The sequence below is a fragment of the Lactuca virosa genome, chromosome 9 (assembly GCF_052849685.1).
Source record: "Lactuca virosa cultivar CGN04683 chromosome 9, Lactuca_virosa_CGN04683_v6, whole genome shotgun sequence".
Lineage (NCBI taxonomy): Eukaryota > Viridiplantae > Streptophyta > Magnoliopsida > Asterales > Asteraceae > Lactuca > Lactuca virosa.
In genome coordinates, this window is record NC_136434.1 from 212,443,829 (window position 1) to 212,515,917 (window position 72,089).

Sequence of the window (72,089 nt, forward strand, 5' to 3'; positions counted from 1 at the left end):
CTAGATGTTTTAGAATTCAATATTTTCAAATTAAAAACTTTTTAATTAAACTTTTCAAATTCAAAAACTTGAGGGCATGTTTTGAAACTCTTCAAAACTTTTGGATTTCATAACTTATCGAGTTAATGTATGAGACTTTCCAAGTTCCATAACTTGAGGACAAGTTATGAAACTCTTCAAGACCTTTGCAATTCCATAACTTAAAGAGTTTAAAGTTTCATGAATGAGATTTTTCATATTTCCTAACTTGAGGACAAGTTATGAATCTCTTCATGAAACATTTAGATCAAAATATAAACTAATACAATAATCATATAACTTATCATTTACCAATTTGACATAATTTAACTCTTATTGCAAGACAATTCTAATCAAACAATACAAATAATCAAATTATCATATAATCAAAACATTATCTTAAAATTTGATAATTGTCTTTTTAATTTTGGATGATGGAAATCATTACCTCTTCATAAAAAACGATTTTTATTAGTCAAAACAGTTTGTGGTAATGATTCTAATCCAAAAATTGGCCGAACAACTGAAAATCTGCCCACTGAACAGTCACCACGTCGTGGAGACTTTGACCACGTCGTGGTGATCATGCAGATTAAAAAAAACGATTTTTTGCTTTGAAAATAATACCAATGCATCAATATAACAGAAAACTACCCATGGCTCTGATACCACTGTTGGGTTTTGTGTACTATACCATTCCTATGGTGCACACACAACCCTAATAGCTTTGGATCTAAGTTTTCTCTAGTTATACATGCTACAAAATTATCCAAAGCATGAAGCCTATCTAGCATACAAATTTGGTACATGAATCATAAAACTAGTTAGAAAAATACCTCTTATTTGTAGCTTGTAGTTGTTGGCCTTTCAAGAGCTTAGCACCTCAAGTGTGATGCCTCAAACAAATCAGAAACACCATGAACAAATGGAGGACTTTGAGAGAGAGGCTAGAACCACCAAAATCGGCTAGGGTTCTCTTAGAACCCTTGGGGCGTGAATTTGGAGCTAAGGGATTACTTTTATAGTGTGGAGTTCCAAGGGTTTCAACTTGTAAACCCTAATTCATTCCTTGGGCCTTTAATCCAATCATCCATATGATAAGCCTTATGGACTAACACTTCATGGACTCTCACATAAACTTAGTCCATCACTAATCAATCATGGATCATTGGCCCAAACTATATGTATTACTGATTTACTTAATTAGTCCCCTTAATTTAATTAAATTTTTTTGATCACTAAATTAATTCCAAATTAATTCTTGACCAATATTAATTAAATAATATGATTTCTCAATTAATATATTATACTTATAATATATTAATAAATCACAAATAACCTCTTTCTCAATTATCCATCCTATCATATTGTTCTGGTGAAGGCAACCCGAAGTGGACCATGCTACTCTCGGGTCAAGTACATACCAATTATAGTTATGGGCTTAGACACCTAAACCAACATATACAACACAATATAAGCAAAACAAATCTCAAAATAACAGGAATAAGGAAATACATACCAGCCACGACATCAGGTGCTGCGCGGACCTCCTCCGCTGTTAGTCAAAAAGCTCTCCCACGAGCCTTCGGTGGCTCGACCTTCGCTGGTCGACTATCAGTAGCTCGCAAAGCAGCATGAGCGGAACCCTGGGCTGATCCCTGAATGAGCTAAGGTCACTCGACCTTCCGATGGCCGGTCTGGTTGGAGTGAAAGCAGACTGCAAACCCCTTAGGGCAATCCCTTGACAGGTGCCCCTCTTTGCCACATTTGTAGCAAATCCCTACCCGACACGATCCCTCGTGACTCTTGCTGCATTTGCCACAAGTGCGGCCCTTCTGGCCCCAACCCTCATATCAGCGGGTTTTGCCCGCTTCGTCGCCGGCTGCGACTGCACTGGTCTCCGGTCTCTCCCTTGAGACTCCCCCTCCTCCCTAGTCTGTAACTCTAGCTCAATCTCCCTGAGCCTGACATTGGTCTGAAGCTCAGCCAATGTCCTGTACAACGAGTGTAACATCCATAAAATTTGAGCCAATATAAAACTTTTTAAAACATTTCAAACCACATGATTATTACAAACTTGTTTTCAAAATAGTATATTGTCAGAGTATCCCAGAATCAAATCATAAAATCATAAAATGTGAGGAGCGGTACGATCACGCCTTTGCCTTCACGCGATCATCAGATGTACCTGAAACAATAATCGATAACTGTAAGCTCGAAGGCTTAGTGAGTTACCCCCAAAATACCAACGCCATACAATCATAATCATAACATATAAGCAAACAGATACAACATGCATAATGAGCCATCAGTCTGACTGGGCCGACTCCCGGTCCTCAGTCTATCTGGACCGCTCTTCGAGCCCTCGGTACGTCTGGACCGCCCTCCTCGGGGACTTCAGCCTATCCGGACCGCTCGCTGGGCCTTCGGCCTGACTACATTTGCCCGACCCGGGCCTGCAGTCTACCCAGTCCGCCCAGGGTGTCTTGGCCTACTGCACACAGCAGGACCTGCCTCAACCCTTTCCCCAATTCAATAAACATGTGCACATATAATAAACAAGTAGTCATGCAGATCTAATTGATCACTAATCATGGCAGCCATCCTAACCCAGGATGAAATCTATCATAGCAACCATCCTAACCAGGATGTAATCTAACATATCAACCATCCTATACCAGGATGAAATCTAGCATAGCAATAATCATAGCAACCATCCTAAACCAGGATGTAAATCATAAAGGGCCAGCCTTGGTGCCATAGACATAAAACCCTTTTCCATAAATTACTAAATTACCATAATGCCCCCAGAGGTCAACTAGTAAATCCTTGATATAGTGAGGATAACTTACCTCCCAAGTGTCGCACTGAAGTGATAGGCTCAACTCTCGAATCGCCAACACGAACTCCACCACCTATAGTTATCATAAAACCCTTTTCCATAAATTACTAAATTACCATAATGCCCCCAGAGGTCAACTAGTAAATCCTTGGTCAAAGTCAAGGTCCACAGTCAAAGTCAACAGTCCATGTTGACCCGACTCGTCGAGTGTAGTTCACCGACTCGTCGAGTCCTTCCTGAACTCGAGAAGTCGTGAAATCCTTGGTTGGCTCGTCGAGTTCCCTTATAACTCGCCGAGTTCATGCGTGTCCAAAGGGTCGGGAGAAACCCTAGCCGACTCGCCGAGTCATTCGACTGACTCGCCGAGTCCAAGGCAATCTTCATCTGACTCGCCGAGTTGTTCATCCAAGTTGTCGAGTACATAACTATCTTCATATGACTCGCCGAGTCCCTTCAATCCTTCAACCATACAGATGCTTTTTAAGCCATGCAAAGGTTCCAGATTACAGATCCAACCTTCAAAGGTCTCTTATCACGTAAAGTTGCAAACTTTACGTGCATGCAAAGATTTAAGGCCCTTAAATGACAAGGCTAGGCTTGCAATGGAGGTTTACACTTAAGGAAGGCTTCAAACATGACCAAACTCGAAACTTTATGAACCTATAACCCAAGAAGGGTCCAGATCTGAAGTTGCAACTTCAGATCTAGCTCATACAACACAATATCATCATGACCAAGTTAAAACAACCCTAAACCTCACCCAAATGAGATCTAGAAACAAATGAGGTAAAGGTGACGACTTGATACCTTCAAATGATGCTAACTGAGGTAGATTTCTGATCCCCCACACTTTCCTTGCTTCTAGCCTATTGTCCTCCAAGTTCTTCTTTCAAAGATCCACTTTCCAAAGCTTAAAACACACAAGAATGAGGCACTACACGGATTAGAGTTTTCTGGACTCTCAAGGGACTGTAAAGAGGCTGAAAGAGGCTTATGATTCTTTAAATAGGGTGCAAAACCCCGGGATTTAGGGTTTCATCTGCCAGCTCCTACTCGTTGAGTCCCTTCTTGGACTCAGCAAGTAGGTCACTAATTATGTGGACCAATCCACTGCTACTCGACGAGTAGGGCAACCAACTCGTCGAGTAGACCTTGAAAGCAAAGAAATTCTTATTTAATCAATACCTGAGAATCGGGGCGTTACAATTCTCCCCCACTTGAACTAGACTTCGTCCTCGAAGTCTGTCGCGGCGAACAGTTCCGGATAGTGCTCCCGCACCTCTGCCTCTGGCTCCCAAGTCCACTCAGATCCTCTCCGATGCTCCCACTGCACCTTCACCAAAGGTATCTCCTTGTTCCTCAGAACTTTCGGCTTCCTCTCCAGTTTCCAGTTCTCTGGCCACATGCCCTCGACCTGAGCATCTCTGATCAAACTCACAAGCAGAGAATCCACTGCTATCCTCATACATATCGCTGGGGTGGAAGACCCAGCTGACTTGCGGCTCAAAGCGTCCGCAACCACATTCGCTTTACCAGGGTGGTAAAGGATCTCGCAATCGTAGTCCTTGACTACATCCAGCCACCTGTGCTGCCTCATGTTCAGGTTCAGCTGATCCATGATATGTCTTAAGCTCTTGTGATTCGTGCAAATGGTACAACGGACACCATAAAGGTAATGTATCCATATCTTGAGGGCGAACACCACCGCTCCTAGCTCCAAGTCATGCGTAGGGTATCGCGTCTCATGCGGATTCACCTGCCGTGATGCGTAGGCTATCACTCGTCCTCTCTACATGAGGACCGCCCCTAAACCTGTGATGGATGCATCAAAGAACACCATGAAATCCTCAACTCCCTCCGGGAGTGTCAAGACTGGGGCCTCACACAACCGCTGTCGAAGGGTCTCAAACGCCCTCTGCTGCTCAGGGCCCCACCGGAAATCCACCCCCTTCCTCGTCAAACGAGTGAGGGGTACTGCAATCTTGGATAAATCCTGTATGAATCTCCGGTAGTACCCTGCCAATCCCAAAAAGCTCATGATGTCTGAGGGAGATTTCGGAACCTCCCACTGCATAACCTCCTCGATTTTGGCCGGATCGACCAAAATCCCCTCCTGGTTAACGAGATATCCGAGGAACTGGACCTCTCGTAGCCAAAACTCACACTTCGAGAACTTGGCATATAGTCGTTCTCGTCTCAGAACTCCTAATAACTCTCGTAGATGCTCCTCATGCTGCTCTCGGGTCTTGGAATACACCAAGATATCGTCGATAAACACTATGACCGAGCGATCGAGCATCGGTCTGCAGAACCGATTCATCAGGTCCAAGAATACTGCTGCCGCGTTGGTGAGCCCAAACGGCATCACCACGAACTCGTAATGTCCATAACGCGTCCGAAACGCGGTCTTCTCCACGTCCTCCTCCCTCACTCTGACCTGGTGATACTCGGATCTCAAATCGATCTTGGAAAACCAAGATGCGCCCTGCAACTGATCGAAGAGATCATCTATCCTCGGGAGTGGATAACGGTTCTTCACCGTTAACTTGTTCAGCTCCCTATAATCAATGTACATCCGGTGCGAACCGTCCTTCTTCCGGACGAAGAGGATCGGTGCTCCCCATGGAGAACTGCTAGGTCGAATGAACTGTTTTCCCAGCAGCTTCTGTAACTGTGATGACAGCCCCTGCATCTCCGGTGGCGCCAATCAGTACGACACCTTGGCGATAGGGGCCGCACCTGGCACTAGGTCGATCCGAAACTAGACCTTCCTCTCCGGAGGTATCCCCGTCAACTCCTCCGGGAACACATCAGCAAACTCTCTAACCACTGGAACTTCCGAAACTGAATTCTGATCCCTGACTCGCGTATCCACCACATACGCTAGATAACCTGCACACCCGTGCTGAATACACTGTCGAGCTCTGGCGGTTGAACAAAACCCTGCTCCCACTCTGGTGCCCTCGCCATAAACAATCAGTTCTCCCCCACTTGGGGTTCGAACTACTACCCGCTGACCCTCGCAATCAATAAGGGCACCGAATCGACTAAGCCAGTCCATCCCCACAATCACGCATACATCCCTCATGGGAATCGAAATCAAGTCTATCGGGAAGGACACCCCGAAGATCTAACTCACACCCTCGGTAAACCGAAGAAGCAGCAACCCCGTGTTCGTTGGCGATAAAGATTCGCAACGGACACTCTAGCTCGCCTACTGGCATACTGAACTCCCTACTAAACGTTTGCGATACGAATGACCGACTCGCCCCCGAGTCAAATAAAACCAATGCAGGTAAGGAGTTCACTAGAAACGTACCTAACCACAGGTACAACATATAAGTATACAACAAATATAATAAAATGAGACAGGATAGAAACATACCAGCAACCACATTTGGTGCTGCCCTGGCCTCCTCCGCTGTAAGCTGAAAAGCACGCCCTTGGGCCCTCGGGGGCACTGCTCGACCCTGACTCCCGTCAGTAATCCTCAATGTAGCCGGCGCTGGAGCCTGTGCCGGCCTGGCTGCGAGCTACAGACAGTTGGTCTTCACGTGACCAACCTGATGACAGTGGTAGCAGATCCTCATATCCTGAACTGGGGCCGTCTGACGACAATCCCTCGCATAATGCCCCTCCTGGCCACATTTGCGGCATCCGCTACCAGACCTACAAACCCCCGTGTGCCCCTTTCCACACTTGCCACAAGTGCGGCCCTGATGTCCCCCTGTCCTGGAATCAGCGGTCTTAGACCGCTTTGGCGCCGGCTGCGCCTGTTCCGGGGCCTGACCCTGCTCTCTCAGCTGTAATTCAATCTCAAGCTCCCGCCACCTGGCAGCCTCTTGTAACAACAGAAGCGTATCGCAATGCTGAGTCGCCACAATCTGTCGAATATCCGTCTTGAGCATGCTCAGATAACGAGTCATCTGAGCTTGCTCAGAAGCAAACTCCGGGCAGAACATCGCCCTCTCAGTGAACATACGGGTGATCTCCGTCACCGTCTCCCGATCCTGTCTCAACTCCAAAAACTCTTGAGCAAACCGTTCCCGCTCGACTCGAGGAATGTAGCGAGCGCGGAACATATCCCTGAACTGCTCCCAAGTAACATCAGCTCTCTGCTCGTCTGAATACGACCCAGTCATCAACCTCCACCAGTCCTTTGCCCCGGACCTCAGCAAGTTCAGGGCACATCTGACCTTCTGGTCAGTAGGACATAAGCATGTGAAGAAACATCCCTCCACGTCAGACAGCCACCTCATGGATTTGATGGGGTCCTGAGTCCCATAAAAAGTAGGGGGCTTCGTGTTGTCGAAGTCCCGATACTGGAAAGACCGGCCGGCTCCCAACCCTGCTGCCGATACAGCTGATGTAGCTACTGCGGCAGCCGCCTCAGTGAGGGCTGCATAATGATCATCGAAATACTCCACCATAGCGGTCTTAATAGACCCGAACATCTCCGGAAACTCGGCACGGAACAGAGCAGCAACCTCATCATGCGGGATCTCCCCGATCCTCTCATCCATCCCATCTGGCCTCATTTAGCCGATAGTCTCGGGCGCTGTCAGCGCCCCCTGTCCACCCTCTCTCTCTCCTGATCCTGATCCCGAACCGGATCCACTCACAAAGCGCCTGGTCATCACCATTATGAAACATAACACAAGATATCAGATAATCCATACAAAGAACTGGGAACCAACTCCCGACAAAACCCTAGGAGTTGTGACTTCCTTGCTACACGTATGGGTCCTATGCTTTCAGTAGTACGGGCCCATACTACCTTCTACACCTACCCATATTTGTCTCAAGTATCATCACAACGCCCCAACAATATATATAATCATAGCGATCCCTCAAGCCTCACTCCTAGAGGAAGGCTAAATATTTCGTAATCGGCGGACTCATCCCAAACAACCTACCCATCCATTAAACTTCCACCAACCCTACAACACTCGTGTATGCTAACCATACATAACGTTGGACCTTATAGACTTTCGAATACTCGGTCCTAATCTAAGCCCACAACCAAACAAGGAACAGGAAATAAAGCCAAACCAAACATTTTCAGGCTATAAGATCTTAATTATGTACAGGCGTGATGCATACACTAAGCAACTACAGTAATGATGCCAATTCCATATAAGGAAAACCCTAGGCTATCAGGCATCATATAATCAGGCAACTCTATCATGCAATTCCTGAAGATCCTTAGCCTAGTACTAGCATGCTGTTCTAATCATATCTCATACTCAAATAATCCTTAAGGTATTTTGGGGTCTATCCGCGAGCTCTGACTGATCGTACCCTTGCATCCTCCTTTTAATATTTTGAAAACATTTTAAAAAAAATCATTTTATAACCTTGTCCTCAGTTTGAGACTGGAGACACATGAGTGTTTCCTCCAATTCACTCAAACCAAGGCTCTGATACCAACTTGTAACATCCATAAAATTTGAGCCAATTTAAAACTTTTTAAAAAATTTCAAACCACATGATTATTACAAACTTGTTTTCAAAATAGTATATTGTTAGAGTATCCCAGAATTAAATCATAAAATCATAAAATGTGAGGAGCAGTACGATCACGCCTTTGCCTTCCTACGATCATCAGAAGTACCTGAAACAATAATCGATAAATGTAAGCTCGAAGGCTTAGTGAGTTACCCCCAAAATACCAACGCCATACAGTCATAATCGTAACATATAAGCAAACAGATACAACATGCATAATGAGCCATCAGTCTGACTGGGCCGACTCCCGGTCCTCAGTCTATCTAGACCGCTCTCCGAGCCCTCGGCACGTCTGGACCGCCCTCCTCGGGGCCTTCAGCCTATTCGGACCGCTCGCTGGGCCTTCGGCCTGACTAGATTTTCCCGGCCCGAGCCTGCAGTCTACCCGGTCCGCCCAGGGTGTCTTGGCCTACTGCACACAGCAGGACCTGCCGCAACCCTTTTCCCAATTCAATAAACATGTGCACATACAATAAACAAGTAGTCATGCAGATCTAACTGATCACTAATCATGGCAGCCATCCTAAACCATGATGAAATCTATCATAGCAACCATCCTAACCAGGATGTAATCTAACATAGCAACCATCCTAAACCAGGATGAAATCTAGCATAGCAATAATCATAGCAACCATCCTAAACCAGGATGTAAATCATAAAGGGTCGGCCTTGGTGCCGTAGACCCTGTTGATATAGTGAGGATAACTCACCTCCCAAGTGTCGCACTGAAGTGATAGGCTCAACTCTTGAATCGCCAACACGAACTCCACCACCTATAGTTATCATAAAACCATTTTCCATAAATTACTAAATTACCATAATGCCCCCAGAGGTCAACTAGTAAATCCTTGGTCAAAGTCAAGGTCCACAGTCAAAGTCAACAGTCCATGTTGACCCGACTCGTCGAGTGTAGTTCACCGACTCGTCGAGTCCTTCCTGAACTCGAGAAGTCGTGAAATCCTTGGTTGGCTCGTCGAGTTCCCTTATAACTCGCCGAGTTCATGCGTGTCCAAAGGGTCGGGAGAAACCCTAGCCGACTCGCCGAGTCATTCGACTGACTCGCCGAGTCCAAGGCAATCTTCATCTGACTCGCCGAGTTGTTCATCCAAGTTGTCGAGTACATAACTATCTTCATATGACTCGCCGAGTCCCTTCAATCCTTCAACCATACAGATGCTTTTTAAGCCATGCAAAGGTTCCAGATTACAGATCCAACCTTCCAAGGCCTGCTTATCACGTAAAGTTGCAAACTTTACGTGCATGCAAAGCTTTAAGGCCCTTAAATGACAAGGCTAGGCTTGCAATGTAGGTTTACACTCAAGGAAGGCTTCAAACATGACCAAGCTCGAAACTTTATGAACCTAGAACCCAAGAAGGGTCCAAATCTAAAGTTGTAACTTCAAATCTAGCTCATACACCACAATATCATCATGACCAAGTCAAAACAACCCTAAACCTCACCCAAATGAGATCTAGAAAGAAATGAGGTAAAGGTGACGACTTGATACCTTCAAATGATGCTAACTGAGGTAGATTTCTAGTCCCCCACACTTTCCTTGCTTCTAGCCTCTTGTCCTCCAAGTTCTTCTTTCAAAGATCCACTTTCCAAAGCTTAAAACACACAAGAATGAGGCACTACACGGATTAGGGTTTTCTGGACTCTCAAGGGACTGTAAAGAGGATGAAAGAGGTTTATGATTCTTTAAATAGGGTGCAAAACCCCGGGATTTAGGGTTTCATATGCCAGCTCCTACTCGTCGAGTCCCTTCTTGGACTCGGCGAGTAGGTCACTAATTACGTGGACCAATCCGCTGCTACTCGACGAGTAGGTCAACCAAGTCGTCGAGTAGACCTTGAAAGCAAAGAAATTCTTATTTAATCAATACCTGAGAATCGGGGTATTACAACGAGTTCTCAACAAACTCTCGTATATCCCTCCTCAGTATGCTCAGATATCGGCTCACACGTGCCTGCTCGGTAGACACGTGCTCAGGGCAAAACAACGCCTTCTCATGGAACATCCTTGTGATCTCGGTCACGGTTTCTGTCTTCTGCTAGAGAGACAGAAACTCCTAGGCCAACCGTTCCCTCTCCACCTGGGGAACATACTCATCTCAGAACAGCTATGTAAACCCCTCCCATGTCACTACATCATGATCTGCAGGAGTAAAGCTGGCAGTCACAAACTTCCACCAGTCCTTCGCTCCCAAGCGAAGCTCGTTCAGTGCAAACCGAACTATCAGGTGCTCAGGGCATGAACAAGTGTAAAAACATCCCTCAATGTCGGAGATCCATCTCATAGCAGCAATCAGATCCTGTGTCCCATCAAACTCTGGTGGCTTCGTGTTGCTGAACTCCCGAAACAACAACGAGTCACCCCCTGTGGTCTCGAAGCAGCTAGGGCCGCAGTGGCTGCGGCAACAACAACCTCAGTAATAGCAACATAGCGCCATCGAAGGTCTCAATCAACGTGGTCTTAATAGACCCAAACATCTCCGGTATCGCCTCTCGGATAACTGCGCCCACCTCAACATGGATGATCCTGCGGATCTCCTCGTTACTGGTACCACTGGTGCCCTCGGGGTTGTGGCGTGTGCCTACCATAATGTCTCTGAAACACAACACAAAAATAATAAGAGACTCATTCGAGCATACTCACACACGATTTCCCGCCCCTACATGCTCCTTAGTATCCCAAAGATTCTTATTTGGGTTGCATACAGATCCGGTGCTTTCAGTAGTACGGGCCCAATACTACCTTCCACACCAATCTGTATTCATCCCAAGTCCTCCTCCTAGGATCCTAATTCACAGTACTCTATCCCTCACGGATATCAAACTACTCTCTCAGTAGATTCCTCTATGCTCATCTAGGTATCTCTCCTAGATCACTCAACTCTTTCTAAAAGATTCCTGCTATGTCTCTCCTACTCAGTCCACACAGAGCAAATTGTGACATCCCCATTTTCACGGCCAGAAAAGACCGATTTTGTTTATGCTTTATAAAAATTAGAGTACCTCTTTTAATAAAAACGTTGCGGAATTTGTTCCCAGAAAAACATGATAAATACGTTATCAAAGCATTTTTGAAGAAATGTATTTTTATCCATTTTAAAACATTTGGGATGTCCTCGTCAATACAGAAACATAAGCATAAACAGATCTTACATTCATTTACACTAGTGATCTACATCTCTTTTAAATCCCTCAGTGTAAAGTAGCTTCATATCGACACCTGTGATATAAATAAGCTTGAGTGGGTCGGGTTGGGAAACCTGGTGAGTACATAGGGTTTTCAACCCACAATAATTTAATTATTATGTTTAAACATTAAACAATCAACCCAATTAACTATCCCCATTATCTTCCTTACTCTTAAGGATCTACCCTAAGAATCATCTATCATGCATTCGTTCATTTCGAAGCCCATTGCTTCCAGGGTTTATATGATAGGCACTAAGTTCATAGCTGTCAATGCTTGTTCGTAAAGCAGTAATTCCATAGCTGCTAAAGTTCATTCATCGGGTACTAAATCCATAGCTACCAGTGTTCAGCTAATAGGTACTAAATCCATAGCTACCAACGTTTATTTAACAGGTACTAAGTCCATAGCTACCAACGTTTATTTAACAGGTACTAAGTCCATAGCTACCAATGTTTATTCGATAGGCACTAAGTCCATAACTGCTGATGTTATTTGTTAGGCACTAAGTCTATAGCTGCCAATGTTCAGTCATATCATCTTTCATCTCTCATCATTCGTCTACTCATGTTTTACCCAACATATTCGTAGATATAAAATACATATACAGTTTAAATTATTTAAAACACGTATAAAATCGCTCATCCATCATAGAAAGCAAGTTTTCAAATAATATGCACACATAACACGTAATTTATATAAAATACTTCATATCTATGTGTAAGATGAAAGTGACTATGCACTCACTTGTTAAAGTGATGATTCCAAACTCGGAAAACGCTTCGCTTCTTAGCAATATAATTTCCTTCGATGAAACCTAATATTATTACCACTAGATTTTAGTCTAATATTTACCATGACTAATTATTAGTCTTAGCATTATTATTATTATTATTATTATTATTATTATTATTATTATTATTATATAAGCGTTTAAACAATATTTTCCAACCACTATGTACAGACAGGGGCCAGACATAAAACACCGGAGGGCAGGACCATTTTGGCATATAGCACTTCTGAAATCCAACAACCCTATGCGGCCCTTTAAACCATATTCCCCGTACCGCGAGTAGTTAAAAAAGATATTATAACGACACTTATATAAGTCATAATAATAGCTCAAATATTTATTATAACTTCATAATAACAATACTATATTTAAATATAAGTTATATTTAAAATAGGGTAAGCATAACTTACTTACAATGGAGTTTTAGCTAGGAGTCGGGCTCTGCAGGGGCAGAACTTCGTCGCTGAATCTTTCTAAGAAAGATTATTGCAGCGCTTCAGCGCTCACCTTACTATATTAAAACTACAGAAAGAGAAGTCGAATCACGAGGGACCGAAATGCTTGGGGAATAAGAAGAGAAAAATTCTTGAATCAAGAGAATGGTGCAATAAATATGAGAGCGTAGAGGCTCTTATTTATAGTAATTGAATTTTCAAAAACCACCCTCTATATTTACTTAAATGACTAAACACCCCTTTATAATACTATTTTAAATAGATTTAATGATATTTGTACTAAACTAATGTCGAAAGTACTCAACATTAGTCTTATAATGACCGCATCGTCGATACCTTTCTAATGATATATACATATGTATATATATGTAGACGTATATATGATTTACGCTTTATTTTAATACGTAAATGTGCTATTAAAAATTATAACTCGTTCATACGAACTCCATTTTTGACGTTCTTTATATCCACGCATTGGTATTTACAAGTACTACAACTTTCATTTAGACGTCGTCAGCTAATTCTCATTCTATCTCAGATTTACAAAACTGTATCGAATTTATCGCGCTCAAAGAGTAGGGACCAAGTTTCGTCCATATCTTTAACATACGAGCTCTATTCTCGACGTTCTTTATATCCACGCGTTGGTATTTATGAGTACTACAACTTTCATTTACACTTCATCGGCTAATTCTCATTCTATCTCGAATTTACAAATTTGTATCGAATTCGCCGCGCTCGAAGAGTAGGGACTAAGTTTCATCCATATCTTTCGCATACGAGCTCCGTTTTCGACTGTCATTTTATCGTTGAACTCCTATTAATGATATCTTCATTTCTCGTTTAGACTTTTTTGGTTAAAAATCGACCGATCTAAAATTCGAATTTCGGGCTGTGCACTGCTATGCTAAATCTTAGAAAAATCATAACTTCCTCATACGAAGTCAGATTTGGACGTTCTTTTTATGAACACTCTCGGTTTAACATATACTACGACTTTCGTTTAGATCGATAAGGCTAGACAGTATTTTATCGTAAATTCACCTTTTACGATTCCCGGTGTCGTGTCGGTTTTGCCGTAAAACTTCGATGAGTCATAACTTCTTCGTTATAACTAGGATTTCGGCGTTCTTTATATGTACAGAACGCTTGTGAAATATACTATAACTTGGTTAAGATTATTTATTCTAAATAATATTCTATTAAAAAGTCATTTATGACGCTTATTGTCTCTAAATTGACTAGCCCGAATCTGCGGGCGTTACACAAATAACAGATAAGATCACTCAATAGCATACCCTAAGCTAAGGCATCACAAACTAGGCAACACTAGCCCTAAATATGAAATGCCTAACCTATCCTCCAACATTCATCCCTAATATCTCATAAATATCTCATAACGCAAATAAGTAAGTGTATTTTGGGAAATCATCGTTCGGGCTCTGGTTGATTGTACATACTGCTCCAACTCGTTTTCTCTTAAAAATCTTGCTCGTTTTTTGAAAAATCATTTCTTTTGAAAAAATTTCTCAAATCCCCAGTTTGAGTCCAGACACACCCGAAGGTACATCTGAATCCCTCAAACCATAGCTCTGATACCAACTTGTACCACCGTAAATTTTCAAACAATTTTTTCATTTTTAAAACACATAATTCTCATTATCACATTCCAAAAACCACAACTGTTAAATTGTCAAAACACAAATTGTTGTATTAGTGTTTAAGTCCATAACTATAATTGGTATGTACTTGACCCGATTTGGCATGGTCCATTTGGGTTGCATGGCATCAGAACAATTGGATAGACAAAATGAGAAAAAGGATACTTATGATTTATATTAATATATTATAAGTTCTAATATATTAATATGGAATCATATTATTTAATTAGTATTGATCAAGAATTAATTTAGTGATAAAAAAGGAACTAATTAAATATGGACTCTTATATATATATATATATATATATATATATATATATATATATATATATATATATATATATATATATATATATAGGATGGGCCAAGTTCATTTAGGTTGGGCTAAGCTTTCATGGATAGTCCATGGAGTGTTTAACCCATGGATCCTATGGAAATGAAAGGTCATGAGTATTAGGGTTTACATGAATGTAACCCTAATCCTCCACACTATATAAAGAGGTCGCTAGTTCATGACATGGGCACTAGTGTGGGTACACAAGAGGGCATAACCGATTTTGGTGCTAGTATCCTTATTCTCAAGTTATTCCAAGGGTTCTTGGTGTTGTGTGAACCATTTGAGGTGCAAAACTTGGGGCACTAAGCTCTTAAGGGTTCAAGACTTCAAGCTTCATCAAAAGGTATGTCATTCTTAAGGGTTCAAGACTTCAAGCTTCATCAAAAGGTATCTTGTTCTTATGAGTTGATTTAAATTAATAGAAAAGTTATGTGATAATGTGTTTTCAATCCAAATTGATCTAAAAGTTGTTCATAATATGTGTTTTTGTAACTTGTCCTCAAGTTATATGAAAAGTCACATTTATGATTTTTTAAAACTCATAAGATTTCCATAAGTTATGAAAATGAAGAGTCTCATTTTTAAATGTTTTAAAGTCTTCCATAACTTGTCCTCAAGTTATGGAACTTGAAGAGTTTTTCCATTTAAACTACTTTAAACTCATAAGTTATGGAATTGAAAAGTTTTTTGAATTGTTCAAAACTTACCCTCAAGTTTTGGAATTTGTAAAGTTTCCCCTCATGAATACTTTAATTCCAAGTTAAACCTTTAGAATTTTAAAAGTTCAAATTCAATCCTTATACTATTATAATATTAATAGTTAATAGTTATATATATATATATATATATATATATATATATATATATGTATAAGAACAAAGTCAGTCTTACCGTTAGTAGGCCTCATTCACGAAGCCGGTCTATAAGGGGGGTCAAGGTTACTGCCTATAAAATGGCAGTTTAATGGGTGTCCACTCTCACCCACCGCTTCCTTGACTGGTGGAGGGTCGTTAGCCGAACGGGTAGGACAAGACTATAATTCTCCCTTCATTAAAAGTATAATGATAAATACTAAGTAACTAAACACTTGTAAATTCCCAATCTTAGTTACTTAGGAAAATGTGAATTTGGTGCTAACCCATGAAATTACACTTTGCACCTTGCTTAAGTCGTTAGTGGAGCATGTGTGGTTAACCGGCACACTAACTTGGATTTAACAAGGTTGGCAAAGAGTGGTTTAAGGTTTATCATAGATCGGTGGAGCGCGTGTGGTTAACCGGCACATCGATTAGGTGATAAAAATTAAGAGTACCAAGTATATATGCATGGTTATTCACACCTTGTTTGTGATCCTCGGCATCACAGTCACAAACTTGAGAGGGGACAATCGAGATTTAAACATGTCATTGAAAAGTTCAATGACTCTCAAAAGATCTAGGAGTTTCAAAGCCAATTAAAAACCTAATAATTTATTTCGTTTTTCATGGTGGAAATTGGTGAATCGTCATTCGCCCACCTTCAAATATTTTGTAGCGTGGATTACAGCATCCCTCTTCCAAGTTATAAAATATTGTGTTGGGTCCTAGCCTTAATATTTCATATTGGGTGTTATATTAAGGACTTAAATCAACTAACTTGAATATCTCCCATTTTAGATGTCTAGTTCAGACAATTATGATCTTGCCAAATCTCTTGGAACAAGCTTTCCTAATGAAGATGATGTTCCGTGGTTGGATAATGGAAATCATACTTCATTTCCTCCACCTCCTCCAATTATTCTCCCTAACCTACAAGTTCAAGGTCACTCAAGCCCTATTGGCAGGCTAAGTCTGTGTGTGCTCACATCTTGGAGATGAAGTCATATATAGACAGGCCGGGAGAGTTGGGTGTCAAAGTCTTGAAGAAGTTGGTCGTTGACTAGGTTCTTCAATCACTTCCTAAGTCACATAGTGAGTTCCTTTGGGACTACTATGTAACAGACTATGACATGATCGTTAATGATCTTACCTATTTGCTTGATGCTGCTGAATCAGCAATCATTTAGAGCACTGGTAAAGCAAATTTGATTGGAAGATCGACTTCCCAAACTTCCATGGACATTGACAATGGTAACATTAGAAATCCAGAAAAGCTTTCTCTTTCCAATGGAAAGGGATCGGCCATAGTCAACTCGGTTGACCAAATAGTAAAGAGAAAGGCTAAGTCTGAGATTGTCCTGTGTACCATTCCCAAAGGGTCCATATGTTTCTATTGCCAAAGGAAGGGGCATTGGTTGCGAAGCTGCCCGATTTACCTGAAAATACACTAGGATGGTAAAAGTCAAAGTTTGACTCTACTTCGGGTAAAGTCCACTATCTAACTCTATTAAGTTCCTATTTGAGATTCTTATACATGATGTGACTAGGTCACATGTTGATGTTTTAAGAATCAAAGAAAAGAGGAAGCTTAAAGGAATAATATGTTGATTCTGATCGCGAAGATGGATTTCGATCGCATGATTCGGTGATCAGAATTTTGAGTTGTTGCTTAAGAGTTATGATATTTTTCTTAGGAATAGCTAACAACAAGTTTTCATATACATTTGCATTGTAAGGATAAGTTTTCCGCAAGGTTTTAAAATAAAAGGAAAAAGTTTTAATTTTATTTATTTTAAAATTCCTTACAATGGCATTTGTAGAAAAAAAAAATTGTTGTTTATATGATTCCATTGATAGCAATATTGGAAAATGGATTTGATTCTTTCATTTGTGGTAGTGTCATAATTTACCAAATAAGGAAAGATTCTCATCACCCAAGTTTCAGTTGGATAGAAACTTGGAATCATGCAAGTTGTATTGTATGATGAATGAGAATTTTCATCTTTGGGAAATTAAGACTAATTCCTTGTTCACATGTATATGTGAGTCAAGTGAAGGACTAAGGGATCGAGTACACATTCTTGTGCACTGGTCAAGTCCACCACAAAAGATCGATAAGACTATTTGTCATGATTTACTAAAGCTTAGTAAATATGGTTATACTTACAAGTTTAAGTATAATTCTGAAACATTAGAAATGTTTCGATGTATGGCAGAACGAATGAGAAGAATCAAATTTGGCAGAAAGATAAAAGTTTCTCAAATCTGAAAAGATAGGAGACTACTTTAGTATCATGTTTTATGATCATCTTAATGATTATGAGACCATATCACGATTCATCCTCTAAGGACATCTTAGTGCATTCTTATGGCTAAGAAGAGGAGTCCTTAATTGTTGAAGTGGTTAAATCAAGAAGATGAGTTATACTTCGTTCCAAAACAAGTCTTAGAGTCATACTCCAAGATTGTAACTTGAGTGACACATCTTAAAGAAGGTTTATAACACTTGTCAAATGTAAGAGTAAAATGTGTTCTACTCTTGTACATTTGAAATTGGTAACCTGTGATGTTTTGGATAAAACAAAGACCAACTAAGGCCAAATGTGTGAAGTGTTTGTCTTGATAAGAATCCGCACTATCTATTGAATATTTGTTTGTAAAGGAATGGTTCTTGGCAAGAGAGTCTTATATGTCAAGAGGACAGTGGGAGTCTAAAAGATCCTGAAAGAGTTTCAAGAACTAATCAAGAATAAAACCTGTAGTTTATCACTAGCGCACGACTTGAGGTTTGTAACCTATCGTGTTGATATATTCCTATTTATGTGCCCATTCCAGTTAAAGTTGACTATGCATCTGGGTTCTACATGTTCTCAGTTGTTTGCATAACTACTTTGAAGCAATAGCAGGCCCTTGTGCTGCCAGGTGGCAAGAATGTAAGATTGCACAAGTTTAGTCCATATGAGTTTGGATTTGTCACTAACCTTATCTTGTGATTATGGTTTTGACAAATTCACATGGATAGTAACAGACACACCATAGAAATCTAAGTGTCATAAGGTTTCTCTCCGATTCATGAAAATGATGGTGAGGAAACGCTTTCACTAAGTAGATTTTAAGTAGATAGCAATTGTGATATTTGCATTCTCAAAGTCGTTTGTGGAGCGCGTGTGGGTAACCGGCACACTAACATGGAATTGTGAGAAATGGCAAAGGTCTAAAAAATTGAGACTATGATTACAGCATCCCTTTTCATAGTTCTAAAATTGTTTAGACACACATGTGAGCTATCTAAGGAAAGGTGTATGATTTTGATAAACTTTTATCAAAGCATCTCGTATCAGAAATCTGAACTTTGGTAAGAAAGTCAATAAAGTATTGATTTCTAGAAGTCCAATTGATTTTTGAGTACTGTCAAAGCTAGTGGAATCATAAGTGTTATGCTAATAATCATCATGTTAGTGGGAGCATGATAATTATAACAAGTATTGCAAGTTAGCAATGTTAATTATAGAAAACAAAAGTTTCAATTAGGAAAAGTTGTTTTGCTATAATTAAGGGATAGGAAATTATACTTCATTTCAAATCTAAAAGCTTAGATCGTGAGATTTTAATCAAATTTAGTCAAGTATATATATGAATGTTATGTTGGAATGGTTCAACATAAGGAAATTCTATATATGGGAACATTATTTGCATTCTAAAATTCGAGTATGCTTACGACATCCCTTTTCATAATCTGAATTATGAGAACATGGCAAATAGAAATAGAAATATTATAGCAAAAGACTGGTCTAGTATCATGTCTTTATGTGAGACATCATGAATCGTGTTCCATATGCTTCGGATATAGGATCGATTGCATGTGCTATAATAATCCTTTCTAAATTTTCTAAATGCCCAGGGCATTAAGAGGGGAAAAGGTCTAGAATTGGATATGACTAAAATGATTAAGCAATTGTCGAGGACAATCTGAGGTTCACCAAAGATTGGTTGCTCATGGACAGTTTGAAGTATGGTGTAAATATTTGGAAAGGACCATATTGACATATTCTGAAAAGAGGCAACTCTTGTTCAGAAGTGATAGTCAAAATGGGAATATGGAAATGTTTCCATAGGTGGAAGTTATTCAATGTGTGTAAGATTAGAAAACTTAATGCAAGAAGGATGTTCAAAGCAATGTACTTTGAATATGAGACTTCGTTTCCATGGAATTGATATCCATTGGAATACTCTGTAATGTCTGTTAACAAGTCTTTGTGACTTTGTGCATAATCATTATAAGAGGATCAGTGCATATAAGTTTAGAATCTAACAAATTTCGGTAAATGGCAGGAATTTGGAATTCTTACATTTGCGATAAGGATTTGGGATTGTGAAATGAGAATCATTGGAATTATGTTCAATTGATCTATTCCACAAAGTAAGGATCATAGACAAACATAGTGTGCATACTTGGTGTATGGCATAACTATAGTTTGGATAAACATAGTGTGCATGCTTAGAGCATGGCATGACTATTGTTTTGATTCAAGTATAGAGTTGATTATTTGAAACATTATGTAATGAATAATGTGTAATCAATATGGTGATAAATAAAAGGTGTTTTATTTATATTCATAAGTTTTGAGACCATATTGGATTCGATTATTCTTGTGTTTCACTTTGCATGTTTTGAATTCCCGAATAACTAGGTTATTCAAACTATCCACAGTCGATCATACTTTGAAAGTAGGTATTGAGGCAAGACTGTCATGAAGGGTCTGTAGTTTCCCCGGGACAAAGTGGCTACAGCATTCATGAGTGCTCCTGGAATGAGATTCGAGTATTGGATTCAACCCACGCTCATTTGAATCACTTCATGGATTTTATCATGAGTGAATCATGAGACGATAATATCTTATATTCTTCAAACCTAGAGATATGAGTTGTTTACTATGAGTTGGTTATACATTGATTATACGAAAATGCATTGGTAACTCGATGTTATAAAACGTGCCTTTGTGTATGATTCAACAAGTAGTAGAACAAGCATATGAGTCGAAGTTTATCCATTCCTTTTACCCTTGGAGGGATAAAAGCGATATTTGTGGGCCCCTCGATGATTTAGTGATGACACCCCTAAGTGCTTGGCCAAGCCTGGACTGATTTGATTTGTTGAATTAGTCAGTCATCATAAATCGGAAATCGGGAAACAACAAATGGACAGAGAGAATGATTATAATCCATGTCTCAGTCCATATGATATCTAGAATGGAGGAATATATGATCCCTTATCTAATGGACAAGTCATTGACTAGGTCAGAGTTCGACAGCGGCTTTAAGAGCTACGATTGCAAGTCGGGTTTTGGAGTCATACGCAATAATAGTTTTAGACTTATCCAAGTGGAAGACTGTTGGATTAATGTCTAAGTCCATAACTATAATTGGTATGTACTTGACCCGATTTGGCATGGTCCATTTGGGTTGCATGGCATCGGAACAATTGGATAGACAAAATGAGAAAAAGGATACTTATGATTTATATTAATATACTATAAGTTCTAATATATTAATATGGAATCATATTATTTAATTAGTATTGATCAATAATTAATTTAGAATTAATTAGTGATAAAAAAGGAACTAATTAAATATGGACTCTTATATATATATAGGATGGGCCAAGTTCATTTAGGTTGGGCTAAGCTTTCATGGATAGTCCATGGAGTGTTTAACCCATGGATCCTATGGAAATGAAAGGTCATGGGTATTAGGGTTTACATGAATGTAACCCTAATCCTCCACACTATATAAAGAGGTCTCTAGTTCATGAAATGGGCACTAGTGTGGGTACACAATAGGGTAAAACCGATTTTGGTGCTAGTATCCTTATTCTCAAGTTATTCCAAGGGTTCTTGGTGTTGTATGAACCATTTGAGGTGCAACACTTGGGGCACTAAGCTCTTAAAGGTTCAAGACTTCAAGCTTCATCAAAAAGTATGTCGTTCTACTAGATTCTTGTATTGTATATACTTCTTATTATGTTAGTTAGGATGAAACCTTGGAATATTGAATTTCGCATGCATAATAGAGAAAACATAGATCCAAGGTTTATTGGATTGCATGTACACCATATGAGTGTTAGAATGCTCAAAACCCATCACAAATATCATAAATCGTTTGATAAAATCCAGGATCCTTAAAACATAAACTCCATCTTAAGTGTGTGTGTGTACAATCAAGTCGGCGCCTTCCCGCGATCCTGAGAAGTACTTGAAACACATATCACATAACACGGTAAGCACGAAGCTTAGTGAGTTCCCCAAAATACCACACATATCTCATTAGCCTCTCATGGCTATAACTCAAATAAGACCCTCCGGTCAATGTGTCTTAGTGGGACCCTCCAGTCTCATAACTCGGGTGGACCCTCCGGTCCTAACTCAGTAAATCTCAGAATAATACACAACATAAATCACCAAGACATAATCCAGGATATCACAATACTCAATAATAGCATACAAGACCCTCCGGTCATACAAATTACCACTCAAGGTAAGTATAGTGAGAAGACTCACCTCGTAAGCAAGCAAATGAATCTCGTACACGAATCACCGATCTAGCCTCCGCCTAACACACATGATAATTATCTCTAATTAACACCCTAATCACAACTCTAAATAAACTAAAGGCTATTCTCTCTTTCTCTCTCTCTCTAACTCTTGTAATGGGTAAAATACCATTCTACCCCTCCATGGTCTCAATAATCCCTGTCTTGACCAAACCCTAAAGTCAACAGAAGTCAACACTTGATTCAACAGTCCATGTTCACCCGACTCGTCGAGTGCACCTATGTGACTCGTCGAGTCCCCTTGTTCCTTCATAAAAGTCGCGAAAATCAAACCTAACTCGTCGAGTTGTCTCATCAACTCGCCGAGTTACTCATGTCCAGACTTATCGGGGAAAACCCTAGCCGACTCGTCGAGTCAGCTCATTGACTCGGCGAGTCCATTCAGTCTATATTTCTCATTCAGATGTTCAAAGGCAGATATACCACTCCAAACTCTAGATCTAGCATCATAAGGCCCGAATGTCACGTAAAGATGCAATGCATTGCATATTAGGCTCATAATGCCAATACAAGCACCAACAAGGGTTAGATGCACAAGAGCTTGCCTCTAACTCAATAAAGCTTGGGTTTTTGGACTCACAAGGCCTCCTACAGTCCAGATATGTGGTTCCAACCTTAATCCATGCTCAAATGACTCAATGACACAATATGGATGGGAGAAAACCTTAAAAACTCCCTAAACCAAGATCTCATAAGGAAATGATCAAGTTAACATCTTTTTACCTCCAACTAAAGCAAATCTCTGAAGAATCTCTGGATCTAAAAGCCTCCTCTTGATCCAAGCTTTGATGCTCCTCACTTCTCCTCCAAAAGTGCACTAAAACCACAAGATTAGCCTCTATCTTTCTCTCTTAGCTCACTAAAACGATTAGGGTTTCACACAGGGGAGTAGGGTGGCTGGTGAGGCGGAAATGAGGGCTTAAGGCCCTTTAAATAGGACACAAACCCGAAGATTTAGGGTTTCCTCACACAACTCCAACTCGGCGAGTTGGCTCTCTGACTCGTCGAGTTGGTCATTAAACCCACGTGGCCAATCCGACTCTACTCGACGAGTTGGGCATACAACTCGTCGAGTCACTCAATTAACCCCAAAATTAAATATATAAATATTATACCTGGGAGTCGGGATGTTACATGGGTTCTAATTTATATCCAATAATCCATACTTGGGGTAAAATGACCATTTTACCCCTAACCTAGTTTGATCGAAGACTAACGCCCAAATCCACAATCTAAAAGGCCCAAAACCAAATAATCATCCAAGGCCCACTTATGGCCCAATTTTCCAAATTGGGCCCAAACCCCCTATATGTGCCTTACCCTAAAGCCCAATACTTTTCCTTAGTCCAAAAGCTTGATTTCAGATGGCCCATTAAGGCCCAATGCAACAAGGTCCAAAGAAGTGGCCCAACCGAGGCCCAAAAGATGCGAAGCCCAACAGACTGAGTACGTGGGGCGTACTCAGCTGTACGCTAATTGTACTCGATGTTTGGCTTGTATGCTGCGCGTACAGACTTGTACGTCCAACGTACTCATCCATTAAGCCAACTTTTCCATTAAGCTCTTACTGCTTAAATCCAAAGGTCCAAACCACAAATCTGAGTCCCAAAAAGTGTCTAGAACCATAAAGTCACTGACTTGGTGACTTTGCATGCCCCAAAAGGTCCAAACTTCAAAATTTAGCATTCTACTTCCATTAAATGAACTTAAACTCATGCATGGGGGATTATAAGCCCTAAAGGTGTCAACTTTATGAATCTAGGACCATATAAACACCAAGAGTGGCAACTCTAAGCTCCTGGAGTGGTATCAAACCACTAGATCTCATCTAAGGGACAAGAAGGGTCCAAAACTCAAACAAGGAAGATCTAAGCTTCTAAAGATAAAGATCAAATCTTTATACCTCAAACAAGCTAGAAATGGAGCAGATAATCCAGATCCACAAGCTCTTCATTGATCCACCACCTTACACCAATCTTCTACTTCTTGAAAATGGATCAAAACACACCAAAATGGACACTATAAGCTCAAAATTCAAGAGAGAGGCTTAGGGTTTCGAGTATGGTCAAAGGAGACAGAGGAGGCTGAGAAATTAGGGTTCCATAAACCCTAAATGTGTTTATATAGTGGCGAACCTTGGAAATTAGGGTTTCAATAATCATTACGTACGCCCCACGTACCATGTTGTACGGTGCACGTACGCGTCTGGAACCTCGCATATGCCTCGCTCGAGTACGCTAAGCGTACCATGTGGTACGCCTCGCGTACTCGCTTCACAGCTTGTACGCCAAGCGTACCATGTGGGACGCCCCGTGTACAACACAAGGACTAAAATGGACAAATTACATAGTACAAGGGAAAAAGAGAAACTTACCAGGATTCAAGTGTTACATAAACCTTTTTATAAAATCCCACTCTTAGTTACTTTAGGAAAAATGTGAAAAGTATGTTAATCCATAAAATAGCACATTATACTTTATAGTAGTTAGTGGAGCATGTGTGGTTAATTGCCACACTAATAGTGACTATAAACAATAATAATGGGCATCTCGAAAATTATCATTATTAATGGAGCACGTGTGGTTAGCCGACACATTAAAATGAGATTATAAATGACATCGAGAGTGTCAAGCATATTTGTATGGTTATTCACATCTTGTTTGTGATCCTCAGTATCTCAGTCACAAATTGAATAGCATAATCTGAGATAAAACATGCCATTGATATATTTAATTAATCTCAAAAGATCTACGAATTTCATAGTTCGAAATTGGTAAATTTGTTTTACCTACCTTCATAAATTCGTAAAAAGATTACGACATCCCTCTTCTTAGTTGTGAATTGTTATTTTGGATCCTAGCCGTAATTTTTTACTATGGGGTAAAATATTAAGGATTATTGTCATCTAACTAAAACTATTCTTTTTCTCTATAGACTTCTACTCCTGGTGATGCTTCTGCTTCATCATCGTCTACCCACCACTCGGGTTTCTCCATACTCTCGATTGTGTAAAAGGTGACCTTTGATGGCACCAACTACAATGATTGGATGTGCAACATCAAGATGACTCTTCGATTCGAGGGCAAAGAGTATGTCCTTGAAGAAAAACTTGTTGAAATAAATGAAGTCACTGCTACTCCTGAACAACTAGCCTCCTACATGAAACACTATGACGATGCAACAAAAGTTGCTTGCATCATGGTCGCCACAATGATCCCCAAATTGCAGAGGTTCTATGAGGGACTATTGACCCTATGAGATGAACAATGACCTTGTGGAAAAGTACCACAAGAGAGTCCGTCAAGAGAAATATGAGGTGGTCAAAGCTCTCATGGCTTGCAAAATGAAAGGGGGAGAGTCTGTATGCAACCACGTGTATAGAATACAAAGGTACGTGGAACGTCTTGTTAGGCTCAATGTGCAGTTCGACGAGGAGTTGGTGATTGACATGGTCTTGAACTCTTTGCCAAGTTGTTATGATCAGTTCATATTGGCCTATAATTTGAACAACAAAAAAACCACATTGGTCAAACTCCACAACTTGTTATAGACTGCTGAGTTGGGAAGGAAGGGAAAGAATAAAGCCCCTACCACTACTGCTAGTGCTCCCGTTCTAATATGTACTCTGGTACAGAGCTATCGTACACCGACATCTAAAGGTGTCATGGAACAGGACTCTACTCTTCGTTCCTAACTTGCACATATTCCCCGAATGAGACTATTCATTATCAAACTTAATTGAACAAAGTATCCTTTATAAGTCCTACTTCCCTAATAGGCAAGACTACCGGGCTTATGAACTCTTCTCAAAATACCAACTCTTTTTTTAGGCAATCCTATCCTAATATTAATATAAAGTATTAGGTATAATTATTTCTTCTACCTTTCTTACTAATCATACTTTGATTATCTATTATAGAACCATATTTGGTTCGCACCATGTATATATATATATATATATATATATATATATATATATATATATATCACATATTCCAAGCAATAATCGTATAGTTCACATATAAACTTTTTAACAGATATTTAATACTTATATTAAAATCATGTTCACGAAAGGGACTATGCATTCAATTGATGAAATGGATGAGTGATGATTTCGGTAGCGCTTCGTTTCGCACTTCCAAAGAGATCTAGATATATAAAGCACTAAGCCTTAGTCTAGTTTCATAATCATGGCAACTATAATAATAATAGTCTAGATTCCTCAATAATCTGAATGTCTACATCAAGGTCTATTAATTAAGGAATAACCAGGTAGTATCATATCGGAGGTAGGGTCCGTTTCGTATACATAGTATACTATTTGGAAATCCATGTTAAACATCTCACTAAATTTAGTCTAGCAATCACTCCCGTAAGTAGATCAATCAATAAAATGACTTGGAATTACTAATAAATCTTAATTATAGGCTCATCATAATGACTTATGACTAGGGGTGAGCATTTGGACCGGTGGACTGGACCGGACCGGTGAACCGGGTCGGACCGGACCAGACTGTTTTTTGGACCCCCGGGCCGGTTCTCGGTTCTAGGAATCCATCCCGGTCCGGTCCAGTTTTTTTCCCGGTCCGGTCCGGTTTTTACCGGGTTTAGAACCGGTTGGACCTGATTTAATTTTTTTTTTTGTAATCTGTGAAATTTTTAAACAACCATAACTCATTCGTTTTAAGTCGGATTGACACGCGGTTTTTTCCAACGTTTAATTTACAGTTTGTAGATGAATTTAGACTATAATTTTATTGATTTTGGTATTATATTCAATGAGTTATAGTCTTTCAAAGTTGAGCTATCAAAGCTGAAGTTTTTCAGCTTTCAGCAAGTTTTTTAAAATTTTGTAATCTGTGAAATTTTTTAAACAACCATAACTCATTCGGTTTAAGTCGGACTGACCTGATGTTTTTTCCAACATTTAGTTTATAGTTTGTAGATAAATTTAGACTATAATTTTGTTGATTTTGGTATTATATTCAGTGAGTTACAATCCTTCAAAGTTGAGTTATCAAAGCTGAAATATTTCAACTTTTTAACTATCATTTTATACTATAATTCTGAATTTTATGTATCTTTGATAGATAAATCATATGAAAGGGATCTTGGTGAACTTGATTTATATGTTAGTTGATTTTATTTGGAAAATTAATTTTGCAACTTATAATATTATAACATCAAGGTAGATTAGTTATGCATGAAACGGAAACATAATCATTTTTACAAGTTGTATCGTATCAAACCTAAAAACTTATTTTAACGACTTGTACTCTATGCAATTAAAGTTGTACCGGTCCAAACGGGTCCAAGAACCGGAAAACCCGGACCCGGACCCGTACACGGACACGGACACGACTCATCCGGTCCGGTCCATGGTCCACAATATTCTCCATAACCGGTCTGGTCCAAGCGCCGGTCCGGTCCGGTTCGGTCCAAATGCTCACCCCTACTTATGACCATAATCAAAAGTTACACTTAAATAAAGTTAGTGTAGCTAACTTAGAGAGTAATCTAGTAAAAATCGGGATTATGCGGGCAGAACTTTGACCTGGGAGCTTCTATTCAACGGAATCACTGGAATATGTGAGGAATGAAGTGAGATGAAGGCAACTTTATACAGGCCAAATTGACATGCGCGCCGCTCATAGATCAGGTGCTCGCCATGCATCTGGTCAGAAAAAGGTGACATGTCGTTTTCTACATGGTGCCACGTGGCGCATTCTGGGTGGTGTGTCAGTGCGCTTCGCGTATGCTATATGTGTGTGCAGCTGCGCTCGAGAATTTATGTTTTCTTAGAAAATTCATAACTTTCTCATACAAAATCCATTTTCGACGGGTTTTATATCTACGCATAGCTATCGACGAGATCTATCACTTTCATTTAGACTTCGTCTGCTAATGTAACAACCGGAATCTAGAAGGTTAATTATGGAAATAAATTCCCTTTTTTAGGGGCCAACACGACGAGTTGGTGGTGGAAACTCGACGTGTTGGAATAAGGAAACTCGTCGAGTTGTAGCAAATCTGTGATTTGCTCGTGGTTTTCTTCGCATGGTTTAGGCCAGGGTGGGTCAGTTCGCAAGGATGTGGGAGGGCTACAACATGTTTGGAATAAGGAAATGGTAGGTTGTGGGAGACCGGGTACAAGATAAGACTATAGTTGGTCCTGTAGCATTCAGTTTAGGATCGGGTTGGTGTCGTGATGGTTCGGGGAAATTAGTGCCAATCGAGGTTTCTTTCAGAAGTCGTGTGGGGAGACTGTGTGAGTCTCTTTTAGCTCAGCATCCGGGCGGGAGGCCGGTATTTCAGATGATTGGCAGACAAATTGGGACCAAGGAGGTCTTGGTGGATTTTGGAAAGCAGCTAAGAGGCAGCATGCTGTTTCGGGCAGTATCAGTGTTTTTGGGCAACATCAGTGTTTCGGGCAGTATCAGTGCTTCAGGCAATATTAGTGTTTCAGGCAGTATTAGTGATTTAGGTCTCGTGAGTGTGTGAAGTAACTGGCTGATTGGTAAATGTTAAGTCACTCGTAGTGGAATTAAATAATCTCAGAGTAATTGATTTGACCCTGTTGCGCAGCTCTCGTCTGAGTCTAACCGTTGCAGGGATGAATCTTCTACTCGAAGGATTATCTGAGCCTTCTGTCGAGTATAAGTGTTATGTAGCTGTTTATGGTCAGTGACTTTGTTTCCCTTTGAAGCAGCAATGTGATCGGGGGTTGGAAGCATTTTATATGGTATGAAACTCTATGAGGTTGGCATGGTGGCGGTTCGGTGTGGGAGGTCTGACAGGGAGTCAGACCATTGAGACTTTAGGTTTTGGATTTCAGGTGAGGTGGGATTGGTTTTTATTCAAGAGATTGAGGATTCATTCTTCATCGGGCTTGAAGAGCTATTCTAAGGATGGTTTTAGTAGATCTAGATAGGCCGTTGTATAATCAGAACTGGAAATGTTATGTTTGGTCTGTTATTCGTTGAGAGTGGAGCATGGAGTTGTTTCAGCGTGGGCAATCTACTGGGGAGTCAGACCATTATAGATTTTAGGTCTCAGAAAGGTAGAGGTGGTATGCAGGGGCTGAAGTTTTGATTGTTGTCTTCGAGGTGGAAGTTTCGGTTTGGGTTTCGGTTGTCTTGGGAAGATTGTCTTATGTGCAGAATTTTCGATTGTGTTCCTTAGGTTGATTGTTTTGATATGAGTGTTAATAAGGAGCGATTTCAAGGACGAAATCTAATTTAAGTGGGGAAGAGCTGTAACACATGGAATCTAGAAGGTTAATTATGGAAATAAATTCCCTTTTCTAGGGGCCAACACGGCGAGTTGATGGTGGAAACTCGACGTGTTGGAGTCTTTTGGGGCACACGTTTTTAAGGACGAACTCGGCAAGTTGGTGAAGGGAACTCGGCGAGTTGGACGCTGTTTGGGAAACCTTAATTTTTAGGGTGTTGCACCCTATTTAAAGGCCTTAAGTTCTTTGGCTGGCCTCCTTACCATCCTCCTCTGTCCAGAAACCCTAAAATCGAGCATTATCTTCAATTGTTGAGTGTGTGAGCTTGGGGAGAGCATTGAGTGTTCATTTTTGGTGCATGTTGAAGGAGCTAATGAATTAGGAGTGGCTTGGCTTGAAGAAGAAGTCTTGGATCCAGAATCTCTGTCTCCTTTGCCAAGTTTTTGAGGTATCAAGTTCCCACCTTGCTTATTAGTTTCTTAGATCTCTTCTTGGGTTAGATTTTATGATATTTACCCATGGTTGGGTGAATGTTGGGGATTAGGACGTCCCAAATGATTATTCTTTTAGATCTAAGGTCTACATGAACTCTTTTGGCATAAAGGTGCCAACTTGATGGATTTAAAGGCTTCATGCATTCACTGAGTCCCTTATTAAGCCTTTCTTGAGCATTTGAGCTTCTCCTAGGCATGTATGAATGTAAAGTTGGCAACTTTACGTGGTCTTCCAGCCTTATGGGATCAGATCTGTAGTTTGGGGGTTTTGTCTTTGATGATTAAGTGCTTAATATTTAAGCCCTCACTCTTTTAAGTCTAGGGTTTTGGGTTTGGACCCATTTTGGTGGTTCCTAGGGGTAAAGTTGGAAACTTTACCCTTCTAGATCTCATTTTGGTCGAGATCTGAGCTTTAGAGTTGCTGGAGTGGATGAAGGCAACTTAATGTATTAAGTTGTTGGGTCTCGGGCGAACTCGACGAGTTGGTGGGACAACCCGGCGAGTTGTTTTGGTTTTCCCCGTTTCTGAGTTGATATGGAACTCGACGAGTTGCTTAGACAACTCAGCGAGTTGGATCATTATGGATTATGGATCTTGTCTTTTGGCTTATGTCTTTGACCAAGTTTGTCCCAAGGGGTGCTTGAGGTAATCTGAATTGTATCTAAGGAAAATATAGGCTTAGGATAAGGCCCATATGGGATTGGGCCCAATTTGGAAAATTAGGTCATTAGTCGGCCTTTGTGGATCTTTTGGTTTTGGAATTGGGCCTCAGTTTTGGTTCATGTCGGGATCAGGGGTAAAATGGTCATTTTACCCCAAGTATGGTTGGTAGCCTTGGAATGGAATCCAATTGCTAATTGGGTATTATTGTGATCTGATAGTTCGGAGGTGTCGTCAGGGCAACAGCTAGGGAATTCTTTCAGTGAGCTTCTGAATTCAAGGTGAGTCTCCTCACTGTTCTATGAGTCGAAGGAACCAATGCCGACCCATTTGGTTTATGTATTGTAGGAAGACCCGGGGGTTAGCCCTTGGTATTATGTATGAAATACTAGGAGGCGGCTCCTAGCACACTGTATGCAAGACCAGAGTCTGAACTGTAACACCCCGTTCCTGGTACGCATTTAATCTATTAAAATATTCATTTTGTAAGAGCTACTCGACGAGTTGGTAGCCCTAACTCGTCTAGTAGATGTCAGCTTAGTCGTGGGGTTTAAATGGTCTACTCGACGAGTCGAAGTCTGGACTCGACGAGTAGGTCTATCAGGAGGAAACCCTAATCTTTAGGGTTTGCACCCTATTTAAACATCATATCTGGCCTCCACCCCAGCCTCTATCAACTCCAAACCCTAATCTCGAAACCCTAATCCACCTTGAGTGATTTTAATCTAGTTCTTACCATTTTGAGTGTTATTGTGCCTTTTGAAGCTTGTGGAAGAAGAAGAAGATAGAAGGCTCAAAGGGGAAGAAGTAGATCCAGGAGCTACACTCAATTTACTGCATTTTCTGGTAATCAAGTCCCTAACTTGATCCTTCTTCTCTTAGATCTATTTGTTTACATTTTATGAAGGAATTGGTTCCAGAACCTTAGCCCTTGGGACTGGGACGTCCCAAGTGATGTACATCTCAGATCTGGGGTCTAGGAAGGGTTCCATGGCATAAAAGTGAAAACTTTATGACCATGGAGACCCCATGCAAGTTTATATGCAAGAACATGGCCTTTTTATCCCTAAAAGACCATGCATGGGAGGAAAGCTCGGGACTTTTCACAGATGATAAGAGCCTAGATCTAGTATATTGTGCTTTGGTTTATGGTATTATGGCTGGTAGACCAAGTTTTATGTCTTAAAGAAGTTAGGGTTTGGGTTAAACCCATTAGGAAGGACTAAGGACGGGTAAAGTTGGAAACTTTACCCTTAAGAGTGCATTTCCAGTATGTAGATGAAGTTTGGAACATATATATGAATGGTAGGAGCTTAATCCATTGAGATGGCTCAATCAGACATGGGAACTCGCCGAGTCCAGGGAAGGACTCGACGAGTTGAAGTGGGTTGTCCCGATTATTATGACAGCAAGAACTCGATAAGTTTGTTAAGGGACTCGACGAGTTGACTCAGTTGACCACGAGTTTAAGCATTCAGGGACTCGCCGAGTTGGGAGATAACTCGACGAGTTGGGTTGACTGGGACTTGACCTTGACTTTGACTTTGACTTTAACCAGGGGTAAAATGGTTATTTTACCCTAAGAGAGTATTAGCATATTCTGATTAAGTGTTATTATGGAATTTATAGCCGGAGAGTCTTCGGAGCAGCGGACATGGATTCCTCACTCGAGTTTTCAGTAGTCAGTCTTGCGAGGTGAGTTTCCTTCAGTAGGAACGGGTGTACGGTACCAAGGTCGGCCCGTATATGTGATATGTTGGTAGCTGAGTGTGGGCGGGGCCCGAATCTCGTAGCAACCTAGAGTGGGCGGGGCCCGATTCTCATAGTATTATTTGAGTATAGATATGTGATTGTTTGGTAGATATACTTGTTGTCTGTGTGATACTTGTATGTATGTTAGTATTGGAGTGTGGGCGGGACCTGAATCTCCTAGACAGCGGAGTGTGGGCGGGGCCCGAATCTCCTAGACAGCGGAGTGTGGGCGGGGCCCGAATCTCCATGAGAGTGGGCGGGGACCGTATCTCCTAGTTTCATGATATTTGTATGGTATGTGGTAGTTTGGGGAACTCACTAAGCTTCGTGCTTACTGTTTTCAGTTTTGGTTTCAGGTACTTCCACTAGCAAGGGGAACGGCTCGGGATGATCGCATGACACACACCACAGCTTCAGTCTGGGATGTTTAGACTCTGATCTTTTCATATGATTTTGATACAGTATTTTGACACGATGTTTTGAGATACACGATTATGGTTTTCTTTATGATGATGGATGACGTATGGTTTTATTATAAATGATTTTAAAAAGATATTTTTGGCCTATATTTTTAGGATGTTTCATGAACTCTGACAGTTAATTAGTTAAGTAGTTTAGAATTGTATGCTGGTTGTTTTTGTGATGCTTGCATGGAAGACCGGGAGGTGGCTCCTGTCACTTGTCTGTAAGACCCAGGGTTGTGGCCCTCGGCCTGGTAAGGAAGACCACGAGGCGGCTCGTGGCATAATGGCAAGACTATGGATGACACATAGCACCTTTATTGATTATGATATATGAAAGTTATGTGTGGTTCGCGGTTATGTATGACATGTATGGATCGTTCGATATGTATGGTATGTGGTATTTGGGGAACTCACTAAGCTTTGTGCTTACGGTTTTCAGTTTGTGTTTCAGGTACTCCAGTTTTCAAAATGAAAGAGCTCGGGACAATCGCAGCGCATACACCCGTGTTTTCCGCAATATGTGATCTTTGGGAATGAAGTCTAATAATTGTTTTTATTTAAAATGCTTTTCAATGTTTGGACAAAGTTACAATAGTGTTTTGATTATAATAAAAATGAAAATTTTACCCTGGATTTTTGGGATGTTACAACTAATTTTGAATTAATTTTTAAGGTTATATTTTTAACAGACTGACTGTTAAAGTCTGTTAAAAATTCATAACTTTCTCGTCCGATGTCCGTTCTCGACTGTCTTTATATTTCCGGGTTCCTATTAACAAGTTCTTCGATTCTCGTTTAGATTGTTTCGGATAACAATCAACAGATATAAAAGTCGATATCAGTGTTGCACACTGTTACACTGGAACTTAGAAAAATCATAACTTCCTCTTATGAAGTCAGATTTGAGCGTTCTCTATATGCACGTTCTCGGTTTTACGACTACTACGATTCTTGTTTAGATAATTAGATTACTTAGGCTAATAAGCAAGCTATCTCTGATTCACTATTTACGATACGTTGATTAATCGTGAAACTTCAGAAGTTCATGACTTCTGCATCCAAAGTCGGATTTTAGTGTGCTTTATATGTACGGGATTCATATCGCAACTCTCACATTTTCTGTCAAGATTATTTGTCCTAAATTATCTTCTATCGAGATTGTCATTCGATAAATCACTGAAATGGCTTTATAATACGTATTTTGCAATGCACACAACTAATGATAATCGTAATCGAGGATTTATATTATAATTATTATCTATTATATCTTAAATGTCTAGCCCGAAGTTGCGGGCGTTACAGTTAATGATTGAGGATATTGAAATAGAAGAAACAACATTACGTGAAGATCTATATTCTACTGACATTTTGCATTTTGCAGAATATTACAATATATGTAATAACAGAATAACTATTTCATTTGTAAATTGTAATCTTTATAAATAATTTATCATTTATTGGCTTACTTGAATTCACATTTGTTTCAAAGGTGTTGGAGCATATACTTGGTGTGCTTATTAAGCTTGTAAAAGATTTGAAGTTACAACATCAATATACATACGTGAGGAACCTCTTTCATGTTTCTTTAATAACACACGATCATTGCATAATTCACAAAATCTATATGAAATTTTTGTGGGATGAACTACAAAAGACTTGGTTGTGCAAAATGTGTGAAACCATGAGCGCCAAATTACGGTTTGTGTCTTTTTATTCCCTTTACCTATCACTTTGTTCAAAAGACGTAAATGCCCTTCTCATTTTGTTTTGTTTAGAGTTTTGGAGCATATTCTCCTGGTTGAGAGCTATACATAGAAATCAGTCCCAACACTGCATAAGATAAGGTAAGATTGTGTTTTCTTAAATTTTTTTCTCCCTTTGTGATTTCAAAAGGGGTATTTTCGTAATTTTATAGGAAATATGTCGTCGAAGCCACAGAAGAAGCTTCACTTGCATACAACAAAGCTGTACGTTATTTCTTGCTTTATTTCATATGATCTCTATTGTGGGACAAACAGGGACTCATTCTTGATCTTTTTTTATGTGCTGAAGACAATAATGCCCTTGTGAATTGACACAATCATACCGATTTGTAGGTGACCGACTTCGAGAATATCAAGGTGTTTGACCCCCATTTTGACACAATCACAAGCCAATATCGAGAAACAGTGAAGGTGGGTTAACCATTCATTTATAAGATACAATTTTGCTGAATTTAATTAAATAAAATGTTAAATGAGTTAAAAGTTAAAACATGTATTTTTTCAGAAACTAGAGAATATGCAATGGACAATTCACCAAGTAGAAATGGATCTCAACCGATTACCCAATTCTTGAAATAAAGTCGGTAATTTGCTCAACATCATCTTTTAGCTTTTTACCATTTTACAGAATTCTTCATAGCTGATTTCACTATCCTGTTATTAGGGTCAACATCATCATTTTCTCAAATATTCTTTAAACATCATATACCCTGACAACACTTTATTCAAACAGTAATAACTTACAACATTCACATGAATTTATGATATTATATCATTAATGGTGTCTGCATCGCCCATTTTATATTCTTCCAACATTGATTTTAGTTCATCCTTTGAAATACGTCTGCCATAAATTCCACATCATGATCCAAAATTCACAATCGATAAATTTGTAGAAAAACATGTACAAAACAGAGGAAATTACAGAAAAAAAAAACAATATATTTTGGGCAATTTCATAGTTTAACCACTAGTCTTTTAATCAAAAACATAAAAGGGTATAGTCATATAGACTTTTTATATTTATTTTATTATTTTTTATTTTTCAAATCAAGCATTTTAACTTGTTTTATTTATGTTTCACCTATAAGTTTCCAAATTAACTATTTTGATCTGGTCAAAATGGTAAATTTGGAAAAATGTTTGTATCTTTTATATATTTTCTAATCAATCCATAAAAGTTTCAAATATTTTTCCAAATTAACCAATTTGACATTTATATTATATTAGGTTTCATTGATAATTGTAATTTTCTTATATCAGATTTCACTGTAATGTAATTGTTCAATGAGGTCAAATTAAATGGTTAATTTGGAAAATTGTTTAGAACTTTTTTTCCCAATCAAACAATAAAAGTTACCTATATTTTTCCAAAATGGCCCTTTTGACTTGTTATATGATCACGTAAAAATGGTGAATTTGGAAAAAGAGTAAGTTACAGATTTGGTCCCAAAAAGATTTCTCTTGCAATTTTGGTCCATATTTGAGCTTTTGGTCCCGTTTCTGTCAAATGATTCTTTTTTGGACCAAAATTGCAAAAACCAGAAAATGGAAATCATAAAAATAAAATATATGTAAAAAATATAACAGGTTTTCTGATTTCCTTTAATTTGCCCTAAAATGCACACAATGCTTACTTGTTATTATCCTTGTCAAATTTCTGAAAAGCTTTAAGGAGGTGTTCCTCTTTATACATTCTCCGAAAGTTCATCATGGCTGTGATAAACTCATTGTAGTCGATTAATCCATTCTGATCTGTATCAGCCTGCAATACAGATATACAATACGTGTAATATTTTTTATTTTTTATTTTTATATTTTATGAATTATATAACTAATATATTTTTTTGGAGGATTCTTACAGCTTCGCTATAATTTTGATTTCTTCGGACCCAAGATTTGATCCGACCCTAACCAATGATTTCTCAAGTTCTTCACGTGTGATAACTTTGTCTTCGTCTGTGTCCATGTTATGAAACATTGCTTTTAGTCCCTCCAGTTCTCCTGGGAGGATATCAACAATAACCTAAAATATGTGAAAAGATAAGGCTGAATGAGTTTTTTTATAATAAAACTAAAAAGTAAAACATAATAAATGCTTGTTCCAAGTTCCAAGTTCCAATCCAAATAAAGATTATAATAAAATTTTTTGACAACTTCAATATTTATAGATGAAAATTGGCAAGATTATAATAAATCCTTGTAATGAAATTGGAAGTTGATCCAAACCTGTAATTTTCACTATACGATAGGGGACATTTCTGTAAATTTGTCTAGAAAAATATATCTTTTAGTTGTTTCTAGAAAATAAAATTATAATTTAATCACAATCGTTAGTTCTAGAAAAAATATTGATCACATGAATAGAATTGGATCATATATATTACGGTTTTCATTCCATTCCATCTATAAAATTGGAGGAATCTATTTCCTTCATGAATAAACAAGCAACTTTTTTGTTCCACTAGTATTCAAACAATCCCTAAAACTAATTTTCATGGAACATATCAAACCATACCTTGAGTGCGAATCTTTGGAATTTGTTCATAGCTCTAAAGTGCTTCATCCTATCAAGAAACTCATCATCTATTGGATTTTTGGTTGCTACACCATTGTCCACCAACTCGCAAAAGATAGTGTGTTTTAATGCTAAACAAGGCTACACCAAGGTTATATAAGTAATTTCAATCTTCCTTCCATTTGGATTTGCTAATTAATTTTGTTATGTTAGAAACATACTAAGAACATCCGCGACAACATCCGCGACGGTTGGGCGTTTCTTTGGATCCGCCCTGGGCATCTTCTTCACCAACTCTTCCACATTCTATGAAATCAACCGCCACGGGTAGTTCTCCATATCGGGATCTGCTTTCATTATCGCGCGAAATATCTCTTTCTCATCTTCTACAAAAATAAAAAAATTTGGGTGAGTTAATTTTTTTAGAGGTAATTTAAATGCTAAAAAAAAGATAAGGAATCTTTTAATCTTATTCTTACCACCATAAAAAGGCGGCACTCCGGTGAGTAACATATATAGAATCACCCCTGCGCTCCATATATCCACTTCTTTTCCATATTCTTGATGCCTCAAAACCTCGGGGGCAACGTAGAATGCGTTTCCAACTTTCTCTTGGTTCATTTTTCCTAGAAAAAAAGGTTGCATATTTCATTTTATTTGGGAATTCACAAATTGATTCAATGTGATAAATAGCAATAACAATGTGTTTTTATTGTTGGTTTTTTTTATAGGATCTTGTTTTTATTGTTTTTATTTCTTCCTGTTACAATGTTGTATTATAAATAAACCATGTAGTTATAGCAATGGCATATTGGCATCCAAATATAAAGCAATTTTTCACAATGCTATAATTGATAGGTTTTTCAAAATATAATATCCTGATGAAAAAAAAAATAAAAGTATAATGCATATAATATGGTATATTTTTCAAAGTACAACAAAAATGTATACCAAATATAAAACGGTTTTCACTACTATAGTTGGTAGATTTTCAAAGTATAATATCATAATAAGAAAAAAAAAGTTAATAGTAAAATGCTAGATCTGTAACGCCTGGTTCCTGGTATGTATTTAACTTATAATTATTCATTTTTATATAGCAACTCGACGAGTTGGAGGCCCCAAACTCGTCGAGTAGAGATGTTTTGGACCACGCGTTTTGGTGACCAACTCGACGAGTTGGCTGGGTAAAATGAAACCCTAATTCCATGGTTTTGCACCCTATTTAAACACCTTAACCCCAAGGTGTTGGCCTCATTTCCAGCCTCCACTGTCCTAACCCTAAATCTCGAAACCCTAAAGCTACTTTGAGTGATTGTGAGCCATTTTGGGTGTTTTTGGTGTGTGTTGAAGCCATTGGAAGAAGGAAAAGCTTGAAGACACAAGAAGGAGCTTATAGATCCAGAACCTTTGCCTCATCCATGACACTTTTCTGGTATAAAGCTTGAACATTGCCTTGTAGTTGTTTAGATCTTCTTTTAGGGTTATTTTGTTTGGTTTTGCCCAAATATCATGGTCCTTGGGAGTTGGACGTCCCAAATGGGTTAACACTTCAGATCTAGGGTCTTGAAGGGTTTTCATGGCATAAAGGTGCCAACTTTATGGCCATGGGAGTCCCATGCAACCTTTAGACCATCATTTTGGCCTTTTGGAGCTTCTAATGACCATGTATGTAGAGAAAGCTGGAACTTTACGTGATCTTTTTGTCCCTAGAGTCCAGATCTATGATCTCATGGTCTATCTTGTAGTTTTGGTGGTTTTTTGGATTAAGACTTTGGCCTTTTTGGGTTAGGGTTTGAGCTTAATCTCTTTAGGAAAGGTATTAATGGGTAAAGTTGGAAACTTTACCCTTCTAGAGGCATTTCCAGTCTGGATCTGGAGTATAGGGTGTAGATCTGAAGAATAATGGCTTAATGCATTAAGAAGGGTTAGCAGACTGAAGAACTCGACGAGTTCACGAAAGAACTCGACGAGTTGTAATGAGAAGTCTCGATTCTGTTGAAAAGGAAGAACTCGGTGAGTTGGAGGAAAACTCGACGAGTTGAGTCAACTTGGAGCGTTGACTTTGATTTGACTTTGACCAAAGTTAAACCTTAAGGGGTTATGAGTATGAAGGGGTACTTAGGGAAATCTTTTATGTTTAGGGGATTGAGTTGGATTGATATTCGAAGCCGGGGACTGTTCAGCTACTTTCCAGTATTCGATGTGAGTTACTTTCCCTGTATCAGTGGGTCGAAGGCACCAATGTCGGCCCCCTTGTTGTTTTTATAGTAAGATGATTGTCTCTGTGATAATTGTCTGGTATGCCACTATCTGTTGTGATTTATGTGCTTGTATGCTATGATATTATGTGGAAGTGGTAGGGGTGAAATAGACCCCGTAACCGGTTGAAATAGACCGAAGCGGTAGGTCGAGCACCTAGATATGCTCGACAGTATCCGGTTGGAAGAGACCGAAGGGGTAGGTCGAGCACCCATATATGCTCGGCAATATCCGGTTGAATTAAACCAAAGGGGTAGGTCGAGCACCCAGATATGTCTGACAGTATGCTTTTATGTGGTATGATGGGGGAACTCACTAAGCTTTGTGCTTACAATTTAGTTTGTGTTTCAGGTACTTCTTCTTCAAAAGGAAAGGAGTCGGCATGATCGCAGCGCATCACACTATGATTTTTCGCATTATGAGATCTTTGGGAGTTGTACTCTAATATTACTTTTCTATGACATGTTTTTGGTTATTTAACATACTGGTTTGATTATGATATGGGTTGGCACTATTGATGATTTAGACTACTGGTTTTTATAATTACTTATTTAAAAATGAAATTTTTGACTCTAAATTTTGGGATGTTACAATATCATCATACTTTTATTCCTTACTATTACAGTATTATTCATGAAAATATTTACCCGATTATAGCAATATCATCTGAATACAAAACAATTTTCTCCGCTATACTGTAGATTTTTCAAAGAAAAATATCTTCATAAAAAAACTAAAAGTATAATACTATAATTGGATAGTATTTCAAAGCATTAGGCCTTGATAAGAAAAAAACATTAAAAATACCTTCATCGATGTACGCGGATAAGCCAAAATCAATTGCTTTCAACATGGTATAATCAGCATAACACGGAAGAAACCCCAAAACACCTTTTTTTGCAACAAAAACTTCTCGGGCTTCAAATCTCTATGCATCACACCCATAAAATGCAAAGACTAAACAACTTTCATTATTGAACTAATAATTTGAGCCACAATTTTCTCATTATATCTACCCTTCGCTTTCATCTTATCATAAAGCTCCCCACCTTCGCAATACTCCATAATCAAATGCACATGTCGTTTATCTTCATAAGTACATTTCAATTCCACAACATTCTTTTGACCACTCAAATGCTCCATAATCTTAACCTCTCTCTTCAAATGTTGCTTCTCGCTTTCTGTAACAAGTCTCCTCTTTGGAATCGACTTGCATGCGTATTTCTTACCCGTTGATTTTTCTTTACAGATGCTTGTCACTACAAATTTTCCACTTCCCAATTCTTTACCGATTTTGTAATCATCTAGTGGCGGAGCTCCGACGATGATGGTGGTGGTAGTTGTGGTGGGAGGTTTTGGTTTTTGCTTAGAAAGATACCTATTTGAGTTGATGTTTGGAATATGGGTTTGTGGGTTTTGTGTAAATGTTGGATTTTTGGAATAGTGTGTGAAGAAATATGGAAGAAGTTAAGAATTCAGATGGAGTGACGTTGTTTAGAAAGAAAAAATGGGAAGAAGGAAAGAATATTTGGTGTGAAGAAACCGTAACAAAAAATGAGTTAAGTAGTTGATTTTTTGAAAATCATCTAGAAACTAGTTTGATTTTAACTATGATAGTGATTTTTTTCCCTTGCTACTGTGGATCATTCCAAAATAGAAAACAATATTACAACAGACATTCTACTATTATAATTTTTCTTTTCTTTTCTTTTTGCGTTTTTTATACCTGTTATAAAAGTACCAAAATAAAACTAGGTTACTGTTTCTTGGGTTTATAAACAAATAGAAACAATACCCCTGTAACTCTTTTTTTAGGCGTTTTTGGACCTTGTAGAAAAGTTTCAAAATAAAGTATGTTGTAATTCTAGTTTTCCCACCCCACATATAAATGTCAAAAAATTTAAACTAAAGTATATGTTGATATTCTATGCTAATAAATTAAAAGTGTAAAGGCCTAGTAAACCCTTTATGTTAAAGTATGTTGCTATTCTATGCTAATAGTTTTTTTAATTAAAGTATGTTGCTATTCTTCTTGTCTAAATTAAACAAGAATGAAATAGAGGGTGTAAATGGTGAAAGTGGTATTGTAAAACATAAAGGCAGAAAGAAAAGGAAAATTGTTGAGATGTCTGAATGCAATAGAAATGAAAGAACTAAAAAGAAGAAAGTTGGGGTTCAAGTTAATGAGATGAGGAGTATGGTGGCCAGTAGTGGTGGTGCAAAGGAGACTCGTAAGATTACATTGTAAAAGTAATGCAATCCATGAAAAAAACAAGGAAGACCATGTAAACTACTCACTAAAAACATTCAAAAGAAGGAAACACATGCAAGACCACATAAATTATAGGTGAAAGAAATGGTATCACAAAAGAAAAGACGCAAAGATATGATCATCAAGAAACTCAAAATGAGAAAATTAAAGCTTATGTGACTAAAAACTAGGAAGAAATGGTTGAAGGGTGATGAAAGAAAATGTGTTATTGGTGAGGGTATGGTAAGAAGCAAGTGTATGAAGTTAGTGAGGGATAAACTTCTTGATATACTTTTGAAGACAGGCTGGTTAATTGGCTGTTGACCAAGGCGAGAAAAGGACGTATAAGGACATGGTAGATATTAAACCTAGTGGAAGGTTATATTGGTCAATTACCAAAGCTTATGCTTATTGTCACAGGATGACTCTTGCGACTAGTCTATCTCGTGTGCCACTTAGTTTATCTTCCACGAAGTCATTCCACTAAGTCAGGCTAACTTTGATCAGTCGAATGTACTAACGACTCAAGGAAACAAGATATGCGACAAGGAAAACTTCAAAGTAAGAAAGAAATCTTATATTATACAACTCAACTTCTTTACAAGGGAACTTCTCGATGGTTTAGACAAATGAGTCCTCCCCTATTTATAGGAAACTTATACCTCTTCAAGGGAAGTTTCTAGGTTCCGAACAATCCTGAGTTTTCTATGATCGTTCTTACAAGATCTTTATCTACATACAAAAATCTAGAAGTTTCTATACTATTTTTTTTTGTATCCTAGACAATTCTAGGACGTTCTAGGGTCTTCCGGATCGTTGTTACTAGTTCTACAGTCTTCTTAATTGGTCCAGAAAATTCTGGAACATCTTGTGACACCCTCCCCCACTGAAGTCCTTGACACCCTCGTCAAGCCTTGGACTTATATGCTTAGATCTTGTTTCGGAACTGCCACGAGTCTTGTTCTTGTTCCCAGCTAGATTCTGTATCGGGTTGTCCCTTCCATCAAACATAGTACTCGGCCCAGTTGGGTAATCCTTTTTTGTGAATTATTCGATCGGCTAGAATATCGTCTACTTCTTTATCAATGGAGATCACATTTGCAACTGGATGCCGATGATTCGCTCCTAGTAGGGTCCTCTTCATCTTGATTGTAAGGTTTAAGGAGACTTAGATGGAATACGAGGTGGATCTCCAAGTGCGATGGTAAGTCTAGCTTATATGATCGGGTCCCGACTTTGTGTATCACTTGATGGCCCTTTGTATCTTTATATTAAGTCCTTGTGTACTTTTCGGATGGCTTCAAACATTCTATGTGGGAACTTTACCATTACCTTGTCAACCATTAAGAATTTTCATGGCTGCCTTTTCTTATCTTCCCATTTCTTCATACGTTTGCCTGCTTTTGTTAAGTACATTCTTGTTATATCAAGTTCTTCGTTCCATCCTTTCACAAATTTGTATGCAGGCGGGCTGGTTCCTTTATAAGCTTTGGCCAACTCCTGAGATGTTAACGGTTGTTGTCCTATTATGATTTGGAAAGGGCTTCGTCCTGCAACCTCACTCTATTGAAAGTTATATGAAAATTGGGCTTTTTCTACTATGAAACCACACAAATTGTTTCTCTAAAACAACATTGTGATTTGTTACTTTATCGTTAATAAGAATACTCAAATTCAAAAACAACCTCATAAGAAAAAAGATAGAAACATAGACCATATACGACCATATTGCTCATCATTTTCATTATTTCATACATGTGTATCAATTTAGGTTTTGGACATATACGAGTAAGTTTTTTCTATGTTATCACGATGAACACACATAACTAAATAACTAGTGACATCAATTTCAGATTAATGATTGGGGTTGAACTAAAGTAATGACATTGATGATGTTTTTGAAGGTTTTTTTTTATGAAAGAGGAAAAAGAGAAAGATGGAAAACTGAAAAGAAGACAAGGAATGTATATTTTTCCTTTGGATCTTTGAAACTTGCATGAATTTTTTTTTCTTAACTTCTCTTTCAAAACTTGACAATTTAACAAAATATAAACTCAATGTAGGAGAATAAGGTCAAAATAAATTTGAAAAAAAAAGCTACATGGCCTAATTAATTATAATAATTGGTTGTTAAAAAAGCTACATTTCCTTTATACATTTGATTATTTTATTTTATGTTGTTTCTATTTGCAACTGTACATTTTTAATTTGGATGTCAAAAGTTAGTAATTTAGTTTCAAAATAAGAATAATAAACGAATTAGAGAATGATTTTCCAAGAATGTTTCTTCCTCGACAGTTTCAGTTTCAGGTATAGGGTTCTTCATTTCGAATCTATCTTGCTTTTTTTTGATGTCTTTAATCGTAATCTTGGGTTATGTGGACCATTTATGTTGTTGTTGTTGTTGTTGTTGTTGTTTTAAATAGACCATTTATTCATTTTTTATATAGGGAGCATTTTTGTTAATATATATATTTTTTGGTTTTTTGTCATTTGTATGGTTTTTTGCATGAAAGGGCAATGCACTTTGATTTTTTTTTTTTTTTGGTTTTCTGTCACTTGGTATGATTTTTTCTTAAAAGGACAATGTATTTTGATTTTTATGATTTTTTTTCCTAAAAGGACAATGTACTTTGATTCTTTTTTGTGTCACCCGGTATGGTTTTGTGTGTGAAAGGGGGAATGTAGTTAATAACTTGTAAGCATTTGGATAAATGTTTCAGCTACTTTTGGTATGTTTAATGTCTTTCATTTTAGCCAAGTTTATAAAACACACAGTTGGATTATAGGAAGTAGAAACAATTTGAGGTTTGGAATCATGGACTTGTAGATAATGGGAAATTGGACCAAATACCCTTGTTAATGGATGATGTGGTATCACTTATGACATTAATATTTTTCTGCATATAGGGTGTGGTAAAGTGTGACTAAGTATAATCTACAAATTGGACCAAAATACCCTTCTACATCGCTTCTCCTGTTTGGACATCTCAACATGAATCTTCATGGATCGGTTGTTTTGGGAATCAAGTAATCAAGTTGGCTTCTAGCTCTGAATACTCCCAAGTCCAAAACGACAGATCAACTCTAAATTAATCCCTTGGTAGCTGTTAAAAAGTCCATTTATTAGTTCCCACCCTGTCATTTACAGTTTCTTAAATTTCACATGTATTTTACCTTAATTGTAGTGTCTATGTACTATAACTTTCCTAGCTCACCCAACTAGTTTTCTCTTTTAGTTATATATTTCAGCCGTTAAAAGAACCGTTCCTTCTTGAACAAATCCAACTTGTACTTATTCTCTCATTGACAACTAGCAGCCCTTGAATTTAAATTTTATTCTTCTTGTTCTTCTTGGAAATCAAAAGATAAAGTATATATATTTATATAATCTAATATCAAAATAATAAAAACAAGTTATTATATGGATATATAAAATATGTTTTTTTTTCAAAAGATATACTCAAAATCATTGGTATCAGTTATGTGCTTAAATCTAATATTTGCAAAAATATTTTTGATATTTAACATTTGGTTTTTAATAGCATCTCCTAAAGAAGAGATGGAATCAATTTTTTTAAACAATGAATAAGAGTGAGATGACACAATAAATAACATGCTTTTGTAAAATTTAATTAATTGTATGTGTTAAAATAAACATTGTAATTTAGAAGTATAATAGCTTCGAGATTGTATGTGATATTTTTATATTATATTAAATTTTATATCTATATTCAACTAATAAATTAAAATAAAGTATTGTTAGGTGACTCCCGTCTATGACCTACACATCGTGGTGACCCACAACTCGAAGCCTAATATGAATCACTCTCCTGCATTGGTGGCAGGTGACCCCCGTATATGACCTACACACCGTGGTCGATCGATTCCAGTTGAGATTATGTTGAAGTCGTGCTTTCAAACCAATTCTTTGTCGCGATGGATTTGGCCACTTATTTCACCAATGAAGAACATGAACATACTTATTTTCATATAAAAAACGGAATGTTAAAGCGTATACAAGCAAAAACTATTAAACAACAATGAAATTTTTGTTTTTGTTTACTGAGTAACTTAATAAGTATTGTTTTAACTTAAAACCTAGGTTGTGAAAATCGCTCGGCGGTAGCTTGGCGGTCGACTGATGTTAAAAGATTAATCGGACTAGGCGATGATTAATCGGGGACCCTAAATTACTAATAAAATTATTTAAATAAATTAATATATCCTAAAAAAATAAGTATTTGAAATTTTGAAATTTTGAAAATGTTGGTATAATATATTAAATTTGAAATTTTGAAAACTTGAAAATTTAAATTTTTTGGTGTAATATTTGAAAATTAAAAAATTTGTATTTTTAAAATTTTTCCCGTCGAGGACCGCCAAACTCGATTTTGACCGATTTTGACCAATCGATTTTGACCGATTTTGACCAATCGATTTTGACCGATTTTGACCAATCTCCGCCAAACATCCTAATCATAATCGGTTCAAGGTCGCCAAACGATTAATCGACTGCCGAGGCCGATTTCTGCAACAGTGCTTAAAACAAACCTCTGACCTTAACAAAGGCATTGCTTCCATTGAAAGATCTAACAACGAAAGATGGAGAACGAGAATCGGACGTGATTATAGTTTTTGAAAGTTTCAATGTTTTTGTGCTAGAAGATGATTTGATTTTAATTTTCTCACCAACAAACAGGCGTAATTTGATTTTAATATTTCATACAACTCCTTGCATTTCCTGAAAATAACTGATACCCGATTACCCGACCTAACCCATTTTGAATTTAGGTAAATCGGGTATCTGGTTCGGAAATTCGAGTAATCGGGTAACCCGATATTTTAATAAGTCGGGTATTTTGTAGGTTTAAAAAAACTCAGGTATACCCGAATACCCGATTTTTTTTAAGTAATAAAGATTATTTCTACATCTAATAATCATATTTTCACGACGACTTTCTACATCTCATGTAAAAGGAGTTCCATTCAAAAGGTAATTATTTTTATAGTTTTGCCCATGTTTCGAAAACTTCGATCACATCATGTTATAATATATATCATCTAATAGACTAATATCAATATGAATCTGTTATAAAATAAATGTATATTTTTTTGTGCATTTCTCTTTAACAACCCTATTTTTCCTTTAGCTGTTTCTCGTAATGCAATGTATATAATTGGTTTATAATTACTTTTAAATGTTAAATGTCATTTTGTGGTTACTTTTGAATTACTTATTTTTCCACATGTCATTTTATAGGTTTTTCTATCTTAATAAATTCCACATAATAATTTAATATAATAATTACAATAAATGTTGTAATAAATGAATATCAATTTCATTAATAGACTTACCTTCTTATTTCAGAATTTCCAAATTAAAGCTTATTAGTTTATTTTGTTTATTTATTTAAATTTAAAAGATAAAAAAACAATTTTAATAATTCATTATTTTTCTTATTTTCTTATAAATCCAAAGTTCTTAAATATTTAAACATTTATATTTAATTTTTTTTAATTAACCCATGTAATATATGGGTCTTACACCTAGTTCCTAATAAATCAAAATCTTTTTGCCACATGTCATCTTCTCTTTCATTTGGACATATGATATTTTTAGAATTTTAGAATTTTCTATTTTCCACTTGTCATTCTATTGTATTTTTCATTTTATTAAATTAAAATTCTACATTTAATACGTAAGGTAATATATATGTAAGGTATTTATTAGAAATGATTTATATATGTAATGTATTCAATGTGTTAAAGCCTCATTAATTTTAATAATTTAAAATTTTTCTCATTTTTCTTATAAATTCAAACTTCTCAAATTGTTAAAATTTCTTATTTACATTTTTTTAAATAAACTCATGTAATACATGAGTCCCACACCTAGTGTATATAATTGCTTAAAAATTACTTTTAAATATTGCCAAATGCTAGAGAACAAAAGTCATGGAAAAAATGCAAGGGTAGTAAGTATTAATCTGCCATGGCAAATCAAAGTAGAGCAAAAAAGCTTTTTGTCTACATCTACCAATTTAAAGATGATTTTTATTTTTTGTAATAAAATTTATACTAAACTTATGATTGATGTGAAAGTTTTATATTTAATTAAGTTATTATAACGTACTAGATTATGACCCGCGTAAAATGCGGGGAACATATAAAAATACATATAAAGTTATCAAAAGTCGACATAAAAAAAAAGATAAAGTAACATAAAGAGACTTTGTGTTATTGAATATATTGCAATGTCTAAAATAAATAAAACGAAATGTCTGATTATCTATAATCGTTGGAGGACCTCTTTATAGACAACATTTTTTGTTTTATTGGTTGGACGATCTTCCTTGTCACATATGAGTACATTCAAGCCTTTTTTACTTGTCACGCTAAAAACAGCTACATATAACTGACCATTAGTGAAGACAAGTCTACGCAAATACAATCCAACAGTTGATAATAATTTTCATTGATTCTTGTTAAACACATGCGACTCAACCAAGTAATATGGATGTTTAAAGGGATAAACTAATAGTTTCAAAAAAATACAATAGTACACAGATTTAAAATTAAAATTACTACCATCAAATAGTCGGTTTAAATAAAATACAAAAAAAAAATCTTACTTAAATCTAAATGACCATCTTGCCCCTTTACTCATTGCAATACAAAAAAAAATCCATGTTTTATATAATGTATTCATCAACTACAATTTTAGATGACAATTCCATTAGCCTCCTTTTTTTTCTTTTATTCATCAGGTACTATTAAAATAAAATAAAAATTATATTTCATCTTATTACATCATTTTATTCCACGAAATCCAATCAATTATAAAAATATGAGAAAACAATATTACTTGCCACAGTAAATTGTCAAATGTGAGGTGCTGATTAGAAACAAAAAAAAAGTAGTAATCATTAAATGGAAACGAACATATGCACATATTTAACAAAACCAAAAAAATAAAAAATAAAAAAAACAAAAAAAATAAGTTGAAGTAAGTAAATAGCAAATATGTCAAATTGACAGCAGTCAATAATTTAAAAGAGCAATACAAATAAAATAAACAGAATAACATTGTATTTATGATTCAGAAGTACACTGTTATTATTTGGTAGTGACAACATGGTCACCTGGACAATTTTCTTTCATGAAAATGGTAAACTTTATAGTTGAAAGGGGCAATTATGTTAAATTGATAGCAGTCAATAATTTAGAACAACAATACAAATATAAGAACAGAATAGCAATATATTTATGGTTCAGAAGTACATTGGTATTATGTTCATTTGTAGAAAATGAAAATATCCTACTATGAAGGGATAGTAAATTGTTTTCCAGATTTGCCCTTTGTATGAATAGTACCGAATGTTGCAGTATCGATTTTCCATAAAGGCAAAATTGTATGAAATTGAAACTCTTTTTAATTCAGAATGTTTAATTTAAATAAAAACAATAACAACATTGACAGAGCCATTAAATAGTTGGAGGAAAACGAATGAAATCAAAATAAATGGTTTTATTGGAAACACATTTATTGAAATAACTAATTAGATTAATGTGAAGATTGAGGTTTGAGTTAATGAAAGTATGCAGTGATTTGATAACAGGAATTGAAAGTGCGAAACAGAAAATGATAAGGTATAGAAGTACATACAGTATGTCAACTGTTCCTGCGTAAATCGAAGAATAAAAATATTAGAATTTTGTATTATGTATAGAAGATATATAATGATGAAAAATAGGAAGTAAATAAACTGAAATGTATTTAAATTTAAATTTGAGATAGAAAATAACATACCTTATAAGTTCCTTTTTACAAAAATATCATTTGACTTATGAAAAGTCGTTTACTATGTATAATATCAATTAGAATCAATTGGAAGGTTTAATATGGTAAGCAATTAAATATTCCAAAACGTGAATAAATATTCTATAATTATATACTATTTGAATTCTATTTGGGGAAGATGATGTCAGCAATTTGATTTAAGGGTAGAAAACATAAGACTGAAATACAATCAAGAGTCCTGATTGCTTCATTGGTGAATTAAGGATTCTCTTTTAATAATATTTAGAGATTAGGTTATAACCCATGTCGTACACGGTTGATAAAATAAAATAACATAAAGTCTAAAAAAATTGTAATCATTCATTATAAATTTCAACAAGTTACTTTTATACAATATTGAATGTTTTATACAACATTGCATGTTTTGTTAGTAAGTGTCGTTGATTTTAATTAATATGTGAAATGGTTTCAATTCATGAATAATGTTTTGGCCACTATGTCTTAGAGACAAAAGATGTGGAAAAAAAATTTAAACAAATAAACGAAAGTATGATGCTATACCATACAAATAATTCAATTGGTCGAATTGTGTAGTCAAAAGAATTGCTTTTATAATCTAAATGTTGCATGTTGTGAAAATGATATGGAAATTACAAGCTTTAGTATTTCGTAGTTTTTTTTAAAGAGTATTTTGTTGATGTTTGTTTTGCTATTTTGTCATCCTGTTGCAAATCCTCTACTGTAACGGTGTGATTTCTGGTTCACATAAACCGATATTTGTGTTTTCTACTATTTCATTCCAAAGTTATAACTCAGAAAATTTGTGAATGTTTGAGGATCTTTGAGGAATTTGATATCAAAGTTTGTGAATATTTGATGATCTTTGAGGAATTTGTAAAACTTAAGTGTTTTCTGCCTAATAAAAACCAATCTCCAGGGTCTTTAGTGGCCAACCCAAAGTCAAACAATGAGTTAAAAAAAAAATTATTCACTGAGTTTAGACCAAAGTTAAGTGCAGTTCATTATAACTTATAATTACTATACATATATAGCAACTATTAAAGATAACTCCAAGATCTAGAAGACAAAGACATAAAATTCAAAAATCACATCGATAATGCAAGAAAAGCCACCTAAGCACATTAACCCTCGCAGCCAAGTATAAGAAAAATATGAAGAATTCAATTGTGTACTACCATCAAGTCCAAAGTGACAAATGATTTAATTGCGTAATTAGATCAATTAGGAACACCTCTTACTATCTTATAAAATCTTACTATCTTATAAAAAATTCAAATTGTAGTAGAATGGAAAGCACCTGAAGGAAAATATGTTTCTTAACTGACATCATCTTCTTCTTCACTTTAATTTCATCACATTCCGGCTCCGGCTCCGATTCCGATTCTCATTCTCCATCTTTCGTTGTTAGATTTTTCAATGGAAGCAATGACTTTGTTAAGGTCAGAGGTTTGTTCTAAGTTAAAACAATACTTATTAAGTTACTTAGTAAACAAAAACGAAATGTTGTTTAATAGTTTTTGGTTGTATACGGTTTAACATTCCGTTTTTTATATGAAAATCAATATGTTCCTGTTCATCATTGGTGAAATAAGTGGCCATATCCATCGCGACAAAGAAGCCTTGCCGGGTTTTAAAGCAGGACTTCAATATAATCTTAACTGGAATCGTTCGACCACGATGTGTAGGTCATGGATAGGGTCACATGTGTTGGCAGGATAGTGATTCATATTATGCTTCCCGCAATGGGGCTTGTAGGCCAAATCCCAGCAGAGACACTGGGTGCATTAGAGATGTTGACTTCACCAACTGCTCAATTGCTGCTCCAACATAATAGACTTACCGGTAACCTACCTAGGTACTTCTGGAAAGATTACAAATGCTTAATCTGTCATATAATTCTTTCACAAGACCAATCCTAGAAACTATCATGTAGATGGTCGATTTTAATTGTCTGTTTTTACAAAACAACTATCTCATTGGTGGATTACCCAACATATCATCCTTTTTGAGTTTGAAGTTTTTTTGAATGTAAGCTGTAACATGTTTATTCGAAAAATACCCAGATTTTGTTGGAAACAAACAGCTGTGTAACACCCCATTTTTACGGTTCTATAGGATTCAATATAAACCGTTGTTTATAATATTCGAAGTAGAAATACATTAATTTATAGCAAAAATAATCGATATAAATGTGTAGGAAACGTCAATACGATTTCCGTAGATATATAAAATGCTTAAATCCGATTTCGTATGAAGAAGTCATGCTTCTTCGAAGTTTCACGATTTAACCGACACGGATCAACGTATCGTAAAAAGTGGATTCTTGATAGGTTGCTTATTAGCGTAAGCAATCTAAACAAAAGTCGTAGTAGTCGTTAAACCGAAAGTGTACACATAGAGAACGTCCAAATCTGACTTCGTGAGAGAAAATTATGATTTTTCGAAATTTCAGCGCAACAGTACGGGAAAAACCTTCCAGCAGATGTAACCCATGATCGACCAATTGGAGCGTCACTGCTTAGCTCCCGATGGATCTCTCATCTCCAAATCTTTATACAATGATCTCCAACTTGTACGATCTATTCTACTCTCATTGTTCGATGCAATTTCTCGATTTTGGTTTATTTTACTCTGTTGATTGACGTTTAAGGCGCTAGAGGAAATGTCGAGAGAAAGACTACGTTATTTGGAAGCCATGGTAATAACACCTGCTTATTTGTGGCAAAGTCAGGTCCAACATGCACCATTACCTATGGTAAGTTGACCATGTCTTTTTTCTTTTCCCCTTATTAGTAAAAGTTAAGTGTGTTGCTCTTTGTTTAGTTTTTTTTTGTATGTTCCTGATTGGTGCTTATAGTTTTAAACAATGTTGATCAATTGTTGTAGGATGTGGGAGAATACCAAATGCCACTTCTTCATGTGATTGAGATCCGTTTAAAGGCTAAATGTGACAAGTTGGCTGATGCTTTTATTGATGATTTGGGTTAGTTTCACTCTCCTTGCACCACACAAATATGAACCTAAATACTGTTATCTTTTAGATTGAGAGACAAAGAAAGACAAACATTCGGATGAATTCAGTTTTTCATAAACTTGAATAAAGAACCGTTTACACATATATATACAAGATACCTGTGTATAAAAACAATCTAACTGACTAACTTATGTACACAATGACCATACTGCCCTTTATTGTTAAATTACCGAGAATACCCTTCAGGTAAGTTGACAAATACTTTTCTATTCATGAACTGTAATGTTCATTTTATATGATATGTTGCATTCATTTGATCCTCTGCTGATGTAGTGGATGTTTAAGGATAAATTATTCAAATTTAGGACATATGTATAATCTTTTATATCATTTTCATGTATATGTTTATTGACTTACAAGCATATTTACTTTAATGAAGAACATAGTTGATGTTATTCTGGATAATTTCTTCCAAACAAACCCGAAATGAATTGATGAAGACATCGTCTCCATTCAAGAACAGATCATTTTCGGAAATAATTTTAATCTCAATTAAGTCAAAACTAACATTATGTATTTAGTTAAATTAAAATATTTAAGATTTTCCATGTAGGTAATATCACACAAATTTGCTGTATTAGGGCTCTATTATTATAGCCAATTAGACTTTGGTGACTGAATAAGCAAATTTCAGATAGTTTGTTGCTATTATAATTTGTATGTCATGAATCCTATATAATAATGTAAAATGGTGAACAATCTTGTGCTACAGATTCATCAACAGGAAGGTGTTGTTCAAAAGACATAAATGCCCTCCTCATTTTGTTTCGTTCAGAGTTTTGGAGCATATTCTCCTGCTTGAGACTTATACACAGGAAGATAATGTAAGATTGTGTTTTCTTAAATCGTTTTCTCTTTGTGATTTTAACAGGGGTATTTTCGTAATTTTACAGGAAATATCTTGTCGAAGCCATTGAAGAAGCTTCACTTGCATACAACAAAGTTGTACGTTGTTTCTTGCATCATTTTCATATGATCCTTACTGTGGGGACAAACAGGGACTCATTCTTGATCTTTTTTATGTGCAAAAGACGATAATGCCCTTGTGAATTGACACAATTATATCGATTTGTAGGTAACACGGCTTCGAGAATATCAACCCCCATTTTGACACAATCGCAAGGCAATATCAAGAAATAGTGAAGGTAGGTTAACTATTCATTTATAAGATACAATTTTACTGAATTTAATTAAATAAAATGTTAAATGAGTTAAAAGTTAAAACATGTAATTTTTAAGAAACTAGAGAATATGCAATGGACAATTCATCAAGTGGAAATGGATCTCAACCGATTACCCGGTTCTTGAAATAAACTCGGTAATTTGCTCAACATCATCTTTTAGCTTTTTACCATTTTACAGAAATCTTCATAGCTGATTTCACCATCCTGTTATTAGGGTCAAAATCGTCATTTTTTCAAATATTCTTTAAACATCATATACCCTGACAACACTTTATTCAAACAGTAATAACTTACAGCATTCACATGAATTTCTGATATTATATCATTAATGGTGTCTGCATCGCCCATTTTATATTCTTCCAACATTGATTTTAGTTCATCCTTTGAAATACGACTGCCATAAATTCCACATCATGATCCAAAACTCACAAAATATAAATTTGTAGAAAAACATGTACAAAACAGAGGAAATTACAGAAAAAAAACCAATATATTTTGGGCAATTTTGTAGTTTAATCACTAGTCTTTTAATCAAAAACATAAAGCGTAGTCATATACTTTTTTTTTCATTTCAAATCAAACATTTTAACCTGTTTTGTTTATGTTTCGCCTATAAGTTTCCAAATTAACTATTTTGATCTGGTCAAAATGGTAAATTTGGAAAAATGTTTGTAACTTTTATACATTCTCCAATCAAGCCATAAAAGTTTCAAACGTTTTTCCAAATTAACCAATTTGACCTTTATATTATATTAGGTTTCATTTGGTAATTGTAATTTTCTTATATCAGATTTCACCTGTAATGTAGTTGTTGAATCAGGTTAAATTAAATGGTTAATTTGGAAAGTTGTTTAGAACTTGTAAATTTTTTTCCCAATCAAACAATAAAAGTTACAGACATTTTTCCAAAATGACCCTTTTGACTTGTTATATGATCACGTTAAAATGGTGAATTCCGAAAAAGAGTAAGTTACACATGTGGTCCCAAAAATGATTTCTCTTGCAGTTTTAGTCCACATTTGAGCTTTTGTAACGATTTTGGTACCGTTTCTGTTATGATTCGTTTTTGGACCAAAATTGCAAAAATTAGAAAATGGAAATCGATAAAATTAAATATACCTGGTAAAAAAATATATATAAAAGGTTTTCTGATTTCTTTAATTTGCCATAAAATGCATGCTTACTTGTTATCATCCTTGTCAAATTTCTGAAAAGCTTTAAGAAGGTGTTCCTCTTTATAAGTTCTCCGAAAGTTCATCATGGCTGTGATAAACTCATTGTAGTCGATCAATCCATTCCTATCTGCATCAGCCTACAATACAAAATTACAAATACAATAAGTGTAATATTTTTAACTTTTTATATTTTATGAATTATATAAAGATTTTTTTTTGGAGGATTCTCACAGCTTCGGCTATTATTTTGATTTCTTCAGACCCAAGATTTGATCCGACCCTAACTAATGATTTCTCAAGTTCTTCACGTGTGATAACTTTGTCTTCGTCTGTGTCTATATTATGAAACATTGCTTTTAGTCCCTCCTGTTCGTCTGGTGGGATGATATCCGCAATAACCTAAAATAAATGAAAAGATAAGGCTGAACGAGTTTTTTTTTTTTTTTTTTTTTTTTTTTAATAATAAAACTAAAAAGTAAAACATAATAAATGCTTGACTTCAATATTTTATTATATTTATATATGAAATTGAAAGTTGGTCCAAACTGTAATAAAATATATATGTTTTAGTTGTTTCTAGAAAATAAAATTATAATTTAATCACAATCATGAATTCTAGAAAAAAAAATATTGATCACATAAATAGAATTGGGATTATATATATTACGGTTTTCATTCCATTACATCATCTACAAAATTGGAGGAATCAAATTCCTTCATGAATATTAAACCATACCTGGAGTGCGAATCTTTGGAATTTGTTCATAGCTCTAAAGTTCTTCATCCTAACAAGAAACTCATCATCTATTGGATTTTTGGTTGCTACACCATTGTCCACCAACCACTGATCATCTAAATGTTAAAATAATCAAAATCAAATAATCAACTTGCAAAAGATAGTGTTTTAATGATAAACAAGGCTACGCCAAGGTTATATAAGTAATTTCACTCTTCCTTCTATTTGGATTTGCTAATTAATTTTGTTATGTTAGAAACATACTAAGAACATCCGCAGCAGTTGGGCGTTTCTTTGGATCCACTGTGAGCATCTTCTTCACCAACTTTTTCGCGTTCTTTGAAATCGACGGCCACGGGTGGTTCTCCATATCGGGATCTGCTTTCATTACCGCGCGAAATATCTCTTTCTCATCTTCTACAAAAATAAAATTTTTTTGGATGAGTTAATTTTTTTAGAGGTAATTTAAATGCTAAAAAAAAGATAAGGAATCTTTTAATCTTATTCTTACCACCATAAAAAGGTGGCACTCCGGTGAGTAACATATATAGAATCACCCCTGCGCTCCATATATCCACTTCTTTTCCGTATCCTTGACGCCTCAAAACCTCGGGGGCAACGTAGAATGCGGTTCCAACTTTCTCTTGGTTAAGTTTTCCTGGAAAAAAGGTTGCATATTTCATTTTAATTGGGAATTCATAAATTGATTCAATACGATAAATAGCAATGTGTTTTTATTGTTGTTTTTTTATGGGATCTTGTTTTTATTTCTTCCTATTACAACGTTGTATATAAATAACACGATGTAGTTATAGCAATGGCATATTGGCATCCAAATATAAAATAATTTTTCACACCGTTATAATTGGTAGATTTTTCAAAGTATAATATCATGATGAGAAAATAAATTAAAGTATAATGCATACAATGTGGTAGATTTTTCAAAGTACAATGTCTTATAATTACAACAATGTATACCAAATAGAAAATGGTTTCACTACTATAGTTGGTAGATTTTCGAAGTATAATATCCTAATAAGAAAAAAAGTTAATTGTAAAATGCTATAATGACTTCATTGATTTGTTTGTTATATCATCATCTTTTATTCCTTGCTATTACAATATTATTCATGAAAATATCTACCACATTATAGCAATATCATCCAAATATAAAACAATTTCTATGCTACATGGTAGATTTTTCAAAGTATAATATCCTTATAACAAAAAAATGTATAATACTATAGTTGGATATTATTTCAAAATACAATACCTTAATAAGAAAAAAAACATTAAAAATACCTTCCTCGATGTACGCGGATAATCCAAAATCAATTGCTTTCAACATGGTATAATCAGCATAACATGGAAGAAACCCCAAAACACCTCTTTTTGACAACAAAAAATTCTCGGGCTTCAAATCTCTATGCATCACACCCATAAAATGCAAAGAATAAACAACTTTCATTATTGAACTAATAATTTGAGCCGCAATTTTCTCACTATATCTACCCTTCGCTTTCATCTTATCATAAAGCTCTCCGCCTTCGCAATACTCCATAATCAAATGCACAGATCGATTATCTTCATAAGTACATTTCAATTCCACAACATTCTTTTGACCACTTAAATGCTCCATAATCCTAACCTCTCTCTTCAAATGTTGCTTCTCGCTTTCTGTAACAAGTCTCCTCTTTGGAATTGACTTGCATGCGTATTTCTTACCCGTTGACTTTTCTTTACAGATGCTTGTCACTGCAAATTTGCCTCTTCCCAATTCTTTACCAATTTTGTAATCATCTGTGAGGTTTTTGTATGGTTTGCCTAGGATTGAATCTTGCCGGTGGTGGAGCTCCGACGATGATGGTGGTGGTAGTTGTGGTGGGAGGTTTTGGTTTTTGCTTAGAAAGATACCCATTTGAGTTGATGTTTGGAATAGGGATTTTTGGGTTTTGTGTAAATGTTGGATTTTTGGAATAGTGTGTAAAGAAATATGGAAGAAAGTTAAGAATTCAGATGGAGTGACATTGTTTAGAAAGAAAAAATGGGAAGAAGGAAAGAATATTTGTTGTGATATTCACCATGGGAACCTTTGTTTAGTGTTGTGAAGTACGCATTCTCTTAATGCACCCTTGAGATATTTGATAAAGTTGTAGAGAATAAGTTCTGTTTATTGTGTATTCAAGACTTTTAAATGAAAAGTGGATTTTTTTTATTATTTTTTTAAAATTTTATAACAAAGCTTATTAAATTTGTTTTTTTTATTTAATAGTCTTAATTTAAAAATGAAATAAATAATATCGTAGTCATTGTATTGGTGTTATGATTGATATCTTGATTGTTGGATTGTAACTATCAAGCCAAAAATGACCAGTTTTATAGTAAAGTTTGATATAAGAATGTAGGTTTGTATGTAGATCATAAGATTATATAATGTATATAATGATCTGATCCCATCATTTTTTTTTTGTAATTTGGTCTTTCTGTCTAAACATGTAAATTCTAAAATATTTACAAACACTAAAAATTAATCTTACATAGTTCAATAATTAAAAGCAGAGTCTTAAAAGTTTGTCCTTTCTATTTGAAATCAAGCCACGAAATTAGTCATTAAGCTTAAAACCAAACATCGCATGTCACATGAAGCCACATAACTTCACATTTTGGGAGTTTTTATTCTTTACTCCATGATTTAATAATTGTGACAAATGTAAGTATGCATCATGTTTTGCATTTCTATCCATTGTGTTTTTATTTCTCATTATAAAATAACTTTTCGATGAAAAGATAATTGTTGTATCATAGAAGGGGGAAAATGCTATCAATGAATCATTAGGATTATATTAGATTAGATATAAAGTTGATATATATATATATATATATATATATATATATATATATATATATATATATATATATATATATATATATATATATATATATATATATATATATATAAACTTTAAGTTTAACGCTATATTCTGAACTTTGTAAATTTTTTTTTTTATAAAAAGAGGAGTGGGTGGGTGGGGGAGGGGTGTTTATTTGAAGCTTAAACAATCAATTCGAACTAGGAAACATAATAAACTAAAGATAATGATTTTTGAAGTATTTCCACTTAAATTAATCCCTATTTCCTATGGTGAATAAATGATAGTGCAATGAACTATAAAGAATTAACTAATTATACTATCAATTATGATCTAATTACTAATTATTATGATTAATAAGTAACTAATTTAATGTTCATAAAACTAGAAACCAATAAACCAATTAATTGTTTAAAATGACTTATAAATCGATTTCACTTCGATAATTATAGTTCAATACATATCGATTGAAGGCAAACGGGCAACCAGTTGCGCCGCTAGCCCTTTCTGGATGGCAAAACCAATTCTTTTGAAAACAACATTTGTGGATCTAGGAGATATGATATTAGAATGCATGACCCGTTGGACTCTATTGAGGAGCTCCACCGCCTCTGACTTATAAATTAATCATGAGTTTAATCTTAGATTTCATAAAATCAAACCTAATATAGTTTGTTGAACTAATGCTCTCTTAGATTGGTTAAATCACTAGTCCTAACAGTTTATGATCAGAAGCTAATAAGATGCAAACTACAATAATCATATTTTTAGTCTAAACTATATGCAACTCAAATATAAATAATAAAAGTCGAAACTTTAACAAGTAAAGTAGAAGATTTGATCAAAAAACAATTTTATATCACATTTAAAACTTCAAAATCAAAATCACACCATACTACTCTAGTTCATTTACATTTAAGTGGAAGAAAAGGTTTTTAGCTTCTCATGTTTATAGAAAAACAGAAAGAACAAATAAAAAGCATGCTAAACATTGTAAAGATAATACTTTCTTCAATATTTCCTCAATAAATTTTCAAAATATCACATCTACAACTCTTTTGCCTTTTAGGATGAAACAAGGGTTTATTTTCGTACCTAAGAAGGTTTCTTTTATAAGATGTGAAAATCTCGTATTTATAGAAAAATAAATTAGCGGTGCTAAACCTTCGTCTTTGCATCGCTAACTGTTATCTACGTAGATTCTTCCTGAAGTAAAAGTTATATTGGTGTCGCTAGCCTCATCATTCACGAGGCTAACCCTGTCTTTTATGGTATCATCGAAATTCTTCCTTATGTAATCCATATTTTGTTCCATTATTCTTCTTTTTATCATTATCTTCGGACTTTGACCCCAATCATCAAATATGAACAATTTTGTATCATATTTATCCTTATTTTATAATTATTCATTAAAATACTAATATAATTAGCTATATTTTATGACTAGTTATAGCAATATCAGTCCTATAACTACCATTTAACCAACTTATTTTGGCGCCAATTTGGTGTGTGACCACTTTTAACCACTTTATTCCTTATATATAAGGAAGATGAATATTCTAGAAAATGGTTAGCAAGTTTGATACCCAAAATTGATTCTTTTACATCTATTCGTCTCTCCAAAACTCAAAATAACAAGGTAGTTTTCTGTGTTTTGAATTTGGAAGGAGCATGAATTCTAAATGGTTAATCTTCGATTATCCCAAATCACATTTCGTTATACCCTATAGGGTCGAAATCACAGATTTTGGAAAGTGTTACAATCACAATCCTTGAATTTTCCAAGATAAATTTGATATTCTTAGACCTTAAATTTAAAATTCAAAATCTGTGATTTGTAAAGTGTTGGAAAACATATTTGTATAGATTTAATGATGCAAAATATATACATTATAGTTATAGCTTATCTTCTCACTGTAGACAGTTAGTCTTGTCTAAGTAAGTGTAAATATTACACTTAGACATGCTAATCTGTCAGAGTTTGTTTATTTAGTTTATCTGAAGCCATGCTGATGAAATCTGAAGGCTACTGAAGATCATCCCCTGATGACCAAAAGACCTTGAAGACTCTATCAGCACCAAAGACACTGAAAGCGTTATCAGAAGAAAGAGCATTCACTGAAGACCTGATTAGTGTATCCATACGTTGAAGTCCTTATACTGATGACACACCGATCAAATGATACGCTGATACGCTGATGGTTACACACTATCTACTGAAGCTGAAGCTGATCAGCGTGTGACTCCCTGACGCTGATGTTGATGTTAAGATCAGTGTATGATACGTTAGAGCTGATTTCTGAATCTGGAACAGATCAGAATTACTTAGAAGAAGTATTCTGAAGATCTGATCTGATTCATTCCTTATTGACCGGATTTGCATTTATCATTGAAGAATCAGTCCGATCAAATTAGGCATTTGATATAACAGAAGATCCGGAGAAATCGTAGAAATTTTATCTCCTAGGTTTAGACTACTATTTATACTATCCACTCTCTTTTGTTGAGAGTTGATGATTTGTGCACCGCTTTGTGTGATCGTCTGTAACATCTAGAATCTTGGAGGTATTTAAATTTAATGTATTTTGGATTTTGGGCAGAAACACATTGTGGTGAAGGCATCCCACGACGTGGTGATGATCGATGTATCGCGGATTTATAATGACCGCCACGGCGTGGCAGCCTGTAGCCACGGCGTGGCGATTGATTAATGAGAAACCCTAATATCCGGGGTTTGCACTGTGACATCCCCATTTTCACGGCCAGAAAAGACCGATTTTGTTTATGCTTTATAAAAATCAGAGTACCTTTTTTAATAAAAACGTTGCGGAATTTGTTCCCAAAAAAACATGATAAATACGTTATCAAAGCATTTCCGAAGAAATGTATTTTTATCCATTTTAAAACATTTGGGATGTCATCGTCAATATAGAAACATAAGCATAAACAGATCTTACAATCATTTACACTAGTGATCTACATCTCTTTTAAATCCCTCAGTGTAAAGTAGCTTCATATCGACACATGTGATACAAATAAGCTTGAGTGGGTCAGGTTGGGAAACCTGGTGAGTACATAGGGTTTTCAACCCACAATAGTTTAATTATTATGTTTAAACATCAAACAATCAACCTAATTACCCATCCCTATTATCTTCCTTACTCTTAAGGTCTACCCTAAGAGTCATTTATCTTGCATTCGTTCATTCCGAAGTCCATCGCTTCCAGGGTTTATATGACAGGCACTAAGTCCATAGCTGCCAATGCTCGTTCGTAAAGCACAAATTCCATAGCTGCTAAAGTTCATTCATTGGGTACTAAATCCATAGCTAACAGTGTTTATCTAATAGGTACTAAGTCCATAGCTACCAACGTTTATCTAACAGGTACTAAGTTCATAACTACCAACGTTTATTCAATAGGTACTAAGTTCATAGCTGCCGATGTTATTTGTTAGGCACTAAGTCTATAGCTGCCAATGTTCACTCATATCATCTTTCATCTCTCATCACTCATCAACCCATGTTTTACCCAACATATTCGTAGATATAAAATACATATACAGTTTAAATTATTTAAAACATGTATAAAATCGTTCATCCAGTATAGATAACAAGTATACAGATAATATGCACACATAGCACGTAATTTATATAAAATATTTCATATCTATGTGTAAGATGAAAGTAACTATGCACTCACTTGTTAAAGTGATGATTCCAAACTCGGGCAGCGCTTCACTTTTAACGATTCTATTTTCCTTCGACGAAACCTAGCATTATTATCGCTAAATTTTAGTCTAATATTTACCGTGACTAATTATTAGTCTTAGCATTATTATTATTATTATTATATAAGCGTTTAAACAATATTTTCCAACCACTATGTACAGAAAAGGGCCAGACATAAAACATCGGAGGGCAGGACCATTTTGGCATATAGCACTTCTGAAATCCAACAACCCTATGCGGCCCTTTAAATCAGATTCCCCGTAACGCGAGTAGTTAAAAATATATTATAACGCCACTTATATAACCCATAATAATAGCTCAAATAATTATTATAAGGTCTTAATAACGTTACTATATTTAAATAAAAGCTATATTAAAAATTAGGTAGGCGTATCTTACCTACGAAGGGGTTTTGCTAGAAGTCGGGCTCTGCAGGGGCAGGACTTCCGAGCCGAAAGCTCTTCTTCTCGGAGTCGTCGAGCGCTCCGGGGCTTTCTTCTAGCGCTAGGGGAGTTTTTGGGAGTTTTAGAGAGAGTGTGGAGAGAAGAAAGAATGGGAAAAGTGTGAAGAAAATGAGGGTGAGAGAGGTTCTATTTATAGGGTGAATATGGCTGAACTTGGTGCCACATGTCATCATCTGGTGGCAAGACTTAGGGAGAAAGCAATGGCCAAGATTGTGCCACATCACCCATTTTCGCACAGCACACTTCCGACTTCTAAAATCCGTAACTTTCGCATACGAGCTCCGTTTTTTTACGTTCTTTATATCTACGCGTAGGTAAAAATAAGATCTACAACTTTCCTTTTGACTCTGTCGGCTAATTCTCGATCGATCTTAAATTTAACAGTAGAAGGTGACTACACTGTTAAATGTCCGCGTAAAATTCATAACTTCTACATACGGACTCCATTTTCGTCTGTATTTTTGTCGTTGAGTTCCTATTAATGAGATCTTCAATTCTCATTTAGGTCGCATTGGCCAAAAACCGCTCGATCTAAAATTCGAGTTTCGGGTCGTGCACTGCTAGGCCAAATCTTAGAAAAATCATAACTTCCTTATACAAAGTCAGATTTGGGCGTTCTTTTTATGCACGCTCTCGGTTTAATGTATACTAAACCTTTTGTTTATATCACTAAGGCCAAAAAGTCCTCTATCGTAAATTCACTATTTACGTCGCGTAGTGTCGTGCCGGTTTTGTCGCGAAACTTCGACGCGCCATAACTTCTTCGTTATAACTCGGATTTCGGCATTCTTTATATGTACGGAACCGTTGTGGAATATTCTACAACTTGGTTAATATTACTCCTTCTAAATAATCTTCCATAAAAAACTCATTTTTGATGCTCATTGTCTCTAAATTGGCTAGCCCGAATCTGCGGGCGTTACAGTTTGCGCCCTTATTTAAGGAAATTTGATGGCTAGGGTTGTTCACCCTCAACCTCCATCACATTCTCTCTACCTCCAAGCAAACCCTAACCTCCATTTTGCTCTCTAAGCCTCTTGTGTTGATTTTTAGGGATTAGAAGAAGAAGAAGAAGAAGAAGAAGAAGGTGTCATTTGGATTTGGATTCAACAAGCAACTCTTCTCATCATCTTGTTGTACATCTTCTGGATTCTTGTAAGTCCTCAAGTTCTAAGCTTTTGGATTTTTGTGCATAGATCTAGCTTTCTATGTATTATTCTTTATGTTGGGACTCACTAGAGTGTTGGGATTCCATAAAGTTGCCAACTTTATTGATCCCCATAGTCCCTTTGTTGTTAGGAGTTTTGGATATGGAGTTTTATAGAGTTTTGAACTCTTGCATGAGATATTGAGCCCTTTTTACTCTATTTGACCTAGGTTGAGCTCAAGACATGCATTGGACATGCATGTCTATAAAGCAACGATTTTTATGGTCAATTTGATGAGAGAATGCCACTTGGGAAGATTGAATAGTTGGTTTTATGGATTAAGAGCTTATTGGATTAAGCTACTATGAATCATCCCCACGGCCTGACGAATGGGTCACCACGACGTGGCGGATGGCTGCCTTGCGACTGTTTTGTCCTGTAGTCCCCACGGCATAGTTAGAGGCTAGCCACGACGTGGCGACTGACTAAGTTGACTTTTGACCAGGATTTTGATCAAGTTTGACCTAGGGGTATTTTGGGTGTTTTGAGCTGTAGTTTGATTGTATAGGTGATTTGTAGAGTTAGCAATTGGAGCTGTGATCTGTTCATTTTCAGACTGTGAGGTGAGTTTTCCTCACTGTACTTGTAGGTCGAATGCACCAAGGCCGGCCCACTGGATTATGTATCATGGTATACTGGATTGATGTTATGTTGGTTATATGATAGTCTGGTAGATCTGTATGATTATCTGTGTTCACTGAGCATGCGTTAGACTGGTAGATCTGTATGATTACTTGTGTTCACTGAGTGTGCGTTAGATTGGTAGATCTATATGATTACATGTACTTGCTGGTTATTGACTGTTATTGTATATGTCGACATGGTATGGTTGTGTTGCGTTGAGGCAACTGATTTGAATGTAACCCTAATTTTCGGTATTTTCATCTTATTTAAAGGAATGATGAAGCTAGGGTTTATTCACCCTCAACCTCCATATCTCTTAAACCCTTAGAAACCCTAATACTTATCTTCTTGACGCCTTTGAAGCTCATTTGCTAGTTTTTGGGTGATTTTGAAGGAAGTAGAGGAAGATTTTGTGCAATAGGCTAGCAAGCAACACTCCCTAACCTCTAAAAGCATCTTGTTGGAGCATTTGTAAGGATCTTGATCTATTATTTTATCTTTTCCTTAGAGATCCAGAGTTATTTTGCTTAATTAACTTTTTCATTGGATTTTGGGTGGAGCAAAGAGATAAAGTTTGCAACTTTATGACTCATAGGAGTCCCAAGGACCTTATATCTCAGAGATTTGAGATTATGTTGTGATTTGTAAATCTTACATAAGATTTGGGCCCCATTTTCCTATTTTGACCTAGATTTGAGGAAGGACATGCATGGGGAATGCATGTCCATAAAGTTAACATTTTTAGAGATAAATAGGACCCCTAAAAGCTTTCTAGAAACTTTGGACTTGTATCTCATATGATTAAGGACTTAATAGATGAGTTGAACATCTTTAATGACCTTTAGAACCTAGGTTTTTAGATCTTGTCTTAATGGAGTGTCTTAATGGATAAAGTTGGAAACTTTATCCATCAACACGTTGGAAAGGAGTAGATATGGGCTTTTGAGCCCCTAAAAATGAGTTAAGTGCAACTTAACTCGAATAAGCCATTAAGACTGTTCCTCACAGCGTGACACTAGGTCGCCACCACATGGCGACCAGTGGCCAGTCGATTGTCTTATCGTTTAGTGCCCACGGCATGGCCAAGGAAGGCCACAACGTAGAGGAGTGTTGATGACGCAGACTCTGTCTTTGACCTTTAACTTTTGACCTGAGTTGACTTTTGGCAAACTTTTAGTTTTAGGAAATTGATTAAGGGTGCGCCTTGTATGATTGTCTAGGTGGGGTATAAAAATTATATTCTTGCAGAGAGAGAGAGAGAGAGAGAGAGAGAGTGTGTGTGTGAGAGTGGTAGCAGCTGAGTATCGACTGAGAAGTGAGTCTCTTCACTATACTCGTGGGTCGAAGGCACCAATGTTGGCCCACTGGATTATGTTTGTAGAATGATAGTTGTCTTTGTGACACTCGATGATATGCATGTATGTGCTAGTTGTATTTGTGACTCCTGCTGATGTTCTTGTATGCTTAGTTGTAAGGGGTGAAATAGACCCAGTACTGGTTGAAAGATACTGTAACGCCCACTTTTCTAGGCTAAGCATTAATATGATGATGTAATAGTTAGGGTCAATAATTGTAACTTATTTTGAAGTAATAAAGAGGAATTAATTGAATATTATGTGAATTAAGTGATTTTATGTGCATTATACTTAATTATAAGATATAATAAATTAAGAATGAAAATAAGCGCCAAAAATAAAACTATAGATAAACCCAATATCTATGAAGAAAGTTGTAGTGGTCGTGACAAGGATTCCGAAGATATATAGAACGCCGAAATCCGAGTTATAACGAAGAAGTTATGACCAATCGAAGTTTCGCGACAAAACCGGCACGACACTGTGTGACGTAAAAACTGAGTTTACTATAAAGTGATTTTTAGCCTTAGCAATCTAAACGAAAGTCGTAGTGTACGTTAAACCGAGAGCATGCATAAAAAGAACGTCCAAATCTGACTTCGTAGGAGGAAGTTATGATTTTTCTAAGATTTGACATAGCAATGTGCAGCCCGGAGTTCGAATTTTATATCGAGTGATTTTTAGCCGACACAGCCTAAATTATAATTGAAGATCTCATTGATAGGAGTTCAACGATAAAAAGACAGTCGAAAACAGACCCCGTATGTAGAAGTTATGAATTTTACACGGTCGTTAAACAGTGCAATCTTCTCATACTGTTAAATTTAAAACCGGTCAAGAATTAGCCGATGGAGTCAAAAGGGTGCTGCAGCGAAATGGGTGACGTGGCGCAATCTGAGCCATTGCTTTCTCCCCACCAGATGACGAAACATAGCACCAACTCGACGAGTTGGGGGCCAGAAACTCGACGAGTTCACCCCTTTTCCAGCCTATAAATACCACCCGAGAGTTCCTTCATTTTTCATACCAAAATCCACTTCTTCTTCTATTTACTCACTCTCTAAACCTCCCAAAACACGCCCAAAAGCCTAGGAAACTTCCCTAGCACTTAAAGAAAGCCCTGGAGTGCCAGAAGGCTCCGAGAAAAAGAGTTTTTCGGTTCGAAGACTCTGCCCCCACAGAGCCCGGTTTTCAAGCAAACCTCCCGGTTTCGTCGAAGCGAAGGGTCGTCCAAGTTGGAATCACTACCTTATCAAGTGAGTGTATGGTTACTTTCATCTTACACATAGATATGAAGTATTTTATATAAATTACTTTTGGATTAGGTGTCTAAGGGCAAAACTATTTTGGTATGTACTTGGTCCGATTGTGAGCATGGTCCTTTTGGGTTGCCTTCACCATAGCAACTGATAGGATGAATTAAGGAGAAAAAAGGATTAATTATGATTTATTAATATATTATATGAATAATATATTAAAAGAGAAATCATATTGTTTAATTAATATTAGTCAAGAATTAATAAGAATTAATTTTGTGGCTAAAAGAGATTAATTAAACTTGGGGGACTAGAACTGTCAATTGTGTGATAGTTGAATAATGGGCTAATGGACTCCATAGAAGTTGGAGTAGACGAAATCTATGGGGAAACCCATTAGAATTCGTCCAAGGCTTCTAAGGAGGGAGTCCATGGGCTGCTTAGGGCCTAAGCAGTCAGATTAGGGTTTCCTGGTTGAAAACCCTAATAGCCTAAGTATAAAAGGAACCATTGGCAAGCCAAAAACGTCCCTAACCTTCTAAGAGAAACCCTAGGATGTTTTTGGTGCCTCCTCCCTCTCTCCTAGGTCATCTTGTTGCTCATGGTGTTTGTGACTCCATTAGAGGTGCAACATTTGAGGCACTAGGCTTTCAGAAGTCAATTACAAGAAGGATTCAAATTGTTATTGCAACATAACAATCAAGGTAAGATCTAAACCCTATTCTTATGTTAATATCGTTTATCATATGCTAGATCTAGGGTTTATGAGCTTTGGATGATTATTGCATGTATATTAGACAAACTAGATCCAAAGCTTTAGGGTTCGCATGTACGCCATAGGATTGATGTAGTGCTCAAAACTCATCAGTGGTATCAAAGCGTAGGCTGTTTGTTTGATGTATTTGATGCTTTCATAATCATTCATGGTTGAAAAACGCAAAAAATCACTTTCTGATGCCTGGACTCGCCGAGTTCACTGGGTACTCGACGAGTCTGAGGGTCAGATAGAGGGTTTTTTTTTGGGTTTTTCAGCTGTTTTGGCTTGGGATAATTACCAAAAAAGTTTTTTGTTGATACTATCCGATTTTTATTGATTTGGAGTGATTATCGTTGCCAAAATAGAAGATAATTGTCAATTAATTAGATAATCATTGCCTTATATGATAAACTTGATTTATTTGAATTATTTGATTGGATTATCTTGCCATAAAATTGAATTAGGTCAAATTTAGATAATTACCAATTATTTGATTAATTAAATTATTTGTAATTTGATCTAGATAGTTTTGAAAAGTTTCAAAACTTGCCCTCAAGTTTTGGAATTTAAATTTTTGATTAAAAAGTTTAATTTTGAAATGTTTAAATTCTAATCCCTAAGGTTTTGAAAAGTTTCAAAATTTGGCCTCAAGTTTTGGAATTTAAAATTTTGATTAAAAGTTTAATTTTAAAATATTAAATTCTAAAACCCTAGTTTTGAAAAGTTCAAATTACACCCTTATGGTTTTATTAAGTTAATTAAATGTATAATTAAAAGAGAGTTAATAAATCCATAAAGATATGGTTTATATTTAATGGAATTAAAAGGTATAGTTTATTAAATTAGACCACATAGTATTTTAAAAGTGTTAAATACACCTTTATACTATATAAAATAAAAAGTATAATATTATATATGTATAAGTAAAATGTCAGTCTTACCGTTAGTATGCCTCATTCACGAAGCTGGTCTATAAGGGGTGTTTAAGGAAGCGACCTGTAAAATGACCGCCATTGGGTATCCACTCTTACCCACCGCAGTCTTGACTAGTGGAGGGTCGTTAGCCGAACGGGTAGGATAGGACACAACCTTCCATTATAAGTATAATGAATACGAAGTAACTAAACACTTTTATAAATTCCCAAATCTTAGTTACTTTAGGAAAAATGTGGAGTTGGTGCTATTCCATGAAATTACACTTTGTACCCTTGCTAAGACGTTAGTGGAGAGTGTGTGGTTAACTGGCACACTAATTGGGCTCTAAGAAAAGGTGGCAAAGGGCGACTCGATGTTTGTCATAGATCGATGGAGCGTGTGTGGCCAACCGGCATGTCGATTAGGTGACTGTAACATTAGGGGCACCATGTATATTTGCATGGTTATCCACAACTTGTTTGTGATCCTCGGCATCCCAGTCACAAACGAAGGGCTCACTCGAGATTTAAACATGCCATTGAAAAGTTTAATGAATCTCAAAGGATCTAGGAGTTTCAATTCATTTAAAACTTAAATTTCAATTTTCGTTTTTCATGGTGGAAATTGGTAAATCGTCATTTACCTACCTTCAAATGTTCTGCAATTTGGATTACGTCATCCCTCTTCCAAGTTGTAGAATATTGTGTTGGGTCCTAGCCTTAATATCTCATTTGGGTGTTTTATTAAGGACCCAATCAACTAACTTGAATTTCTCCCGTTTTGTAGATGTCAAAGTCTGACAACTATGGTCTTCCTGAATCCGTTGGAAAAAGTTTTCCACATGAAGATGATGTTCCACGATTGGATTATGGAAATGGAAATCATGCTTCACTTCCTCCACTTCCTCCAATAATTCTCCCTGACCCACATGTTCGAAGACTTGAAAAGTTCAAGGTCAGTCAAGCCCTATTGGCGAAAAGACACGAAGATGGAAAGTCGGTATGCGCTCATGTCTTGGATATGAAGTTGCATATTCATAGATTGGGAATGTTTGGGCGTCGATGTCTCAGAGAAGTTGGGTGTTGACTTGGTTCTTCACTCACTTCCCGATTCATATGCTAAGTTCGTTAGAGAGTACTATATGATGGAACACGACGTGACCCTCATTGATTTGACTTATTTGCTTATTGCTGCTGAATCAACAATGATTTGGCGCACTGGTCGAGCAAATTTGTCTGGTAAATCAATGTCCCAACCTTCTATGGGAAATGGAAACATTGGAAGTCCAGAAACGTTTTCTCTACGCAAGAGAAAGGCTGAGTCTGAGATAGTCCCGTGTACCATTCCAGAAGAATCCATATGTTTCTACTGCCAAAAGAGGGGGCATTGGTTATGAAGCTGTCCTGACTACCAGAGAGATCTGAGAGATGGGAGAGTCAAGATGTATGACTCTGCTTCAGGTAAAAATCCACTATCTAACTCTATTAAGTTTTCTATTTTAGATTCTAAATACATGATGTGATAAGATTACATTTGGTGTTTTGTAGGATCGAAGAAAAGAAATGAAGCTTAAAGGAAGAAGTGAGTTGAGTCTGATCACGAAGAAATGGATTTCGATCGCATGATTCGATGATCAGATTTTTGGAGCTGCTACTTAGAGAGTTATGATAGATTGCTTAGGATTATGTAATAACATAGTTTTCATTTGAATTGCATTGTAAGGTCAAGTTTTCCGCACCTTTATAAATAAAATAAATTTTGGTTTTTGTCTTTATTTATAATTCCTTGCAATGGCATGTATGAAAATTGATTTTTGTGTATTTCTATTTTTAGCAATGTTGAAATGGATGTGATTCTTAGTTATGTTATTTGTGGTAATGTCGAGAATTTACCAAATAAGGAAAGATTCTTGTCGCCAGAGTTTCAATTGGACAGAAACTTAGAATCATACAACTTTTATTGTATGATGAATGAGAACCTTCATATTTGGAAATTGAGACTAATTCCTTGACAAAGAGTCAAGTGAAGGACTAGGAGAGCTGGTACACAATGTTGTGCACTGGTCAAGTCCACCACAAAGAACGATAAAATATTCGTCATGATTTACTAAAAGTCTAGTAAATATGGTTATGCTTACAAGATTAAGTGTAATTCTGAATCATTGTAAAGTTTCAATAATAGCAGAACGAATAAGAGGAATCAATTAGGCAGAAAGATAAAAGTTTCTCGAATCTGGAAAGAAGGGAGAGTACTTTTGTATCATATTTTATGATTGTCTTATTGATTGTGAAACCATATCACAATTGATCCTCTAAGTAAATCTTAGTGCACTAGTATGGCTAAGAAGAGGAATCGGAAATTGTTGAAATGGTTAAATCAATAGGTGAATCATACTTCGTTCCAAAATCAAGTATTAGAGTCATACTCCAAGATTGTGACTTGAGTGACATATGTTAAGAAGTTTTAACACACTCATCAAATGTAGAGTAGAAAATTGTTTTTCTTACTCTTGCACGTTTGAAATTGGTAAGTTGTGATGTCTTGGGTAAGCCAAAGACCAACTAAGACCAATTGTGTGTAGTGGTTTGTCTTGATAAGAATCCGCACTAACTCTTGAATATTTGTTTGTCAAGAAATGTTTCTTGACAAGAGAATATTATATGTCAAGAGGTCAGTGGGAGTCTAAATGATCTTCAAAAGGTTCAAGAACTAATCGAGAGTAAACTCATTAAACACTAGCACACGACTTGAGGTTTGTAACCTATCGTGTTGACATATTCTTGTTTCTGTGCCATTCCAGTAAAGTTACTTATGCATATGAGTTCTACGAGTTCTCAATTGACTGCATAAGGGCAAGCACCCTGATCAATGGAAAGTACATTGATAGGTAGGGGTGAGCTGCCAAATATCTTGGAAGCAATGGTGGGACCCTTGATGGCAAGAAATTAAGAATTAACAAGTTCTGTCCATAAGAGTTTGGATTTGTCACAAACATTATCTTACGATTATGGTTATGACAAAATTCACATCGATAGGAACACATACACCATAAAATCTAAGTGTCATAAGGTTTCTCTCCTTCATGAAAATGATTGTGAGGAAACACTTTCACTAAGAGAGATTTTAAGGAGATAGCGATTGTGTAAATTGCATTCTCAAATTCGATTATGATTACGGCATCCCTCTTCATAGTTCGAATTGTGAGATTTGGCAATTAGTTTGAACATTCGAGACTTATTGCTGTAAGTTCTAGAATTGTTTAGAGACACATGTGAGTT

General features: G+C 36.4%; 1 protein-coding gene and 2 pseudogenes across 1 annotated transcript; 1 reads left to right on the forward strand and 2 right to left on the reverse strand.

Annotated features, from left to right (window-relative positions):
• Window positions 1-35,406: 35,406 nt before the first annotated feature.
• On the reverse strand, window positions 35,407-51,108 carry LOC145140256 (calcium-dependent protein kinase 19-like; annotated as a pseudogene).
• Window positions 51,109-51,245: 137 nt separating this feature from the next.
• On the forward strand, window positions 51,246-53,845 carry LOC145140258 (AUGMIN subunit 4-like; annotated as a pseudogene).
• LOC145138011 (calcium-dependent protein kinase 19-like) lies at window positions 53,695-57,699 on the reverse strand. Its single transcript, XM_079072152.1, has 8 exons — window positions 56,935-57,699; window positions 56,144-56,290; window positions 55,897-56,049; window positions 55,633-55,748; window positions 55,128-55,295; window positions 54,906-55,033; window positions 54,016-54,115; window positions 53,695-53,925 (listed from the first exon to the last, which is right to left on the reverse strand). Exons 1-8 carry the CDS (start codon window positions 57,548-57,550, stop codon window positions 53,878-53,880), a joined length of 1,476 nt encoding a protein of 491 aa, XP_078928278.1. The 5' UTR covers window positions 57,551-57,699; the 3' UTR covers window positions 53,695-53,877.
• Between the last annotated feature and the right edge of the window lie 14,390 nt (window positions 57,700-72,089).

Excerpts from the sequence above, each read along its gene's own strand:
- LOC145138011 (XM_079072152.1), bottom strand. The coding sequence starts at position 57,550 with ATGGGTATCTTTCTAAGCAAAAACCAAAACCTCCCACCACAACTACCA. Across the intron at positions 56,050-56,143 it reads AGTGCCACCTTTTTATGGTG|AAGATGAGAAAGAGATATTT; the intron begins GTAAGAATAAGA and ends TTATTTTTGTAG. Across the intron at positions 54,116-54,905 it reads TTTGACAAGGATGATAACAA|TCGTATTTCAAAGGATGAAC; the intron begins GTAAGCATGCAT and ends AATTTATGGCAG.